At 50.2% G+C, this 60,948-nt stretch overlaps 5 protein-coding genes across 6 annotated transcripts in view; 3 read left to right on the forward strand and 2 right to left on the reverse strand.

Moving 5' to 3' along the window:
* Nucleotides 1-11,118, forward strand: part of TRIOBP (TRIO and F-actin binding protein) — a 24,281-nt gene extending 13,163 nt beyond the window's left edge. For both annotated transcript variants that reach the window (XM_073325826.1, XM_073325819.1), the window contains exons 7-14: nt 37-147; nt 4,872-5,019; nt 6,622-6,721; nt 7,300-7,459; nt 7,731-7,844; nt 8,270-8,356; nt 9,358-9,521; nt 10,370-11,118. In XM_073325826.1, the coding sequence (XP_073181927.1) occupies nt 37-147; nt 4,872-5,019; nt 6,622-6,721; nt 7,300-7,459; nt 7,731-7,844; nt 8,270-8,356; nt 9,358-9,519 (882 nt within the window). In that variant the 3' untranslated portion in view covers nt 9,520-9,521; nt 10,370-11,118. The remainder of the gene's footprint in view (nt 1-36; nt 148-4,871; nt 5,020-6,621; nt 6,722-7,299; nt 7,460-7,730; nt 7,845-8,269; nt 8,357-9,357; nt 9,522-10,369) is intronic.
* An 11,832-nt stretch (nt 11,119-22,950) lies between these two features.
* H1-0 (H1.0 linker histone) lies at nt 22,951-24,345 on the forward strand. The gene has a single exon (XM_073325837.1). The coding sequence runs from the start codon at nt 23,351-23,353 to the stop codon at nt 23,930-23,932; it is 582 nt and encodes a 193-aa protein (XP_073181938.1). The 5' UTR covers nt 22,951-23,350; the 3' UTR covers nt 23,933-24,345.
* Nucleotides 24,346-31,103: 6,758 nt separating this feature from the next.
* LOC140906435 (uncharacterized) lies at nt 31,104-32,824 on the reverse strand. The gene is made up of 2 exons (XM_073330378.1): nt 32,324-32,824; nt 31,104-31,736 (listed from the first exon to the last, which is right to left on the reverse strand). The coding sequence occupies exons 1-2, from the start codon at nt 32,790-32,792 to the stop codon at nt 31,195-31,197; spliced, it is 1,011 nt and encodes a 336-aa protein (XP_073186479.1). The 5' UTR covers nt 32,793-32,824; the 3' UTR covers nt 31,104-31,194.
* An 8,365-nt stretch (nt 32,825-41,189) lies between these two features.
* Nucleotides 41,190-54,903, forward strand: GCAT (glycine C-acetyltransferase). The gene is made up of 9 exons (XM_073325850.1): nt 41,190-41,441; nt 48,819-48,949; nt 50,127-50,228; nt 51,186-51,332; nt 51,699-51,853; nt 52,703-52,785; nt 53,185-53,356; nt 53,880-54,001; nt 54,472-54,903. The coding sequence occupies exons 1-9, from the start codon at nt 41,243-41,245 to the stop codon at nt 54,621-54,623; spliced, it is 1,263 nt and encodes a 420-aa protein (XP_073181951.1). The 5' UTR covers nt 41,190-41,242; the 3' UTR covers nt 54,624-54,903.
* A 4,589-nt stretch (nt 54,904-59,492) lies between these two features.
* LOC140906436 (noggin-like) lies at nt 59,493-60,302 on the reverse strand. Its single transcript, XM_073330393.1, has one exon. The coding sequence runs from the start codon at nt 60,300-60,302 to the stop codon at nt 59,493-59,495; it is 810 nt and encodes a 269-aa protein (XP_073186494.1).
* Between the last annotated feature and the right edge of the window lie 646 nt (nt 60,303-60,948).

The following is a 60,948-nucleotide window of genomic DNA, read 5'->3' on the forward strand; positions in this document are numbered from 1 at the left end:
CATGGCTGAGTCTGTCGTTCTGGTTTCCTGGTGCAGGTCCAGTCCCTGAGGGCACAGCTGGAGTCCTGGCGTGCCCGTGGTGAGAGCCTTCGTGACACAGGAAAATCCCATGGAGATCGCCACATGCCCCAGGGCTTCATCTCCCAGGTGAGGGTCAGTGGTGGCAGTGGGCCAGAAACCCCATTTTGCCTTTGAGTCCACTCCAGTCCTGACAAGGGTTGGGGGGAAGGTGGGAGATTCACCTACCCTGGCTGCATTGCCAGAGTGTGCATTGCATTGACTAGCATTGCCATGGCAATCCAAAGTGAGCCCAGCTGCAATCAGTGTTAACTATATAGTGGCTGATGGGCGCTGCCAGTCCTTAAAGGGGGTGCCCAAGTATGCATGCAAAGGATGGGTGGAATCTGATGGAGCTGTCCCTTCCCACTGAAGCAGGGTTATGTTGCTTGAAGGGTTCGGACTTGCCCACCAGAACTCCTGTTAATGCTGGGGAGATAGGCTTGGCTCAGTCATCCACCTGCCCCCTCGGGACTGAGCCCCTTCGCTGGAGAGAAGGGAAGTTAATGTGTATTAGGCTTTCCATAGGTGGAAACAAGCTGATGATGGGTCCCAGGCACATTACAGATAAGTTCATGGAGGATAGGGCCATCAATGGCCTTTAGCCAGGCTGGGCAGGGATGGTGTCCCTAGCCTCTGTTTGCCAGAACCTGGGAATGAGCGACAGGAGATAAATCACTTGATGTTTGCCTGTTCTGTTCACTCCCTCTGGGGCACCTGGCAATGGCCACTGTCGGAAGACAGGATACTGGGCAAGATGGACCTTTGGTCTGACCCAGTATGGCTGTTCTTATGTGTAGTTTGGGGCATGGTTACACCATGGAAGCCTTGGAGGACACAAGCTGAGGACTCTGCTCAAACCTAGGTTGTTCCCGTTTTAAGTTATGAGACTGTCCTGCATTTCACCTGGGACAGGAGGAACCATGTTGTAGCAGGCTCCTGCTTTCTGAGTGTAAACAGCTCTTCAGTCTCTTTAAATAGAGCGTGGTTTGGTTCAAACACACGAATTTCTCTCCATTCTGAGCGGTAACTGTCTTTGATTTTATTTGGGCATGAACCGATATGTCGGGCTATAGCCAAGACTAAAACCCGGTGTGCCGCTCATCAGCCATATGCCCCCAGGAGCCAATCAGCAGGCTCTTGTAATTGAGGTCAACCAGCTCAGGAACAGGGGTTGCTTATGTAAAGCAGTCAAGTCTTAACTCCAGTCGGGAAGCGTGTTGGATAACGGTCCTTGGGGATAATCCTGATGATGCAACCGATCGAGTTGCCTCAAATCACAAAAAAATAATGAGGCACTGCGTTGATTGCACTCCACTTTTTGATCTCTGTGGTTATGAGCAGAGCAGTGGAAGAAAAGGGTGTAAGGGCCTAATCCTGCAAGGCTCTGAACCTCTCATTGGTTTCAGTGGGTATTAAGGGGGATAGAATCCTAGGACTGCAAGGGACCTCAAGAGGTCTAGTCCAGTCCCCTGCACTCATGTCAGAACTAAGTATTATCTAGCCCATCCCTGACAGGTGTGTGTTTAACCTGCTCTTAAAAACCTCCAATGATGGAGATTCTCCAACCTCCCTAGGCTATTTATTCCAGTGCTTAACTACCCCGACAGTTAGGAAGTTTTTCCTAGTGTCCAACCTAAACTGCCCTTGCTGCAATTTAAGGATAGGACAAGCAGCAGTGGTCTTAGAGGTTAACGAGAACAATTTTTCTTCCTCTTCCTTGTAACAGCCCTTTATGTACTTGAAAACTGTTATCATGACCCCTCTCAGTCTTCTCTTTTCCAGACTAAACAAACCCATTTTTTTCAATCTTCCCTCATAAATCATGTTTTCTAGACCATTAATCCTTTTAGTTGCTCTTCTCTGGACTCTCTCCAATTTGTCCACATCTTTCCTGAAATGTGGTGCCCAGAACTGGACACAATACTCCAGCTGAGGCCTGATCAGCGCAGAGCAGAGCGGAAGGATTACGTCTCGTGTCTTGCTTACAACTCTCCTACTAATATTTCTGAGAATGATGTTTGCTTTTTTTGCAACAGCATTACACTCTTGACTCATATTTTCCTTGTGATCCACTATGACCTCCCAGATCCCTTTCCGCAGTACTCCTTCCCATTTTGTATGTGGGGAACTCACTGTTCCTTCATAAGTGGAGTACTTTGCATTTGTCCTTATTGAATTTCATCCTATTTACTTCAGACCATTTCTCCAGATCATTTTGAAATTTAATCCTGTCCTCCAAAACACTTGCAACCCCTCCCAGCTTGGAATCATCCATGAACTTTATAAGAACAGGAGTACTTGTGGCACCTTAGAGACTAACAAATTTATTTGAGCATAAGCTTTCGTGGGCTACAGCCCACTTCATCAGATGCATAGAATGGAACATATAGTAAGAAGATATATATACATATAGAGAACATGAAAAGATGGAAGTTGCCATACCAACTCTAAGGCTAATTAATTAAAATGAGCTATTATCAGTGGGAGAAAAAAAAACTTTTGTAGTGATAGTCAAGATGGCCCATTTCAAACAGTTGACAAGAAGGTGTGAGGATACTTAACATGGGGAAATAGATTCAATATGTGTAATGACCCAGCCACTCCCAGTCTCTATTCAAGCCCAAGTTAATAGTATCTAGTTTGCAAATTAATTCTAGTTCAGCAGTTTCTCGTTGGAGTCTGTTCTTGAAGCTTTTCTGTTGCAAAATTGCCACCTTTAAGTCTGTTACTGAGTGACTAGAGAGGTTGAAGTGTTCTACTGGTTTTCGAATGTTATGATTCCTGATGTCAGATTTGTGTCCATTTATTCTTTTGCGTAGAGACTGTCCGGTTTGGCCAATGTATATGGCAGAGGGGCATTGCTGGCACATGATGACATATCTCACATTGGTAGATGTGCAGATGAACGAGCCCCTGATTGCGTGGCTGATGTGCTTAGGTCCTATGATTGTGTCACTTGAATAAATATGTGGACAGAATTGGCATCAGGCTTTGTTGCAAGGATAGGTTCTTGGGTTAGTGTTTTTGTTGTGTGGTGTGGGGTTGCTGGAGAGTATTTGCTTCAGGTTTTGGTGCTGTCTGTAAGCGAGGACTAGTCTGTCTCCCAAGATCTGTGAGAGCGAGGGATTGTCTTTCAGGATAGGTTGTAGATCTTTGATGATGCGCTGGAGAGGTTTTAGTTGGGGGCTGAAGGCGACAGCTAGTGGCTTTCTGTTATTTTCTTTGTCTCTATGCCATTATCTAATTCATTAATGAAGATATTGAACAGAACCAGACCCAGAACTCATTGAGTGCTGCTCAGAATCTGGCCCTAATTTTACCATGCTAATGTAATGCCAGTTACTCATGTAAAGTAAAAGGGGAGATCCCATTGAAATGACCCAGTCACGTACCTTCTTGTCTTTTTGGCTGCTAATAAAGATCTCCATGTTGCTGGATTATTGCAAATGATCTGTTATACTTGCCACAGAAAAAGCCCACACTCTGTGTGGCAACTAATACAGCAGGTTAGAAGCAGCCCTGTGAGCCTGGTCAATATTGCAAGCCACAGTTCACGTGGTAAATATAGCAAGTAATCCACTTCCCTCATCAGCCCTTGATGAGATATTTTGTAACTTCCGAGTCCAAACTGCCCCTTCCCTACAGGATGGCTTTCTGTCTCCTTCCCGTTAACCTGTCAATGTTTGATAGCCAATTTCTGGGCAAATCACAGGGCACCCACATTTTGCCCCACTGAGGATTATGTTGATAATTTGCCTGGAGTCAATGGGTTGCATTAACTCAAAGTGGCTCAAAGAGCAACTGCCCTTGTTCTAGTACGAGCTGCAGACTACAGGTCCCAGGATGCAGCGCTCTATCTTGGTGTGAGGAGCGTTTCCCAAAGTGTGGTATGTGTGCTTCTTTGGGTTTAGGGAGTGGAGGAGGCAGCAGGCGAAGGACTATGGAGGAGAAGCAGGCTGGCCTCTTGACTGTCAGCTGAGTCTCTGAAGGACTCTTCTAAAAGAAATTCTCTAGTTATGGTTTAAAAGAAAACCTTAAAAAATGACTATTCTGCAGTGATGCAGCAACTCTGCTTGAATTTGCAGAGAGCCTGCAACAGTAGCTCAAAGGCGTGAACTTAATTTCAGTGAGTGCCAACTCCAGTGCCAGTGAGGATATTTTAAAGTCTGTGTTAAGTCCCCCCGCACATCAGACTTGTAAAAGACAGAAGATCATATTGTAAATGTCTGCTCATCTGCTTTGAGGATCCACTCTCTTTGGGGAGGGACTTTAACAGCACATGGCCGTGTTGAAGCGGGGGTGCGGTTGGTTTCATTTTCCTTAAGAGGCAGCTCAGCTTTCAATAGTTAGCTTTATCCCTGCCCTAAAGCCAGGCACTTTGCTGCATCAGGCAGTGTGGCCTACTGCATAGAGCACTGGACTGAGACTTGGGAGACCTAGGCTTTATTCCTTGCTCTGCCACTCATCTGCTGGGTGACTGTGGGCAAGTCACTTCCCCTGTCTGTGCCTCAGTTTCCCCATATGAGAAATGGAGGATGATGATACTTTAGTCAAGCACTTCGAGATCTAAGGATGAAAAGCTGTATTTAACATCTTTATCCTCTTAATAAGACACTTTCCTCCTTCTTGAGGGTATTTTATCCTGGCAGGTATTCACCTCCCCTCTCTGATTCAGTGTTGGTGGTAGGCCTGAGTGGAGTTCACACCTACAGTGCACAGCAAATGCCAGCCCAGTCGTACGGTATCTTACTGAATCTCTCCGTCCCACTCCCCTTCACCTGTTTTTCTTTCTCCCCTCTCCTGCGTGGCAGGAGGCATGTGAGCGCAGCTTGGCAGAGATGGAATCTCTTCACCAGCAGGTCATGACTGAGCTGCAGCGGCACCATCAGCGGGAGCTGGAGTGGCTGCGGCTGGAGAAGGAGCGGCTCCTGGCTGAGGAGGCTGCGGCCACAGCTGCAGGTAGCAGCGAGAATCCGAGTGCCTCTAGACGTTGGGTAGATGGCTACCTGCTGCCCCTTGTCCCCTTCTCCTCTTTCAAACTTTCCTTGGAGTCCGCTTGCCACCTTCCCTGGAATCCCTCATCGCTCCCTTCCCTGGAATGTCTCTTGGGTCTCTCTAAGCTAAGATGTGTCCCAGAAGGGTGAGCCTCCAAGGTGCTGAGCACCCTCTGCTCCTGCTGGCCTCAATAGGTGGCAGCCTGTCTGGGCCAGGCCATGTCTGTAAAGCACAAGGTCGGGCGGTGGTGCTGCAGGGAAGCAGTGTAGTCCAGGAGCTAAGACGTTGCTCTGAGAGTCAAGAGACTTTTGTTCTAATCGCAGCTCTGCCGGTGACCTTGGGCAAGTCACTTCCCCTCCCAGGTTTTGGTCCTCCCCTGACCTTTATAACCTCTTTGATGCAGGGGCTCTCTCTGTGTATGTACAGCACCTAGCACAATAGGGCCTGATCTTGGCTGGGGCCTCTGCGTTACTTTAGCAGTCGTTTCTGCTTCTTGATGCAGCCGTTCCCCTTTAGGCTGTGCAGTGGGATGATCGCTGGCTGAGATCCAAATCTGAGCTAACGAGATTTCTATGAAAAGACAGATGGGTCAAACACACTGGGACTAACTGCCCTCTCCTTGTCTGTCGTGTTCTCTGTGGCCTCCTTGGCCCTGAAACTCCAAGGAGCCTATGCTGTGTATGTAGCCCCATGCTGCTAACTATCTCTGTATGAACAGGATTATGAGTGGCTGCCCTCCCTTTAATGGGCTCAGAAGTAAGACTGGAAAACCCCCTCCCCATACCCTCCTCCTTGGATAAGGGAGGTGGCGAGTGAGCAGCTCCTCTAGCTGAGGCTGTCAAGACTGTGTCCATCTCCTTCTCTCCCCCCCCCCCCCCGTTGGCCAAATAGATGCCCATGTGGCTGAGTGCCCCATGCACACTGGATTTCTCTCCCTGTGCCCTTAACCCCTGTCCCCTGGGTATGAGATGGGATTCATAGAATCATAGAATATCAGGGTTGGAAGGGACCTCGGTCATCCAGTCCAACCCCCTGCTCAAAGCAGGACCAATCCCCAGTTTTTGCCCCAGATCCCTAACTGGCCCCCTCAAGGTTTGAACTCACAACCCTGGGTTTAGCAGGCCAATGCTCAAACCACTGAGCTATCCCTCCCCCACTGAGCGATTCCCTTTTTAACAAGCAAGACCTGACCTGGAAGCTCCTTTCTTCCCCACACCCTGTGTGTCCGTGTTGGGAATTGGCCTTACTACAGCTAAGAGAGGGGAGTCTCTGCACGGACCCTGCAGCAGGAAGCTTCAGACGGTCGCATCGCCCATGAGCAGTGCTTGGGGCTGCCTGCTGTGGCTTGGCATGGTAGGAGTTAGCCCTGGGGAAGATGCCCGGGACAGAGTGGAGGCAGAGGGAAATTCTGAGCCATTCCTGGAGCTGGGGTTTCTGGTGGTAGATGGGAGGGAGTCCTCAGGAACTCCCCTTGTTCAGTTCCCGCTGCCCCCCTCCGCCAAGCTGGCGAGCGGCCAAGTCTCCCGGGACACTTAACTCCCCATCTCCTTGTCTCCTCCTCCCAAGCAATTGAAGCGCTGAAGAAGGTGCACAAGGAGGAGCTGGGCAGGACACGCAGTTTCCAGCAGAGCGGGTCAGGCTCGGAGGCCCTCCGGAGACAGCACCAGTAAGGAGTCTCTGCACAGTCCCTTCCGCCCTGTCCCCTGCCCAGGCCAGGCTCCGGGCTTGCTAGGTCACTTTTCGGTAGCTCTCACCCAGTGGGGCGAGTTGGAGGGGTGCTGTTTCCTTCAAAATTGGGCTGAAGGGTGGAGTTTTATATTCCACCCCTCTTGGCCTTCCAGAGAGCCAGCATTAGCTTCCAGCCTGCCTCCTAGCACTGCTTCCAGGGAAGGGTAGTGGGGATGCGATGGCCTGAGATGCTAACCGTGTATGTGAGAGCAGGATATCCCATCTCCACTAGACCTGAAAAGGCTACCGTGCTCCCTGCTTTCTCCCATAAGATTCTTCGCTTCTTTCCTCTCCCAGCTTCAGTGGGTTCCCCTGCTCTGATGACCAGCTGCTCAGGGGAGGGGACCCTTCTGAGTAACGGTGGTGGCCGTGGGTGATGGCCATGGGAGTGTGGGCAGGGGCAGAGAGTGGTGTCCACAGCCGGGGTGGAGAGCAGTGTTTGTGCAAGAGTGGGCCCTGGGAGGGGGACAGGGGCACCCTGCTTCTCTGAAGTAATGTTCTGAGCGGCTGTGGCAGGTCGGATGTGGACTCTCTGAAGCGGGAGCTGCAGGTTCTCTCCGAGCAATACTCCCAGAAGTGCCTGGAAATCGGCAACCTCACAGAGAAAGCAGAAGAGCAGGAGCAGATGCTGCAGCGCTGCCAGCAGGAGGGGAAGGAGCTGCTCCGGCAGAACCAGGCAAGAAAGACGCTTGCCCAGAAGGCTGAGCCTTCTGCATGGCATGCTGGAAGGTCCCAGGGGCATGTTCCCTCCAGAGCCAGAAAACCCTTAACAAATGAGCTGTGCTGTCCAAAGCGAATCAGGAGATGAGGCCCTTTAAGCTGGGGTTGAGGGAGGGGGAGAGTATCTGAGGAGGGAGCAGTATGGGCCTGGCTGGCTCTCACCTGCCTGTGGACTCTGGTTTGTGGGTGCATGCGCACTCCCCTGATGAATCTGCTCTGATCTGCAGGAGCTGCAGACGTGCCTGTCGGAGGAGATCCAGAGGTTACGGACCTTCATCACCGCACAGGGCACAGGGGACGGGGCCTTGCACAACGGCGAGAGGAGCTCCTGTGAGCTCGAGGTAAAGAGGCCTGCTGGTGCTATGTGCTGCTGACCCACTTCTGCAGCAGGCGTGGCTGTCAATGGGGTGCACTGGACGCCTGACGTTCAACCCCGCCGCCTACCCTGCAGTGCTGGCTCTGTGGGACTATGAGAGAAGAGCAGCAAGGTGTGCAGTGGACTCATGCCAGTCTGACACCTTCAGGGGGCACAAACTCCCATGAAGCAGAGGAGCTGATGGCACAAGCCGCAGTGCAGGAAGTTGCTACACAAGCTTCCCCTGCACAGCTCTGCCACTGCATCTCGTTCTAGATCTGCAGCACTTCCTGGCCTTGTGCTCCTGGCTCTTCCTTCCCCACCCCCTCCAACACACCCTTCTGCCCTGCACTGATGCCATATCTCTCAGCTTGGTCCCTGGAGTCTCTCTTCTCCTTCTCCTCCTCACAGGTGCTGCTTCGAGTGAAGGAGAATGAACTCCGGTACCTGAAGAAAGAGGTTCAGTGTCTTAAGGATGAGCTCCAGATGATGCAAAAGGTACCATTTCCTGGGAGCTATTCTCTCCTTCCCGGGGGCTCGTTTATCAAGGGGTGGGATGTGAAGATCTCACTTAAGTTGGAGGCGGGAAAATGATGGAGGAAAGCAAGGACCTGGGAAATCATACAGAGGATGAATGCTGAGCAGGAGTGGTTTGGGTCTCCTATTTCTGTTGGATTCACTTTGGTTTCCTGCCGCTTTTGGTCATTAACCCTCAGAGCAGTGGGAGGGGCTGGGGGTGCACACACCCAGTGTTGGGAGCCCTTCTAGGTGGGGGAAAAAACAGTGAAATCTGGATAGAACTCCAATTTGTTTGCCTTCCTTCCGCCTCCTTGACTGTACGTCGGCCCACCCACGTCCAGGCCTCCTCACCAGTATTCTCCCCATCTCCCTCAACACAGTGTTCCCATTAGAGAAGGGCGACCTCTACTGAGGGTCCTACTGCTCCTTCCCCTGGCCAGGGTGGGCTTGCTACATGCAGTATATTCGCCATTGCTCTGTTGGCTTCTGTTCTAAATGGCCCAAACGAGGTGGCTTCCACCACTTCCTGCCTTAGGAGACTTTCACAACTGACTGGCTCTTGCCATTAGGGGAACCCTCCAGAGATCCAGCAAATTTCCCGTTGCTCTTAGTCACGCACCCCTGCAGAGGCTCCTCTTCCTGGTGGCCATAGACAGCTGTCTACTCCCCTAGCCCCCAACTCTTAATCCACCTGTCGCTGAATAGCTTCCAGAAACCAGCCCTACCAGTCCGCAATGACTTGTTGCTCTATAGCCACCCGGCCTCTTGTTCCCCTCCACCTGCCTTGGAACAGCCAGTCAGAATTGAACTCTGTGGATGTCCCCTCTTGTGCGAGTCTCTACTGGGCTCCCACTGCTTTCCTGGCTGAGGCTCAGATTGACACCTAGGTCTTGCTCTCCCTGGCTTTCCTCCTGGTGGGGGCTGCCCGCCCCAGAATGAATACCAGAAGCTGGGTGGTGACTCCTCGCATTCCACTGCAGGATAGGAGATTTGCTTCAGGGAAGTACCAGGACGTCTATGCAGAGCTGAACCACGTTAAGCTGCGCTCGGAACGGGAAATGGAGCAGCTGAAGGAACACCTGCGCCTGGCCATGGCAGCGCTGCAGGAGAAGGAGACGCTGCGCAATAGCATCAGCGAGTAGAGGTGAGCAGCCAAGGGCCGCGAGCTGCACTGTGGGGTTGGCACAAGCCTGCCCACAGCAGGGATGAGGGCAGCTTATGGGGCCAGAGCACAGAGGGAGTTGCAGTTCCTCCAGTACTCCAGGGCACTCTAGGGCGAGGAAGGACTGGCCTTGTAGTGGGACCCTAGGCATGGGCTCTGTTGTTGCTCGAGCCCTTTAAGTCTGGCCAGAGTTGTTCCCACTCAGCCAAATGCTCGCCCTGCACTGAGATGCTCTGGGCCTCTCCTGACAAGGGCACTGTAAAGAAGGGGGCGGGAGGCAGGTGAAGGCAGAGGAGAGGGAGTGGATGTGGGGGCCTGCTCCGCTTGCTGGGTCATGTCGGCTCGGCTGTGAGTCAGGATCGCCTGTTTGATGCTTGCTGGATCCAATCGAGTGGAAATTTTTCCCTCTTTGTGGTTTCTCTTCCTGCTCATGCCTCCCTTGTGGAGGCTGAGACCTCTCAGCACTGGGGAACCCTGCTGTCTAGGCCCTGCTCCCGCTTATTTATGGGTGATGTGGGGCGTGAGGAGAGGATACAGTAACCCCTGAGTGGTTGTCGCCCCTCCTGTGGTCGGGGGAGTGTTGCCTGCATGGCCGCTGCACAGAGAGAGGGACCAAATGCACATGTGGGAGGAGTCCCTGACCTATCCGTGCCCAACAGGGGATCTGAATTGATCTGGGCCCGCATAGCTGCAGTACAAGCAGTGTCACTAGCTGGCATCTCCGGGTACAAACGACCTTCTCCTGGATTTGGGGAAGCCCCAGAGTTCTGGGGCCCAGCAACTCTGAAGTCTTTTAAACCATTTGCCGTGACTCTTTATTTCCTCCTTAGGTTTGTTTTGCTCGATTCCTCACTTGTGGGGAGCGGGTGGCTGCATCCCATCCATTAACACCCCCTCAAGGAAACCAGCTCCCTTGTCTTTCACCAATCCCCATCCCATGCGCCTGCGTATCTGAGCACATCGTTTGGACTGGCTCCTACGTGCACCTTCTTCAGGATTTTATATGTGAAAAGATATATTTTATAGATACTTCACTTTTTTGTTTTGTGGGTGGGGAACATTTTAAATCTACAGTATCTTTTTAACCAGCAGCTGAAGACAGAAGAAATACAGCTGTTGCTCCTGCCTCAAGTGCTCCTTTTGGGGTGCATCTATGGGGTCGCGAGTGGCCTTCTCCCCTCTTATCTCCCTGCTCCTCCAGCCTGCTTGGATGTGCTGGAAGGACCATGCACCATGAGACAGACTGTGGCTAGCCATACAAGAGAACCAATGTCCTGCACACGTTCCCCTGGACGAGGAGATGTTGGACAGAGCGTGCTCAAGCTGTTGGGGACTGTGCTCTCACTCTGTGGACTGTATCGAAGGCAGGTTTCGGTACCCATGGGCCATGTGTCTGTCCCAGGGCAAGGCCAGTCCCCTGGAGGTTTTGGAAGAGCCTGCCTCCTGCTAACACATTCCTGAGGAGAAGCAGGGGGACTCCACACGCGCCACTGCTGCATTCGCCGGAGCCAAACAATGAAGGCGGCAACTGCCCTTCCACACCGTTAATAGTTTGACTTAATAAAATCTTCAGCTATCAGAGGGGAATCTATTATAATTATTGGATTGGAGGTGGTGTCTTCATGGAGCAGGACTATCCCTCTCCGCAGCACCCTTTAACCTTCGCGGGGGGTCTCCATCCTTACCAGGTGAAGTGGGAGGCTGGATTGCAGATCGTGCCTGACAAGTGGGGCTCTCTTCTAGCATACCTAGATCTGGCAGGTGGTGACTAGATTGTGAGCCAGCTGCTGGGGGTGGGGAGGGTGCGCGTGTGTGTGTTGGCTTGACTCCTTGCCCAACTCTGCTCCTCCGCTGCTGGCCCCTGCACCTACTTAATATCATCTAAAGCCTCTTCAAAGCTATAACGTGCTGTACACATGCCTACATGCGTCCCAAGTCTTAGCACAGCTACACAGGAACAGGCATCACCGTTGGCCCATGGGGCAGCCATGCCTCAATGGAGGAAGCCCTTTGTGAGTGAGAGTTATTGCTCTGCTTCTTGCTGTTTAACCCATTCAGCTCTACCTTCCTGCCTTGTTAAACGCTGCAGGCAGAAGGCGATGGAGGGCAGGGGGCCAGGTGGATTTGGACTCCCTAGGACCAGCTGGTGGAAGAACCAGTTTTCACTTTCCTGCAGACATTTCTCCTGAGTCCTGCTATGACAGCCCCTGTGCTGGTTGCAAGAACAAAACCAGGTAAGAATTGAACTTGGAGATCTGCTGTGGGGGCTCTGAATACAGAGAGGCGTGGAAATGGTCTAATGTTCCAGAATGTGCAGTTCTCCCTCCCTTTCCTGAGTTGTCTGAAATGCCGTTGTCCCATGCCCCATGAGACGCTCTGACAGGCATCTGTGTAGTAAAATCAGGGCTGTCAACTCTCCATCATTCAGTGGCGGTCACCTCCAACATGCCCTTACAGTTCTCGTTCAGTCAGATCTGCCTTTAAACCTACATTTGTCTCCAGGGGGAGGGGGGGATATTTTACAGCTGGCCTGGGAGTCTTGAGCCCTGCTGGTGTGAGCAGGAGGTTCTGCTTGCTTGGGGCTTTCCTACACTTGGCTGCAGAGTGGGAATGCTTAACAGCAGCTCTGCTCCACTAGCCTTGAGCTTGTGGATGGAGTGAAGGAGATCATTTCATATCCCTACCCCAGAAAAATCCCCAGTCTGGTTGTCCAAGGAGGTGAGGATCCCCTTCTGTCCAGCCTGAGAAGACGATAGATATCTTTCCCCACACAAGTGTGGCAAGGGGAAGATCTACCCCACTGATTCCTTAAAAACAGAAAACCCCATGCCCACTTTCTCCCTCCCCCCCCATACAGGTAAGAGTATTTTGGCTAGATTAAGTGTCTCCAAACTTTGCCTGTTTAGTTAAACTGATGCTGGATTTATTTTTTTTATTTTTGGTCACAATCAATTGGCACAATAACAAAAAGCGGGGAATGGGCAGTTCAAAGGACTGGTGATGGGGAAGGGGTAGAGGAGTGAAGGATGCAAATGAGAAATATGTAATTCCTCTCTCTTCTCCCCATCCCATACCACTTTGGATGCTACAGATCACTTATTGGTGTGGAAGAACTGATGGGTAGATCTGATAAGGAGATGGATGAAACCTACCGGTAACTGCTCCTCACACTTTCGCCCACCCCCCTGTTGACTAGCAGGTGACCACTTGAGCTTTTGTTCAGAAAACAGTCTCTGGAGCTGTGGAAAAGCAGCACCTCAGTGTCCAGGCCTGCCCTGGCACTTGGACCCAGTAATGAGCTGCCAAATCTTAACAACCAGTTCACTCCTCACCCCACGAGGGGGTCGTGGCCCACCCCCACCCCCGGGACTCTTGCCCCATCCAACCCGCCGCGTTCCTTGACTCTCCCTTCCTCCCTGGGACCCCTGCCCCATCCATCCCCTCCCCGTCCCCTGACTGCCCCCAGCACTGAGCAGGAGGGTCTCGTGGGCCACTGTAGTGGGTGCCTACCCCACCCCTAAGAGCCAGAGGGACCTGCCGGGGGGGCGAGGTGTGGTGTCCTGATGGTGCTTACCTGGGGCAGCTCCCAGGAAGCATCTGGCAGGTCCCTCTGGCTCCTAGGGGCGGGGTAGAGTAGCTAGGAGGGAAGCAGGGGGAGTGGCCACTCCCCCCACTGATCACATCAAAAGTGGCACCTTAGGCACCGACTCCGTGAGTGCTCCGGAGCTGGAGCACCCACAGGGAAAATTTGGTGGGTGCAAAGCACCCAAGGAGTCAGCACCTCAGGTGCCAGTTGTTAAATTTAGAAGGCCTTTTTGAACCGGTTGTCCTGTGAGGGAGAACCGGTTCTAAAAGGGCTTCTAAATTTAACAACCAATTCCAGCAAACTGGTGCAAACCGGCTCCAGCTCACCACTGCTTGGACCCCATGTAAGACTCCATATATCAATTGCAGGGGAGGGGTGTCACATGCTGGAACTGTGCTTCGGAATGGAACATAAGGCATTAACAATTGGAGGTAGAGGGGACATCAGTCCATGCTGAAAGAGTTGAGGCACTAGCCAGCTAAATAGGTATCCAGGCCCAGATATCTCTGTTCCTGACATCCATTGAAATCAGTGGGGCTCAAATTTCATGGTGGAGCAGGACACAAACCTGATGCCACAATTCCTTTTAGCCAACTCTAGTGCTCGGCTTGCTAAAAGGGTAGGGTGGAGTAGCATGGACTGGATGAGATGAAAATCTAGTGCTCTCACTCGGTGGATGTATTGATTTGTTATAGAATGAGTAGGGGTGTATCTGTGCGAGGCTTCCTCCCCCCGCTGGGTGCAGGGCTGCCCTAATCCAGATACCTTTTGCAGCTTGGTTGTCTGTGTGTTTATCCCACTAATGTTAGTGTCATCTGCTAATTTAATTATAGGTGAATTCACCCTAAGGGTGTCAGGTAGGTGTGCAGGGAGCAGCAAGGGAAAGTTATGCACATGTTTACTTGAATTGGTCAAAGTCTGTGGCACCTTAATTGATTCTTGGACTATGGAAACTGACCGGTGTCTAAAGATTGTGATAAGCTTTTTGTGGGCCCCAGCTCAAATACAACAGGGTTAGCTAAAGACTTCCTTTTTTGCCTGTAAAGACATCCATGCAATAGAAGCCAGTGATGCAAGAGGAAGGCTGCTGAGCTGCATCCTCTTCCTCATTTGAGAGGCTTAAAGGTAGGTCCGGATTCTGCCTGTTCTCACACCTTTGCATACGGGACTAGAACTTGTTGATATATTAGCCCTGCACTGATCTCATAAACCAGCCTCTGGTCTTCGGAGCAGCCATCTGAAGTTCCTCTCCTGTTGTAGCTTGGCCTCCTGTGGCTGACTCCTTCTTCTCTAACAGCAGCAGCCCTCTGTTTTTGGCCAGCGCTCGCTGCAGGCTCCTCGAGAAGAATGAAAGCTCTTTAGTCACAGAAGCAGTGTCCAAAATCACCCTTGGCTCATCTCGCTCCAGCTGCAGCCAACCCTCCAGCTCCTTCCACTGCCCCCACCCAGCTCTCTTTTCCTGCCACTAGGTTTTATATAGCAGGAGTGGGACAGAGCAGGGGAGATCTGTTTCAGACAGAGCTAGGTCTAGCGGATGCCAGGGAACTTTTGTACCTTGAGCTTGTGCCTTATCTTCCTGGCTGGAGGGGGCTGGCCCTATTAAGTGCAGTAAAAACAAACAGCTGGCTGATCCAAGGTCCATCCTATTGGGACTCTCAACTCCTCTTCCCCCCTCTTAGAGCTCCCACAGCAAAGTCAACAAACAAAACACCATATCGGCCCAAGGCCATGCACTGACATCCTAAGCGGGACTGTGGTCATTCCTGAAGAATGTTGGCATGTTAAATAAGGAGATCCTAAGTGGGTTTTTAATGTAACTGATGATGTTCTCTGCTGCTATCTGCTGTGTTCAGAGAAACTCTGGGAGGCCTGGAGTGGTTGGGATAGTAGAGAATTTTCTCAAAGTCCGATAGATTCAGCCTTGAGGAGACCATTCTGATCATCTAGTCTGACACAGGCCTTAGAACTACCCAGTTCCTGCTGTGAGCCCGATAACTTGTGATGGAACTCCATGATATCTTCTAGAAACGCATCACCTCTGGGAACCAAGCTGAGGAAGAATCCACCAGATCTCTTAGTAAGGTGTTCTTGTAAAAGTTAAAATTCAGTCTGATTTAAGGAATCATGCACCTCTTCCCAAAAAAGGGGAAAAAAAAAAAAAGTCCTAAAAATGATGTGTCCTAATTGCTCTATCCCACCACTACCCACTATTAAAGGTGCAGCTCTTGTTCCCTATTTAGGAGCAGGTTTGTGGGGTTTTTGTTTTTTTGTTTTTTTATATTAAGGGACAAGTGTGGGTGGCATGGGCCTAAACAACCTGAGCTCTCTGTACTCAAAACCCTGAACCACATTGAACTGTTTAGGGTGGGACATTGACAGATCATGTTAACGTAATTGATTCTCTAGGCCACCAGCTCTCAGCCTTTCCAGATGACTGTGTGCCTTTCAGGAGTCTGATTTGTCTTGCGTACCCACAGGTTTCACCTCACTTAAAAACTACTTGCTTGCAAAATCAGACATAAAAATACAAAAGCGTCACAACCACTTTTACAGACAAATTGCTTATGTTCTCATTTTTACCATATAATTATAAAATCAATTGGAATATGAATATTGTACTTATATTTCAGTATATAGTAGATAGAGCAGTATAAACAAGTCATTGTCCGTATGAAATTTTAGTTCATACTCATGGCGCTAGTGCTTGTTATGTAGCCTGTTGTAAAGCTAGGCACCTATCTAGATGAGTTGATGTACCCCCTGGAAGACCTCTGTGCATCCCCAGAGGTAAACAGACCCCTGGTTGAAAACCACTGCTCTAGGTCCACTTATTCCATCAAAATTAACACAGCACTAACCAACTATACAGTTATGCCAAATTGGCTGCATGATCCCAAATGTCATTGGCCAGTTGCATTCTTCCATTGAAAAGGCCTGGTTGGCATTGTCCAAACTCAATTTTTAAGTAAAACAATGTAGAAAAAAGCACTTAGGCGCGCCCCCCCACACACACACACGTAAGTAAGAGGGAGATGCGTACTCGCTACTTCTGGGGAAATAATTCCTTCAATGAGTTAGAATCCTAGCAAAAGAAAAAAGCCCATCCCTCAAAGAAATGGACGTTAATAATGAGCCTGCCCTTTCCTCCCCTTAATCCACTCACAGACACTAACAAGTGACCTTTTGAATTTCTTTATCTCAAAAGGCATCAGCTACTAGCTGCTGCATCTTCTGCAGCCTTCTTGTAGCACGATTAGTATGCAGTTATTTAAGAATGCAAAGTCCCTTACCTGAAGTACTTAATCTGAGGCAGTATAGTCAAAATGGGTGTGGGGAAGGAGAGGAATGTAACTCATGTCACTTGGATTAATTAGAGAGCTGTCTACCAGAGGGTTTTGGATGAAGAATGTCTGACTTCTCAACCACTGCTGATTAGCACCAGCAACACTTGAAATCCTCACATGTGGGGACGCACATTTAAATCACATAATTCTTCCTCATCTCTGAGATGATGCCATTGCACACTTAGGTCCTGTGCTACTATGATCTGACAGTTCACTGACACCAAGAGACCAAAGTCCAATGCAGCCCACACAGAAACAGTAGATGCAAATTTCCTTGATGCTAAAACACCTGATATGACCAGGCTCTTGCCATCAAGGAAGTTTCAGGTATTGAATTACTGAAGCACCAGATCCATCAGTGTTGAGTGGTGGCATGAGACACATACCTCCCTCTCTTCCTCCTTGTGCTCCAAGTAATGAGCACAATCCCACCAACTGAGCTGATCCCTGTAATTACATACTGCTGCATGGTAGAAATTGCAGCTGAGAAGTCAAAGAGTTCCTTTGGGCTGGCTGAGTTTGACCCTGCATCTAAGCCTACCGTATGGGATGATGAGATAAAGTTCCCAAGCATGGGCCTTCTGCTGGACATGCAGCCCATCTGGCTGCTGATGCCTGACTTGTTAGACTGGAAGGCTGCTTCCTCTGGATGGTCAGTACTGGGGGCAGTACCCTCACGATATCTCCAATAAGGGGCAATAGAACTGCCTTTATGTAGGCAATTGATGAAAGGCTAGTTGGGAATGTGCCCCTAATGAACATGCTCATCTATTACAGACCTAGGGTGACCAGATAGCAAGTGTGAAAAATCGGGACCGGGGTGGGGGGTAATAGGAGCCTATCTAAGAAAAAGACACAAAAATCAGGACTGTCCCTATAAAATAGGGACATCTGGTCACCTTGCTTCTCTTCTGATGCCACTGTTGGGAGCTAGTAGATCTGGTCTTCGTCATGGGTCAAAAGACACACCATGATGCAGAAGATGCTCAACACAGTAAGAGGGGTTGAGAGGGAGGGCAGAAGTACTCCATGGGGCCAAATCTCCATGGCAGATTCCTAATGCTGATTATCCTAAAACTTTAGTATCTGCATTTTTTCTTATTTATGTTGAATATCCCTGAAAGGGGCTGAGGAGGGAGCACCTGATGCCTTTCAGCTGCTGCTTGCTCCTTCCTGCTGGCTTTATACAGCCTGGTGTTGAGCGCATGAAGATTCAGGGCCTGAGTGCTTGCTAGCCCTGATGGATGCTGCTCTCCGCAAGCCACAGCTAGATGCACTTGACCTGCAGTAAGGTTCTGCCAAGCCCCATGGTCTCAACTCATTCAGTGGAGATGGCAAAGTTCCATTGTTAACTATGGTCTGGGGTCTGAATTTCAGACTGCACACTGTTCACCAGCTGTACCACAACTCCCCCTGCTGGCAATGGGAGGTTTACACAAAGACCAAAGGTTAGATATGGCTGTTAGCTAGTATCTAAACTTTATTTATTTGATGCCTTCTTGTCATTCAGCATCACTCAGTGGGAAAGTAGTGGCATTTTGAAGAGCACTGCTGTTTTAAGCCCTTTTGTCTTTGTGGCTCTCCCTGACTGTTTGTGCAGCTCCCAGGTGCTTCCCTGTACCAACCCCGCCAACGTTCCATCCATTATACTGATCAATATTGGCATAGGTAATGTCAACATTAAGTGTTTTCATTAGCCTTTGGCATTGACTGTCCATGGAGATTAGTAAGGGGCTGCTGGGCTGTTATTTCAGGCTGCCTGCAGACTGAAGAAAGCAAGTGTGTAAGTTACACTCGGCTCCCATTTTTAAATGTTTTCTTTGCAACCCTGAGAGCTAGAAACGTAGAAAAACTCAGATTGTACATCATCTGAATATGCCACGTGGACTGTTAATACATGAAGCAGGCTCTGCATTTAGCCAAGGCTTGAAAATAAGCATTCCTCCAAGATCAAAAGACTATGCATTCAAACAGAAAATAGAAATCTGTAAGAGCACCAACTACTACTGTCCCTTCCAGTAGGGTAGAGAACTCCCTGCTATTGTTAATTTTGTCTTGAATGAAATATTCATGATTCTAAGGCAAAGAAAATTTGAACAGAGAGTTCAGTACAACGGAGGGTGCAATGGTAGGAAGGGAGAAGTAGTATTATTAGATTTATTTAAAAAGAAGGGGGGGGGGGATCCTATTCAAGATGCTAGGTGTTGTCCCTGCCATGAACTACATAAACAAAATTAGATTGTGTATAAAATACCCAACTCTTCTCTCTCCCACCCATCTGATGAATCTCAAAGGCCCACCTCCATGGCAGCTCACACAAATAGTCGTGTCTTGCAGTATATTCAGAAGTTCAATAAGTCTGGGCTATTTTAGATGGGAGAGGAAGCCTGTGTCAGCACAGAGGCTGCTCACAGAAACCACCACCACCAGCCACTGCTCTTTTAGATCAAGGAGGATCCCACACAAATGCCTTCACTGATTGCAATTGTGGCAGTGTGGCAGAGTCTCTCTAGCAGCAATATCCCAGCCCATTTAGGGCTTTATAGATCAAAACCTGCAGTTTAAATTCAGTCTAAAAAACAACAGCTAGCAATGCTGATCATAAATCACCAGTGACACATGCTGCCAACAGGAAGCCCCGCTTTTATAGATGGCTGCTGCTTAATTTCTGTACCATCTTAAATTTCCAGCTAGATCTACTGCTATGTGATCATCCAACAAGACAACAGCTTGGGATCCAATACAACCCCCGCTTTGTGAACACAGGTAACGTGATGGGGGCATAGTCTCAGTCAAAGGGAGGTAGGATTACTTATTGCATTCTTGCATTTTTCATAAATAATGGGCATGCCAGCTTTGCATCACAGGTGCTTTATGTACTATAACTCTGTTCTATAAGCTACAACAAATGGCCATGCATTTGATCACAAAAGTATTGCCTGAAACCACACAAGGACAGTAGGTACTGTGTGTGTATATACAAAAAGAAAAGGAGGACTTGTGGCACCTTAGAGACTAACAAATTTATTTGAGCATAAGCTTTCGTGAGCTACAGCTCACTTCATCGGATGCATTCAGTGGAAAATACAGTGGGGAGATTTATATACATAGAGAACATGAAACAATGGGTGTTACCATATATACTGTAAGGAGAGTGATCAGGTAAGGTGAGCTATTACCAGCAGGAGAGCCGGGGCGGGGGGGGACGACCTTTTGCAGTGATAATCAAGGTGGGCCATTTCCAGCAGTTGACAAGAACATCTGAGAAACAGTGGGGGGTGGGAATAAACCAGGGGAAATAGTTTTACTTTGTGTAATGACCCATCCACTCCCAGTCTCTATTCAAGCCTAAATTAATTGTATCCAGTTTGCAAATTAATTGCAATTCAGCCGTCTCTCCCTGGAGTCTGGTTTTGAAGTCTTTTTGTGGAAGAATTGCCACTTTTAGGTCTGTAATCGAGTGACCAGAGAGATTGAAGTGTTCTCCGACTGGTTTATACAGATATATATTTCTGTATCCTAAACATGATACTATGGCGTGGTATTAATCAGAAATAACGCTTAGCTTCTATTTTTCATACAGTAGCCTTCAACAGCCTTGCAAGGTCACCCTAAGCAGCAGCGTAGCCACAGGATTGGTTGCTTAGCAAGAGAACGCGTTGAGGAGGATACTACATTTCCCATAGTGCATTGCTGGGGCATCCTACGGTGGCCTGTAGTTAAACTCAGGGATCCTTTATCTATCCGCCTCTTTAAATGTTAATCAGCTGACTGAAATACTTCAAAGCAGCTATGGCTACCTTCCACCAGGATTGTTAATGGGTTAGCGTCGGTGATTTAAAATTTAAAAGATTAGAGAGAGCAATGTATTGTTCCCCGAGTGCATAACACAGAACGATATCAAAGTATATTTAAGTTTAGTTTTTTATTTAAGCCTTGAAAATCTATTTAAAATCCCCCCCCACTGAAATCATTCCTGTTGTATCTACAGCCAACACGACTAAATACATAAATATATATGGGGACAATACTGTATAAATTGATCTCCCCTCCCAGAAGTTTGCCCACCTCAATGTTTAGCAAATGCCCCTTTTCTGTTGTTGTTGTTGTTGTTTTGCAATGCACTCGATATATCTTTTTGCATGGCTCTTGCATAAAAATGGGATTTTTCCATCCCTCTCCACCGTTTATTTCCCTGTTGCGCTTCAGGACTTTGCAAATAATTTAATGCATTACTTTTTCACCCCGTTCTACTTTGCTGTTTGCTGCTGCGGTTCTATCTAAATTTTCGTTCTAGCAAAGCATGTTAATAGACTCATTTGCATGAGCCACTCCAAGATGAATGCTGGGGTTTTTTGTTGTTTGTATTAATTTTTTTTTAAACCTGCTGGTTTCGTTATGCATCCACGTCTTTAAAAAAAATCCCCTCGTGTTTAATAAGCTGTCACATACACGTTAAACTGCTACTAAAGTACACGAGGCACTCGATGCAAATGTAGCTGTTGAATGAAGCAACAGCGTGCTGCGTCTAATCCCTGCGTGCCTATTGTAAAGGAATTGATCCACAATTTGGATCAAAATATGTTAGGAGGTCAGATCCTACCCCCTCCTCACCTAATAATCTCACTTTTGCCCAGAGCTCACTGAATAACTCCCCCCCAAAAAACTATCGAGCTGCACCTCTTAGATTGTCTCTTTCTCTGCTTCGTGTATTTATTTATTTTTAAATCGTGTGTTCACTTCTCCCCTTTCCCCGCAGTTAAAATAAACACCCATCTGAATCAAAAAGGAGAAAGCTATTAGACGGGGTGGACAAGCACACAGAGAGAGGGCTGGAGAGAAACAGATATGGAAATTTCAAGGACAAACGGTTGATTATTTAAATCCTGTATTTAAATAAAATAATTCTGCCCGTGCATGGTTTATAAACTGACAAACTATTTGTATGCTTGTTCCCTATGTCATACCCTGCAATTGAGCTGGGAAGAGGGGGTGGGTACCGATCTGTGGGTCCATGTATGTAGATATATTTGTTTGGTGGTGGTTTTCGTGTTGTTAGGATTCCAGGTTATTTTATGGCTATTAAAAAGTGTTTCAGAGGCATTTTAACTTTCTCCACCTGAAGTGACTCGGTACCATAAGATCTCAGATTTCAGCTCCGCACCTCAATGTTTGCATCCCCGATGTTGTTATATTCATATTTGTTATAAAAAATAAATGGAAAAGGGGGAAGAAAAACAACCTATCCTTCCAGCAAAATGGCGATGGCACGTACATTTAATCTCCTGATAGCAATTAAACACTTTCCCGGGATATGTATGTAAATTACGGTTACACTAGTGATAATCTGCCCCTCTCCCAGTCCCAGGCTCCCCCTCCCCTGGTCCCCTCAAAGAGGGTAGAAATCCGTTTTGAAACGCTAAAATCGATTCCTCACTAAAAAATGCAGGAGGAAATAAAACAGCTCAGGATTGCCCCTGTGCAAGCCCCCAAACCAGTTTGTGGGGGGCAAACGGGATGGGGAGGGGGCAGGTGCAGCCCCGGGGGTACCTGGCTGGGTGTGTGCGGAGGGCTGGAGTAAGGTATGAGGCGGGTGGGGTGTCTGTGTCCCCCAATTTCTTCTCCATGGCAGTTGAGCTTGTTATTGTTTAGGAATCTCTCAGCCCAGTGCGGTAGTTTTTTGGGAAGAGGGGTAATGGAGGGAACCCCCCTCCCTGCCCCCGGTGCCCCGCCTACAGCTCAGGCAGGGCTGGGCCGTGCCCCCTGCCCGTGTGCCCCCAGCCCCGGGCAGGGGGCAGCCAGGGGGACTCTGGGGGAGGGGGATGGCTGCAAACTTCCCATCTAATACCAAAGAAAGTTTTGCAGAGCAGGAGTTTGGGGAGGGGGCAGGAGTGGGGGTCCCGGGGCTGGGGGCGGGAGGTTCCCCCCTGGGGACCCTCCCCAGGCTTGGGGGAGCCACCCCTCCCCCCCTCCTCAGCCAGGTCGGGCTGCGCCTCGCCCGGCTCGGGGCTCCCTGTGTTAGTTGGGGTCTGTTCCCGGGGCCCCCGAGGGGGTCCCGGGGCCCGCAGCGGGCCGGGATCGGGGTCCCCCGGCGGCCCAGACCTGGCCCTTGCCCCCGGTCGCTCGGCCCGGGCCGGGGCCCCCCCGGCCGCCCGGCTAGGGGGGCGCAAAGGGGAAATGTGGCGGGGCCCCGGCGGCACCCGGCGCCGTTTGGGGCGGCCTGAGCGGGCGGGGGGCGGCGGCGGCGAGAGCGGGGCCCGGCGGCGGGGAGTCCAGGGACCCGGGCAGCCGGGGGCGGCGGCGGGGGGGCGCGGGGCCGCCCGGGGAGGGGGAAAAGGGCCGCTTGGGGCGGCGGAAGAAACACAGATGTCGGCGGCGCGGCGCCATTCGGGGCCCTGAGCAGGCAGCCAGCAGCCCTGTCCTCACCGCGGTCCGCGCCGCGGCGCTAAATACCCGGATGCGCCGGCTGCTGCCTGGAGAGCCAGACAAGGCGCGGGAAGCGGAGAGGGAGGCAGAGCCGAGCCTGCCGGGGGGGACCGAGACCCGCGGACGGGGGGGAGGGGCGGCCACTCACAGCCTGACAGGGGGACCCCAGGCCCTGACTGACAGACACCGAAACGCAGACCAGGCCCACAAGGGACCGAGCCACAGAGAAGCACCTGCCACCGCCAGGAGGGGACGCCGGTCGTGAGGGGGCCAGCTCGTCTGCCCGTTGCCAGGAGAAGCCCGGCGCCCGTCTCGCAGGCCGGCCTTCCGCGTGGCCACTGGGACGAAGCATCGCACGTGGCGAGAGTGCGTGGGAGCCAGCGGGCAGCGAGGCGGCTTGAGGACCCCGTGCACAGGGCTCTTCCAATTCCCTTGGCCCGAAGGGAAAGCAAAAGATGACGGAGAATTCTGCCTCGGCTCCTGCGGCCAAGCCCAAACGGGCCAAGGCGGCCAAGAAGTCAACAGACCACCCCAAGTACTCTGACATGATAGTGGCCGCCATCCAGGCTGAAAAGAGCCGGGCCGGCTCCTCTCGCCAGTCCATCCAGAAATACATTAAGAGCCACTACAAAGTGGGGGAGAACGCTGACTTCCAAATCAAGTTGGCCATCAGGAGGCTGGTCACCACTGGTGTCCTAAAGCAGACCAAAGGGGTCGGCGCGTCTGGTTCTTTCCGCCTGGCCAAGGCCGATGAACCCAAGAAGCCACCTCCAGCCAAGAAAGCCAAGAAGGAAGTCAAGAAGGCCACGACGCCCAGGAAAACAGCTAAACCCAAGAAAGCTGCCACCAAGTCCCCAGCCAAGAAGCCAAAAGCTGCCACCAAGAAAGCCAAAAAGAAGCCAGCGGCTGCTCCAAAGAAAGCCAAGAAGCCAAAGACTGTCAAGGCCAAGCCAGTGAAGGCACTGAAGCCCAAAAAGGCAAAGCCATCGAAACCCAAAGCAAAGTCCAGTGCGAAGAAATCAGCCAAGAAGAAGTGAAGTGCAAGTCTGGGATCTTTCTTGGACATTTTTCTTCACTTCTACTTCTGTAAATAGTTTTCTTCTTTATTCTCTTCTCTCTTTCTATTGCAACTTTATAAAAGACTGGACTGTTATTTCCCTGAAATAGTTAAAATAATTCAATTACTAAAAAAAACAACAACGCAGTGCTGAGACTTGTCTTACAAGTGTTATTGGTTTGTTTTTTCTTCTGTTGTAATCTTAGAGCTCTCTATTTTTTTTAATGTATGAAATACTTATTTGTGTGTTGGGAGCAGGGGGGAATCCATGTTGGATAAAAGGGAATTGAGTTCCCCAGTCTCCTACCAGCTCCAGGGTATCATACAGGTAAATTGGCTATGCATGGAACTTGCCCATGCCAGAGTGTGGGGACAAAGACCTCTAAATGAAGGGGGTCTGAGAAAAATAATTGTGCTGGAAGATCTTGATTACATGGGATTAATTGCTGTAGCATAAATTACATTTTCTTTAACCTCAGTCTGATGGTTCAGCATTTCCCATATATATATATATATATACACACACACACACACACTAATGACAGGGAGACCAGCTCATGATGCATGTGATGTGTCTTCCCCACCCCAGTGAGAGGAATGGGCTGGAGTTGGTAATCTGTCCACCTACTTTGCTCTTGTGGGAGGAGGTTGCCTTTTAACTGAGAGGCTTTAAAACGGGGATCAGTGGAAATTTCCTGGTGGGATTTGCAAAGTGGATTTTTCCTAAAAAGGCTGGATTTGCAGAAAATCATGGTTGATGGAATTGAAGTGGAAATGGGGGTGAGGTCTAATTCCCCCACCCCCTCAAAAGAAATGAGAGAAAAAAGAGGTTCTGCTTCCAACTGCATGAGAAGCATCATCCTAATCCCTCCAGAGTCTGTAATATCTTGTGGGTTAAGAGAAGGGGTTAAGAAAACCATCTCTTCACCACTGACTGTTATGCTGGGTTCTCTGAGTGCTTTCCAACTCTGCAGCGCCCACTTCCTGATCCATAGCTTTGGTATGTAGCCATACATCTACAATAGAAAGGGCACAAGACCAACAGTTTCTTTAGGCGTGGATTTTTTTGATGGGGGGGGGAATGGGGAAAAAAGAAATGTAACCGATACTGAATCTGTCAAAAGTTGCTTTATGGAACTGGAGCTGTGTACTGTTATTGCTTAAGGTTTGGGGGGTGGGGATGGGGGTGGGGGGAGGGGTGGTTGGGAGGGCAGTGTGGAGGGGATATTTCCAATATTCCAGTAAAAACAAAAAAGTATATTTGGTGGGTTTGCTGTTTAAAACCAAGTGAAAATCTCATAGGATTGACGCTTGTTCATTTTATTTTGTAAATGTAATTTGTGTAGGAAATAATTTGCTGTCTTTGTAATTTTAGAGTTTAAAACAACAACAGCAAATAAACAAATAGAGGAAGGTTGAAATTTCCCTCATTCACTGTCTTTTGTATTCTTTAGTATTTAAAAATACACAAGATGGGGAGGGGTACATGGGAAGAAAGGGAACACGGGGAGAAGGGGTTATGCATGTGTGCACACACGGTTGGGTGGTAAGGTGTTATTCCTCTTCCAACTTGAAAAGACACTGATAGCTCTCTGGTTTGTAAGAAGGTGCTGAAGGGATAAGGAAAGTTTGCTGGTTCCTGAACTATGGAAAAACTCTAGACCTAGAGCATGGGGTATTGCACAGCGTGGAACAATTGAAAGAGATTGGGAGATTATCCAAAGAGATTATCCTCCAAGAAAAGGCAGTGGTGACAAGGGGAATTTCACCAGCATAATGCCACTTGGCTTCTAGGTTGACAGACTGGGGTATCCAAGCCAGAATACCCTGAGCACAGAAAGTGCCCAAATCACCTTCCATCTTTTCTGATTTGTCAATTGCACTCTGCCACTGAAATATTGTCAGTGTACTGAAAGAATCTTTTACTGCATCCCAGCTGGCTGTGGAAAAGCAGACTCTGAGGCCACTGCTCAGGCATTCTGTTTCTGGGGACCATTTGTACAATTTTGCCAATGCTTTTCTGTCCTGACCTGTGCTAGCCTTTGCTATGCCATATCCTGGCTAGAGTGGCAGATTTAACAGTAAGAAGGGTCAGCAAATGCTGACTGCCTCCCCACTCCTCCGAATCTGGGTCCCCCATCTCCCTCTCCCATCTGCCAGTGGCAGAGGAACAAAAAGATGGCCCGCGGTCCAGGTTTAGATTGTGGTACCCCACATGCCATCACATATCCCACATTCATTAAAATAAACTCCCTTCCCCCACCCCTGCAGTCATCTCTGCCTCTGCTCCCCTGTTCCCCTCCTCCCCAGCTCCAGGCTCTGCCATCTGCTCCCTCTGGCCCGGGCTGTGTACCAGTGCTGCTGCTGCCTCCTAGGGCGAGGACCACTGCTCCCACCAAAGACAGAACTGCTTTCGTAGGAGCCGGAGCCAGAGCCTTGAATCGCTGCTGCTGCTGCTGCTACCAGAGTTGCAGTCAGAGCCACAAGAAAGAGCAGCCTTGCTGGTTGCTGCTGCCCACATTTGAATTTGCCTGGTCAGCTGGAGGGGAGGAGGGGCCTCTGATCATTGGTGGTACCCGCTAATCAGAATTCATGGCAGAGCCACCATTTTGGAGGCCTCCCTCCGCAGGCAAACTCAAAAGTGAGCAGTGGGGACCAGTGCATTGCTCCTCCTACAGGTTCCAGCAGGCTGCAAACAATGGCAGCAGCCTGGGCCAGGTGTATGTTGTGTGGCTGAGCAGCGCTGAGCCTGCAGGGGTCCTGCAAGTGCATATGTAACCCATACAGTACACCTTCTGGGTGTGGTGTTCTGTCCCATCTAGTGGCACCGAGACCACTTACAGAGTTAAAATGAGTCTGCTCTACAGTCTTAGCTAAGAGCCAGCTGGCTTTTAGCTCATGCAGTAGCGGCTCATGCACTAAGCTCCAGAGGCCCCAGGTTTGATCTCGCCCGCTGATGACCGGGGTCTGTCATCGTTACACATGGACCCCTGAGCAGCTGCACCACCTGTTCCTCTGCCATCTGCCCCCTCCCACTCGATTCTAGGGTCCCACTCTCACAAGTAACTGAGTCAGTCACCATGGCAAGGGGGCAGGGTTCATCTTGCTGCTTCAGGGCAACTGAATGGGTTGCATGTGTCTACACTCTAACATCTCACCTGGCCATCAGCCCCAGGGTTCCACCCACCGACCTGTCCTGCTCTGCTTTTGCAAACTTCCCACAGCATTTGAGCATGCCCAGCAGTGGCTGGGAGTCGAAGGAATTTCTTACCTATCCAGCAGGGGTTGCAGCCACTGGGCATGCTCCAGTAGTGGAGTATGCAGCAAGAGGAGGTTATGGAAACAAACCACATTTCTCAGCAGCAGCCTGGGAACTGTAGTTTGTTTCCATAACCTCCTCTTGCTGTGGGACACTGAGGGTATGTCTACACTACGGAATAAGGTCGAATTTATAGAAGTCGGTTTTTTAGAAATCGGTTTTATATATTCGAGTGTGTGTGTCCCCACAGAAAATGCTCTAAGTGCATTAAGTGCATTAACTCGGCGGAGCGCTTCCACAGTACCGAGGCTAGAGTCGACTTCCGGAGCGTTGCACCGTGGGTAGCTATCCCACAGTTCCCGCAGTCTCCGCTGCCCATTGGAATTCTGGGTTGAGATCCCAATGCCTGATGGGGCTAAAACATTGTCGCGGGTGGTTCTGGGTACATATCGTCATGCCCCCGTTCCCTCCCTCCCTCCGTGAAAGCAAGGGCAGACAATCGTTTCGCGCCTTTTTTCCTGAGTTACCTGTGCAGATGCCATACCACGGCAAGCATGGAGCCCGCTCAGGTAACCGTCACCCTATGTCTCCTGGGTGCTGGCAGACGCGGTACGGCATTGCTACACAGTAGCAGCAACCCCTTGCCTTGTGGCAGCAGACGGTATAGTACGACTGGTAGCCGTCATCGTCATGTCCGAGGTGCTCCTGGCCACGTCGGCTGGGAGCGCCTGGGCAGACATGGGCGCAGGGACTAAATTTGGAGTGACTTGACCAGGTCATTCTCTTTAGTCCTGCAGTCAGTCCTATTGAACCGTCTTATGGTGAGCGGGCAGGCGATACGGACTGCTAGCAGTCGTACTGTACCATCTTCTGCCAGGCAGGCAAGAGATGTGGATGGCATGCAGTCCTTCTGCACCGTCTGCTGCCAGCCAAAGATGTAAAAGATAGATGGAGTGGGTCAAAACAAGAAATAGACCAGATTTGTTTTGTACTCATTTGCTTCCCCCCATCCCCTGTCTAGGGGACTCATTCTTCTAGGTCACACTGCAGTCACTCACAGAGAAGGTGCAGCGAGGTAAATCTAGCCATGTATCAATCAGAGGCCAGGCTAACCTTCTTGTTCCAATAAGAACGATAACTTAGGTGCACCATTTCTTATTGGAACCCTCCATGAAGTCCTGCCTGAAATACTCCTAGATGTAAAGCCACCCCCTTTGTTGATTTTAGCTCCCTGAAGCCAACCCTGTAAGCCGTGTCCTCAGTCGCCCCTCCCGGCATCAGAGCAACGGCAAACAATCGGGCATCTGAGAGTGCTGTCCAGAGCAGTCACAATGGAGCACTCTGATGGGGCTAAAACATTGTCGCGGGTGGTTCTGGGTACGTATCGTCAGGCCCCCGTTCCCTCCCTCCCTCCCTCCGTGAAAGCAAGGGCAGACAATCATTTCGCGCCTTTTTTCCTGAGTTACCTGTGCAGACGCCATACCACGGCAAGCATGGAGCCCGCTCAGGTAACCGTCACCCTATGTCTCCTGGGTGCTGGCAGACGCGGTACGGCTTTGCTGCACTGTAGCAGCAACCCATTGCCTTCTGGCAGCAGACGGTGCAATACGATTGGTAGTCGTCCTCGTCGTGTCCGAGGTGCTCCTGGCCACGTCGGCTGGGAGCGCCTGGGCAGACATGGGTGCAGGGACTAAATTTGGAGTGACTTGACCAGGTCATTCTCTTTAGTCCTGCAGTCAGTCCTATTGAACCATCTTATGGTGAGCGGGCAGGCGATACGGACTGCTAGCAGTCGTACTGTACCATTTTCTGCCAGGCAGGCAAGAGATGAGGATTGCTAGTAGTCGTATTGTACCATGTTCTGCCAGGCAGGCAAGAGATGAGGATGGCTAGTAGTCGTATTGTACCATCTTCTGCCAGGCAGGCAAGAGATGAGGATGGCTAGCAGTCGTACTGTACCATCTTCTGCCGAGCAGCCATGAGATGTGGATGGCATGCAGTCCTTCTGCACCGTCTGCTGCCAGCCAAAGATGTAAAAGATAGATGGAGTGGGTCAAAACAAGAAATAGACCAGATTTGTTTTGTACTCATTTGCCTCCTCCCCTGTCTAGGGGACTCATTCCTCTAGGTCACACTGCAGTCACTCACAGAGAAGGTGCAGCGAGGTAAATCTAGCCATGTATCAATCAGAGGCCAGGCTAACCTCCTTGTTCCAATAAGAACGATAACTTAGGTGCACCATTTCTTATTGGAACCCTCCGTGAAGTCCTGCCTGAAATACTCCTTGATGTAAAGACACCCACTTTGTTGATTTTAGCTCCCTGAAGCCAACCCTGTAAGCCGTGTCGTCAGTCGCCCCTCCCTCTGTCAGAGCAACGGCAGACAATCGTTCCGCGCCTTTTTTCTGTGCGGACGCCATACCAAGGCAAGCATGGAGGCCGCTCAGCTCACTTTGGCAATTAGGAGCACATTAAACACTACACGCATTATCCAGCAGTATATGCAGCACCAGAACCTGGCAAAGTGATACCGGGCAAGGAGGCGACGTCAGCGCGGTCACGTGAGTGATCAGGACATGGACACAGATTTCTCTGAAAGCATGGGCCCTGCCAATGCATGCATCATGGTGCTAATGGGGCAGGTTCATGCTGTGGAACGCCGATTCTGGGCTCGGGAAACAAGCACAGACTGGTGGGCCCGCATAGTGTTGCAGGTCTGGGACGATTCCCAGTGGTTGCGAAACTTTCGCATGCGTAAGGACACTTTCATGGAATTTTGTGACTTGCTTTCCCCTGCCCTGAGGCGCATGAATACCAAGATGAGAGCAGCCCTCACAGTTGAGAAGCGAGTGGCAATAGCCCTGTGGAAGCTTGCAACGCCAGACAGCTACCGGTCAGTTGGGAATCAATTTGGAGTCGGCAAATCTACTGTGGGGGCTGCTGTGATGCAAGTAGCCCACGCAATCAAAGATCTGCTGATATCAAGGGTAGTGACCCTGGGAAATGTGCAGGTCATAGTGGATGGCTTTGCTGCAATGGGATTCCCTAACTGTGGTGGGGCTATAGACGGAACCCATATCCCTATCTTGGCACCGGAGCACCAAGCCGCCAAGTACATAAACTGCAAGGGGTACTTTTCGATAGTGCTGCAAGCTCTGGTGGATCACAAGGGACGTTTCACCAACATCAACGTGGGATGGCCGGGAAAGGTGCATGATGCTCGCATCTTCAGGAACTCTGGTCTGTTTCAAAAGCTGCAGGAAGGGACTTTATTCCCAGACCAGAAAATAACTGTTGGGGATGTTGAAATGCCTATATGTATCCTTGGGGACCCAGCCTACCCCTTAATGCCATGGCTCATGAAGCCGTACACAGGCAGCCTGGACAGTAGTCAGGAGCTGTTCAGCTACAGGCTGAGCAAGTGCAGAATGGTGGTAGAATGTGCATTTGGACGTTTAAAGGCGCGCTGGCGCAGTTTACTGACTCGCTGAGACCTCAGCGAAACCAATATTCCCACTGTTATTACTGCTTGCTGTGTGCTCCACAATATCTGTGAGAGTAAGGGGGAGACGTTTATGGTGGGGAGGGAGGTTGAGGCAAATCGCCTGGCTGCTGGTTACGCGCAGCCAGACACCAGGGCGGTTAGAAGAGCACAGGAGGGCGCAGTACGCATCAGAGAAGCTTTGAAAACCAGTTTCATGACTGGCCAGGCTACGGTGTGAAAGTTCTGTTTGTTTCTCCTTGATGAAACCCCCCGCCCCTTGGTTCACTCTACTTCCCTGTAAGCTAACCACCCGCCCCTCCTCCCTTCAATCACCGCTTGCAGAGGCAATAAAGTCATTGTTGCTTCACATTCATGCATTCGTTATTCATTCATCACACAAATAGGGGGATGACTACCAAGGTAGCCCAGGAGGGGTGGTGGAGGAGGGAAGGAAAATGCCACACAGCACTTTAAGCACAGCACTTTAAAAGTTTACAACTTTAAAATTTATTGAATGACAGCCTTCTTTTTTTTGGGCAATCCTCTGTGGTGGAGTGGCTGGTTGGCCGGAGGCCCCCCCACCGAATTCTTGGGCGTCTGGGTGTGGAGGCTATGGAACTTGGGGAGGAGGGCGGTTGGTTACAGAGGGGCAGCAGTGGCAGTCTGTGCTCCAGCTGCCTTTGCTGCAGCTCAACCATACACTGGAGCATACTGGTTTGGTCCTGCAGCAGCCTCAGCATTGAATCCTGCCTCCTCTCATCACGCTGCTGCCACATTTGAGCTTCAGCCCTGTCTTCAGCCCGCCACTTACTCTCTTCAGCCCGCCACTTACTCTCTTCAGCCCGCCACCTCTCCTCCCGGTCATTTTGTGCTTTTCTGCACTCTGACATTATTTGCCTCCACGCATTCGTCTGTGCTCTGTCAGTGTGGGAGGACAGCATGAGCTCGGAGAACATTTCATCGCGAGTGCGTTTTTTTTTCTTTCTAAGCTTCACTAGCCTCTGGGAAGGAGAAGATCCTGTGATCATTGAAACACATGCAGCTGGTGGAGAAAAAAAAAGGGACAGCGGTATTTAAAAAGACACATTTTATAAAACAGTGCTACACTCTTTCAGGGTAAACCTTGCTGTTAACATTACATACATAGCACATGTGCTTTCGTTACAAGGTCGCATTTTGCCTCTTCCCACCGCGTGACTACCCCCTCAACCTTCCCCCCTCCCTGTGGCTAACAGCGGGGAACATTTCTGTTTAGCCACAGGCAAACAGCCCAGCAGGAATGGGCTCCTCTGAGTGTCCCCTGAAGAAAAGCACTCTATTTCAACCAGGTAACCATGAATTATATCTCACTCTCCTGAGGATAACACAGAGAGATAAAGAACGGCTGTTGTTTGAATGCCAGCAAACATACACTGCAATGCTTTGTTCTACAATGATTCCCGAGTATGTGTTACTGGCCTGGAGTGGTAAAGTGTCCTACCATGAAGGACGCAATAAGGCTGCCCTCCCCAGAAACCTTTTGCAAAGGCTTTAGGACTACATCTAGGAGAACCGCAAATGCCAGGGCAAAGTAATCCTTTCACATGCTTGCTTTTAAACCATGTATAGTATTTTAAAAGGTACACTCACCAGAGGTCCCTTCTCCGCCTGCTGGGTCCAGGAGGCAGCCTTGGGTGGGTTCGGGGGGTACTGGCTCCAGGTCTAGGGTGAGAAACAGTTCCTGGCTGTCGGGAAAACCGGTTTCTCCGCTTGCTTGCTGTGAGCTATCTACAACCTCATCATCATCATCATCTTCTTCGTCCCCAAAACCTGCTTCCGTATTGCCTCCATCTCCATTGAAGGAGTCAAACAACACGGCTGGGGTAGTGGTGGCTGAACCCCCTAAAATGGCATGCAGCTCATCATAGAAGCGGCATGTTTGGGGCTCTGACCCAGAGCGGCTGTTCGCCTCTCTGGTTTTCTGGTAGGCTTGCCTCAGCTCCTTCAGTTTCACGCGGCACTGCTTCGGGTCCCTGTTATGGCCTCTGTCCTTCATGCCCTGGGAGATTTTGACAAAGGTTTTGGCATTTCGAAAACTGGAACGGAGTTCTGATAGCATGGATTCCTCTCCCCAAACAGCGATCAGATCCCGTACCTCCCGTTCGATCCATGCTGGAGCTCTTTTGCGATTCTGGGACTCCATCATGGTCACCTGTGCTGAAGAGCTCTGCATGGTCACCTGCAGCTTGCCATGCTGGCCAAACAGGAAATGAGATTCAAAAGTTCGCGGTTCTTTTCCTGTCTACCTGGCCAGTGTATTTGAGTTGAGAGTGCTGTCCAGAGCGGTCATAATGGAGCACTCTGGGATAGCTCCCGGAGGCCAATACCATCGAATTGTGTCCACAGTACCCCAAGTTCGAGCCAGCAATGTCGATTTAAGCGCTAATCCACTTGTCAGGGGTGGAGTAAGGAAATCGATTTTAAGAGCCCTTTAAGTCGAAATAAAGGGCTTCATTGTGTGGACGGGTGCAGGTTTAAATCGATTTAACGCTGCTAAATTCAACCTAAAGTCCTAGTGTAGACCAGGGCCCAGGGGCGTGTGCGGCACTGTTGCCCTGCAAGAGATCTGTTGCTCACAGAAATCTACTGAGCTTTGCTCATCCGCAAGCTGCCCTTCCAGCGCCTGGTGCATGAAATCACCCAGGACTTCCAAACTGACTTGTGCTTTCAGAGCTCGGCTGTTGTGGCCCTGCAGGAGGCGAGCAAAGCCTACTTGGTGGGGCTCTTTGAGGACACCAACCTTTGTGCTATTCACGGCAAGAGAGTCACCATTATGCTTAAGGACATCCAGTTAGCCCGGCATATCCAGGGTGAGCGGGCTTAAAGGCTGCACCCCTGCATTCTGACTACTTGAATACGCCATACGTTCCAGCCGCTCCCACAGCACTCTCTGCACCCATTCCCCACTCTGGTTCTGCCTGTCACTGCTAAATTCTGCAGAGACAATCAACATTTTTTTAGGACTACCCTCACAACTGAAGGATAAATTAAGAAGCACAAAAATACATTCTATTTAGACCTAGACTTCCAACTTAGTTATTTTCACACTGGAAGATGTCTGAAAATGAAAAACCATAAATACACATACAAGTCTGGTTTTAGAAAGCAAAACGACATTTATTACAAACTGCCTCCAGAGATCCTAAGCAGCAGAAACTATCATTCTTCTTCAAGTACTTGCTCATGTCGATTCCATGTTAGCTGTGTGTGTGCCGCGTGCCCTCCTGCCAAAGATTTCCCTGCTAGTTGTATCCATAGGGCTGACTCTAGTATCCCCTGGTGGCCTGCACTCATGCACCAGCATAAGGGGTGCTGCCAGCCCCGCACTCCTCCGGTTCCTTCTTACTGCCCATGACGGCTGCTGGAACAGTCCTCTTCTCTTGCTTCGGCAAGCCTCCCCTAGTGGTTTACAGATCTCTTCTTGTAAATAGTTAGTAGTTGTCAGTTCTAGTTCTTGTTAGTTAGCTAGTCCCCTTAAGGGACGTTGCTCCAGGGACGGGGCATGCTCTGATCCTTGGGCTTCAAACCATGTGCACCCTATACTAAACTCATGCCAGTGCCGGTGAGCAACCCCCATTCCAGCTGCCAAAAATGCTTGGGGGAGGCTCAAGTCCAAGATAAGTGCAGGATCTGCAGGGGCTTAGAATCATAGACTATCAGGGTTGGAAGGGACCTCAGGAGGTCATCTAGTCCAACCCCCTGCTCAAAGCAGGACCGATCCCCGACTAAATTGTCAAGCCTGACCTTAAAAACTTCTAGGGAAGGAGATTCCACCACCTCCCTAGGTAACGCATTCCAGTGTTTCACCACCCTCCTAGTGAAAAAGTTTTTCCTAATATCCAACCTACTCTCCCCCACTGCAACTTGAGACCATTACTCCTCGTTCTGTCATCTGCTACCACTGAGAACAGTCTAGAGCCATCCTCTTTGGAACCCCCTTTCAGGTAGTTGAAAGCAGCTATCAAATCCCCCCTCATTCTTCTCTTCTGAAGACTAAACATCCCCAGTTCCCTCAGCCTCTCCTCATAAGTCATGTGTTCCAGTCCCCTAATCATTTTTGTTGCCCTCCGCTGGTCTCTTTCCAATTTTTCCACATCCTTCTTGTAGTGTGGGGCCCAAAACTGGAGACAGTACTCCAAATGAGGCCTCACCAATGTAGAATAGAGGGGAACAATCATGTCCCTTGATCTGCTGGCAATGCCCCTACTTATACATCCCAAAATGCCATTGGCCTTCTTGGCAACAAGGGCACACTGTTGACTCATATCCAGCTTCTCGTCCACTGTAACCCCTAGGTCCTTTTCTGCAGAACTGCTGCCGAGCCATTCGGTCCCTAGTCTGTAGCGGTGCATTGGATTCTTCCGTCCTAAGTGCAGGACTCTGCACTTGTCCTTGTTGAACCTCATCAGATTTCTTTTGGCCCAATCCTCCAATTTGTCTAGGTCCCTCTGTATCCTATCCCTACCCTCCAGGGTATCTACCTCTCCTTCCAGTTGAGTGTCATCTGCAAACTTGCTGAGGGTGCAATCCATACCATCCTCCAGATCATTTATGAAGATATTGAACAAAACCGGCCCCAGGACCAACCCCTGGGGCACTCCAATTGATACCGGCTGCCAACTAGACGTGGAGCCATTGATCACTACCTGTTGAGCCCGACAATCTAGCCAGCTTTCTATCCACCTTATAGTCCATTCATCCAGCCCATACTTCTTTAACTTGCTGGCAAGAATACTGTGGGAGACCATGTCAAAAGCTTTGCTAAAGTCAAGGAACAACACGTCCACTGCTTTCCCTTCATCCACAGAGCCAGTTATCTCGTCATAGAAGGCAATTAGATTAGTCAGGCATGACTTACCCTTGGCAAATCCATGCTGACTGTTCCTGATCACTTTCCTCTCCTCTAAGTGCTTCAGAATTGATTCCTTGAGGACCTGCTCCATGATTTTTCCAGGGACTGAGGAGAGGCTGACTGGCCTGTAGTTCCCAGGATCCTCCTTCTTCCCTTTTTTAAAGATGGGCACTACATTAGCCTTTTTTCAGTCATCCGGGACCTCCCCCAATCACCATGAGTTTTCAAAGATAATGGCCAATGGCTCTGCAATCACATCCGCCAACTCCTTTAGCACTCTCGGATGCAACGCATCCGGCCCCATGGACTTGTGCTCGTCCAGCTTTTCTAAATAGTCCCAAATAGTCACTTCTTTCTCCACAGAGGGCTGGTCACCTTCTCCCCATGCTGTGCTGCCCAATGCAGTAGTCTGGGAGCTGACCTTGTTCGTGAAGACAGAGGCAAAAAAAGCATTGAGTACATTAGCTTTTTCCACATCCTCTGTCACTAGGTTGCCTCCCTCATTCAGTAAGGGGCCCAAACTTTCCTTGACTTTCTTCTTGTTGCTAACATACCTGAAGAAACCCTTCTTGTTACTCTTAACATCTCTTGCTAGCTGCAACTCCAGGTGTGATTTGGCCTTCCTGATTTCACTCCTGCAAGCCCGAGCAATATTTTTATACTCATCACTGGTCATTTGTCCAATCTTCCACTTCTTGTAAGCTTCTTTTTTGTATTTAAGAGCAGCAAGGATTTCACTGTTAAGCCAAGCTGGTCGCCTGCCATATTTACTATTCTTTCTACACATCGGGATGGTTTGTCCCTGTAACCTCAATAAGGATTCTTTAAAATACAGCCAGCTCTCCTGGACTCCTTTCCCCCTCATGTTATTCTCCCAGGGGATCTTGCCCATCAGTTCCCTGAGGGAGTCAAAGTCTGCTTTTCTGAAGTCCAGGGTCTGTATTCTGCTGCTCTCCTTTCTTCCCTGTGTCAGGATCCTGAACTCGACCATTTCATGGTCACTGCCTCCCAGGTTCCCATCCACTTTTGCTTCCCGTTTTTGCTTCTGGCCACATACCCAAAAATATGGTTTTCTTCAAAGATAAGGACTGGCTGCTTCCCCACCCAGCCTTTCTATCCAACATAGTGTTGCAATTTCACATCAGTCAAGACATCTTTCTGCTGGTCTTCTTCCCCAAACCTCACAAGACAGAAGAAGAACAGCATCTGCATTCTCTGGACATTAGAAGGGCCATAGCCTTTTATATTGATAGGACAAGACCCTTGTGCAAATCGATGCAGCTTTTTGTTGCGGTAGCAGACAGAATGAAAGGGCTCCAGGTGTCAGCCCAGAGGAACTTGTCCTGGATCACGGCCTGTACCTGGGTCTGCTGTGAGCAAGTGGGGACCCCGCCTCCGGCCATCATAAGGGCCCACTCAACAAGGGCACAAGCATCTTCAGCGGCTTTCCTACCACAAATACCAATACAGGACATTATCAGGGCCGTGACATGGTCATCCGTGCACATATTTGCGTCTCACTACGCCACTACCCAAGAGGCCAGAGACAATGCAAGTTTCAGAAGAGCTGTGTCCCTGGACTCCTAGCCCACCTCCAGAGATGCTGCTGGTGAGTCACCTAACAGGGAATTGACATGAGCAAGCACTTGAAGAAGAAAAAATGGCTACCTATCTTTCGTAACTGTTCTTCGAGATGTGTTGCTCATGTCAATTCCATGACCCACTCTCCTTCCCCACTGTCTGAGTGGACAGCGAGAAGAAACTGGAGGGGTGTGGGGCATAGGCGCTGACTTCTACTGGCGCCGGTGGGTGCTCAACTCCCTTCTGCCTGGCCCCGCCCCGCCCCAACTCCACCCTGCCCCGCCCCCTCCCGCCCCCATTCCAGCCCCTTCCCCAAAGTCCCCGCCCCAACTCCGCCCCCTCCTTGCCCCTATTCCGACTCCTTTCCCAAATTCCCTCCCTGGCCCCACCTCTTCCCCGCCTCCTCCCTTGAGCGGGCCACATTCCTGCTCCTCCCCCCTCCCTCCCGGAGCTTGCTACAGCTGTTTGGTGGTGGCAAGCGCGGGGAGGTAGGTGGAGGAGCAGGGACACGGCGCGCTCAGAGGAGGAGGCGGAGGAGGAGGTGAGGTGGGGCGGGGAGGGGAACTTGGCTGCTGGTGGGTGCAGAGCACCCAGCCCTGGAGCACCCACGGAGTCGGCGCCTATGGTGCGGGGCCAGCGGCGCCCCTTATGCAGGCGCATGAGTGCAGGGCTTTAGGGAAGACTAGCGCCAGCCCTACGAATACCACTAGGGGCAAAATCTCCGGCAGCAGGGTGCATGCGGCACACGCACACCTAACATGGAATGGACGTGAGCAGCACATCTAGAAGAACAACGGATATGAAAGGCAGGTAACCGCGTTTTTATACGCTTCCTGATCAACCCCCGCAGTCTGAAGTAGAAAGTCAGGACCTGCATATCAATTCAGCAAGTATGAACCTGTCATTGTGGCAAGGTTTAAGTCAGGAAAACGAGTAGTGCGGTACCACGGAAGTTGCACCTCTAGTGGTAAGGAGCTGATGATATTTCCAGAGACACTCTGCTTGGAACCAGCGCAACTGAAGATCCTGTACGATGAGCTACAAACCAATAAAGCCAAAGATACCACAGATTATCTTAAAACAAAAAAACCAAACCAAAGATCATGCAGATGAGCATGTCAGCAATGAAGCAGGTCAAAGCTGTCTTCCTGCTGAAATAGGTTTGAAGTTCCCATCTGATAAAAGTCACTTTCCAGATTCAGTATTATCACCTGCCCTATTGCGTATGCTTCATGTATTGATTCTTGCCAGTCCACTGGAAGTGATATACCAACTGGACAGTTTCCATTTTTCCCGACGAACTACCATTTTTCCTTTTCATTTTACAGAATGAAAAATGCACTGCATGTAGATTTGCATGCCAACTGCCTAACATACCCATATCTTTCCGATTATGCATACTGTCACATTTGTTGGTTGTCCAGGAATACAGACACTCACAAATCAATGTGGGTAATAGATTTTCAAATGACGGGAAGAATATGTTAACATCAACGTCTCTTAATGGGAGGAGCAAACAACATAAGCAGTCATATAGCAGCTCTACAGTTCACAAAGGGTCATAGTATCAATGCTTGTTTTCATAAACAAGCAGCTGAAAATATTAGGAAATGGCAAGAAATACTAAAAATATTGCTTGACACGGTCAAAATTTTAGCTAGTTTACATCTCTCCTTCCATAGCCACTGTGAAGTGTTGGACAGCAACAGTTGTGATATGTACTTGAGCATAATTAAGCTACTTGCCAGACATAATACAGCTTTTGCCCAACATATCAGTGACACCAAGAGAACCAAATACAGTACTTGAGCAAGACAATTACTGATGAACTTATGAGTCTTTTGGCATCAGAAACCAGGAGGTGCATGTTTAATAGCTACAAATAAGCTAAGTTTTTGTTACTGTCACTGCAGATGCAACCACGGATATTAGCCATGTTGATCAAATAGCCATTTTGCTTCGTTGTGTTGGTATTGAGCATACCAAAGGAAAAGTAGCTATAAAATATCACTTTGTTAGTTTTGTGGCAATGAGACAGATGCTGCATCCTTGTATGACCAGTTAACTAATGTTTTATTCTGCAGTTATGGATTACAACCCAAATATATGTCTGGACAGTGATATGATGGGACCAATGTTATGGCTGGGGATCATGGAAGTTTGCAAGCAAAAATGAGAGAATAGCTTTCAGGAAAGGGAGACAACGTGTATGCACCATACATCCATTGTCCAGCACATCAGATTAACCTAGTTTTGGTGCATGCTGCTGAAGTTAAGGCCAGTCTGGCCCTGAAGGTTTTCACAACTTTGCAGGAAATATATAAATGTTTTGCGAACTCTAATCATTGATTGGAAAAACTAAAGATTAAGTCTAAAAATAATCTGTATCTTCAAACTCTTACTTGAGAGAGTACAGTTTTGCAAAGAGAAGAGGAACTTGATGGTGCACTGAAGAAGTTGGAAGGATTGATGCAACAGATGAAATTGGACAGGCTTCTGAAGAACAAAGGAGTCCTTTAAATTTAAAGGTACTCTGCAAGACTAGATGGGCAGTGTGAATGAAAGCCACTGAGGCAATGATAGTAAATTTTCAGAGTATAATTGAATGCCTAGAAGATGGAATTGTTATTGAATGCAAGAGTTGTGAGACATATGTTGAGCAAAAAGCAACCTGTCTTTGATGGGTTGGATGTTCTACCTCAACCTGTTATAGTGGCCTAGGATCTTAGTCACGGTGGCTGCAGTCTCTGGAGTCCTTTGGTCAAAGAAAATTGATCTGTTTCAAGTGCTCTGGATATTTGAGAGCACAGTGAATGAGCTATGCAAATTCAGATCTGAAGAAAAGTGTGAGGAAATTATAAAAGAATCTCACAACAGGTAAGAAGCAATAGGTTTTGAAAGTGCAAACTATTCAAGTCACAGGAAGAGACATGTACACCGCCGGGATGATGAATTTGCACATGATTCTGTGTTAGAAGCAAAAGATAACTATCAAAGGAAATATTTGACGTCTTAGACAATATGATTGGGGAACTAAAATCTCAGTGTGAGAGATATGAAGAGGTCGTTATTCTATCTGGTTTCCTCCATCCCAGACAACTTCAGAATAACTTTAGAAAAGTCAAAGGAGGAAGTTCTTAAACTCAGAGGAATTCACAAGATTATGTCTTTCAAGAGGTATTATTTTACAAAAGACATAGAGGTGTTCAATTTGTCAGTTGGAGTCCAGAGCTACTTGAATTTCATAGTGTCAAGTTCTCTTGATGATGTTTTACCTTACCAGAAATGGAAATGTGTTGAATCTGTCTCACCCTACAATGTGGCTGGTGATGAATGTGCGAAAAGCACATTAGGATGTGTCAAAAACTATATGTGTTCAACACTATTACAGACACGGCGGCGTGACCTTGCTCTCCTTAAAACAGAGAAAGATGAGATCGCAAGGTTGGAGCTGGACAGAATCATAGAACACTTTGCCAAGGAAACATGTTGCTGTGGTGGGAGGTTCCAATACATGGAAATGCAAGCCAGCACAGTTAGAGTCCACTTTTGTTTAGGCCTGTGATTTTTGATTGGGGTGTTTGTGTGTGTTTTGTTTTTTTCCTCTTCATGTTTAAATAAGCCTAAGGCGACGTGACCATTGAACCCCAGGCAGCGGATTTGCTGACCAAACTCTGACCCTTAAACCTGCCCCTGCCTGGATTCAGTCATGACCTGCAGCAGCTCCGGCTTTCCCATTCCCCTTGGACAACCCCATCCCTCTGTCCCTAGTTCTGCTCTTGGCCTGGGGTCCCCCATGTACCTCAGTCCTCCCCTGTAGGACCCACTTGTTCTTACAGTTACGAGACCCAGGCAGGGCTGGGTCAGGGCCCCTCAACCCTAGGGCCGGGGTCGCTGGCTCGGGCTCCAGCTTCCCCCACACCCCTAGTCCAGGCTGTGGGCCCTGGCCCCTTAAATAAACGCCGTCGCTGGCTGGTGCGCCTTCTGATTGGCTGGTTCGGGTTCCGCCTCCGCCGTATGTTTCCTTCCCAGGCTCTTTGCCGCTTGCCTTGCCTCGGTGTCGCGCAGCTGGGGGAATGTGGGGCCGCCGTCTCCTGAGCTCCCCCCTCTCCCCGGGGCGGTGCAGGGCCTACAGGGCGAGGGCTGCCCTGGCCCAACTCAGCCACGTCCTGGAGGCTGAGCTGGAGAGCATCCGAGGCGCTGGTACCTGGAAGAGTGAGAGGGTTATAACATCAAAACAAGGGCCACATATCCACGTAGAAGGCAGCAGAGGAGGTGGGTATTGCATCAACGAAATGTAACGCGTCTCCGGTGCTGGCTAGGCAGTGGGAGAGGAGAGACCCACGGGGCAGAGGATTATAAGAAACTCCAGACGAATTTAAGACTATATAGGGGAGAGTGCAGCCCTGTGGCCCACGAAATTCAGCTTTGATATTCATCAGATAATGAATATAAACCAAAACAGCCTGACTCACCCATGTGCTAATGGTCGGGAAGGGGAGAGAGAACTGGAGAGAGAACCGTGGAGGCACATGCAGTAAAAACATGAACATGATTATTGTGTTTTATAAAAGACATGGAAAATACAGTATTATTTCAGGAAACCCCCGCTTTAGAGCAGTGTGTTTTCAGATTACAAAAGGGGTAGCTGAGATTATTGAATCAAGGGCAATGAAGATTGATAGGTCCTGGGTAGAAATTACATACACCAAAAGATTACAGAACGAAGGATTGTTTAATTTAGGTGGGAGAAGTGTTCGAGAAGATTTAAGCATTGTCAGGCTAAAATAATATTTTTTTAAAATGTAAAACAAAGACTATTGAACATCCAGTTTAATGGACATTGTTTATACACTGTTTATTTTTTGTATTTCTCTCACCTTGGACAATGATGTTATATTAGCCATTTTCAGTTTTGTTTCTAGTCAATATATCTTTTGGGTTCTGCACAAGCACAATGTGGCAAGGCAGTTTGTGAAGATAGTATGGGGCTTTTCGTTTGTTTTTGTGTTTTATTTGAAAACTTTCTCTTTTAATTAAAAAACAAAACCCAATTCCGTGGGTGTCCATTTTTCTAAAACATAATTTTATTTTTGTTTGTTCGTAAAAAATACATTTTGGGCCTAATTTGACCTGCCTCGATGCCTAAAAGGGACAGATTTATTATTATGAGGACTATAGTGAAAGATGGTCAGATCCTTCCCTCTTATGCAGTCCCATAATATGAGAACAAGGGATCACTTGGTTAAGTTAATGGCAAGTAAATTTAAAGCCAGTCAAAGGAAATACTGCTTCTTGCTGTGTGTAATCCAGCCTGTAGAATCCTTGCTACAGGAAGTCACGGAGTCAAATACTGCATCTGGAGTATTTAAAAAAGAGCTGGATGATTTTATGACCAATAATAATGTTTGTGTTTATGCCAGCTAAAATAAGGCAATCAAAACTCTCACTTCAAGAAGCAGAGTGATCACTGCAGCGCTTAGGAATGAATTTGTTCCTTCTTTTTAAGGTTTTTTGGGTGATAAATGCAAGGCAGTAGTATTTATGAGCACTGGACTGGGACTTGGAAGATGAGTTCTTCACTCTTCAGCAGATTTCTTGCATGACCTCAGGCAAGTCACTTGTGCTATGTCTACACTGGCAATTGAACGACAAAACTTTTGTCTTTCAGAGGTGTTACCACACCCCCTCAATCCCCCCAAAAGACAAAAGTTTTGCCAACGACAAGCGCCAGTGTGAACAGTGCGCTCCTGCCAACAACGCAAATGCCGCTCATTGGGGGTGGAAGTTTTTTGTTGGCAGGAGAGACAACAAACAGTGGCTATGCTGTGCGACTTTTAGTGGCACGGCTGTAGCGACACAGCCATGTTGTTAAAAGCCATGTCGTTAAAAGCCTAAGGCTATGTCTACGCTAGAGACTTTACAGTGGCACAGCTCTCCTGTCGGCATAATTAAACCACCCCCCCACGAGCGGCAGTAGCTGTGTCTTCTGCTGACGTAGTACACTCGCGCTTCTGTCAGTGTAACTTATCTCACTCAAAGATGTTGGGGTTTTTTTTTCACACCCCTGACAGACCAAAGTTTTTCCAACAAAAGTACTAGTGTAGACATAGCCTGACTCTCTGTCTCTTCAGACTTGAAATAAGGTGGAGACCAGGTGGGTGAGGTCATAGCTTTTATTGGACCAACTTCTGTTGGGGAGAGACAAGCTTTCAAGTCCCACAGAGCTCTTCAGGGCTGGGAAAGGTACTCTGAGCGTCACAGCTAAGGGCAGGCCTAAACCTGCAGAGAAGCAGCTGCCCTGCTGTAGGGTGAAGACGCTCTAAGGGCTAGTCTACACTGGCAACGCAGCGCTTGTGTGGTCGTGGTGTGGCACTGGGAGAGAGTGAAAAGTGTTCACCCACAGGCGATAGGCTATTTTTGTCTTTTATCATTTTCCTGTGTGAGTTCATTTGAAACCGTAATGGTTGTCTGGTTTCACACACATCGTTGTTACTGGGGAATTTAGTGCACTGATTGCGGTACGCCACATGTGATAGGCATGTGTAGGATGTATGGTTTTCGAAAGGTGTGTTGTAGGGGATGTTGATCATTATAGTAGTGGAGATATGTCTGCAGGTTTGCATTTGTTGTTCTGGCACGGTCCAGTGCTGCTTTGAGTTGGTGTGTTTTGATTTGTGGGAAGCTTGCTTCTGATGATGAGCTTGGGGAGGCTGTTTGAAGGCCAGAAGTGAAGCATCAGGAAAGATATTTTTTTTTTTTTTTTTTCAGGATGAGGTCTCCACTCCGTATGGATTGTAGTTGTTTGATGAAACCCCATATGGGTTCCAGCGTGGGGTGAAGGGGATTTATTTCTGTATCAAAGCAGGTTCTCTTGGGGTATTTTGGTGGCCTGTTCCATGAAGCGATCTACTTCTCTGGAGTGTCCTTGTTTGGTGAAGTTGGTTTTGAGTGTGTTAATGTGTATATTTCAGATTTTCTCCTCTGACCATATTCTGTGGTACCTGAGTGCCTGCCTATAGATAACAGATTTCTTGGTGTGTTAGGGGTGGTTATTGGATTTGTGAAGGTAGGTGTGGCGATCCGTCGGTTTCTTGTATATAGTTGTCTGTAGGGTTCCATTGCTGAAGCTGATTGGGTGTCCAGGAAGTTGATGCTACTGTGGGAGTGTTCCAGAGAGAGTTTAATGGACAGATAGTGGTTTTTGAAGTTGTGGTGGAAATCTGTGAGGGAGTTTAAGCCTTCTGTCCAGAGGATGAAAATATCAATGTATCTCAGATATATAATTGGTTTTGTGGTGCACTTGTCCAGAAATTCTTCAAGGTAGCCAACAAAGCTATTGGCATATTGGGGAGCCATCCTAGTAACCAGGGCTGTTCCCATGGTTTAGACAAGGTTTTTGTTGAATGTAAAATTGTTTTGGGTGAGGATGTAATGGATGAGTTGGGAGAGCGTTTGGGGAGGATATCTGAGGTTTGTCCGTTGTCTTGTAAATATTTGAGGCAGGCAGCCATGTCGTCATTGTTAGGGTTGTTGTTGTATGGGGAAGTGACATGCATGGTGGTGAGGATGGTGTTCCAAGGGAGGTTGTTAATGTTACAGAGCTTGTGGAGGAAATCGGTTGTGTCCTGGAGGAAATTGGGCCTTTGTGCGGTGAGTGGTTTGACGATGGTTTCTATGAGTCCCAATATTCCTTCAGTAAGAGTGCTGTGGTCAGATATGATGGGTTGACCTGGGTTCCTTTGTTTGTGTAGCTTGGGAAGCATGTAGAAGGTGCCTGGCATGGGTTCATGGGGGATGAGTTTATAGAGTTTCTCTTGGAGTTGTTTGGAGAAGGATTTGATGATATTCCTAAATTCCTGGGTAAATTGTGGTGTGGGGTCTTTTTTGAGTTCTTTATAGTAGGTGGTGTCAGAGAGTTGTCAGTTGGCCTCATTAACATAGTCATCATAGTTGAGGACTACAGTGGCACTCCCTTTGACTTTGGTTTGATAACTATCTGGTGGTTAGATTTCAGGACTGTATGGCTGTCCTCTCAGTGGTGGATAGATTATGGTGGATGTGATGTTTGTTAAGGATTTCTCAGTCAATATTTTCCCCTGAAGCAATCAATGTAATCATGGGTGTGGTTTCATCCACTCTGTGGTATCCAATCTGAGGATTCTTTTTTCTTATGATTGCTGGTGGGGACGTGGTAATTGTGAGTGGTGTCATTGTGAAATAATTCTTTGGGGCGGAGGCAGTGGAAGAATTGTTCTAGTTTTCCACATGTTAGTACGGCATCAGGTTCTGTGGTGGGACAGAAGCTTAGCTCCTTGGAGCGTACAGATAATTCATCTCCAGTGAGGAGTAGTCTTGATAAATTGATGACATTTGGGTGTCGTGTAATGTCCATGTGGTAGGTACTGGTGCCATGGTTTCTCCCGGAGGTGTTCTGGGTCACTGTTGTTCTGTGGGTTGTGGGGTAGTTGTAGTTGGTTCCACTTTTTGTTTTTGTGTTGGGTGGCTGTCCTCAGGTTGTTTTTTTTTTTTGATAGTTGTTTTGGATTTCTTGCATCATTTCCAAGTAACTTTCTGTTTGTTTGTTTTTTCCTTCCAGTGTGTGGTGCACCTTTTTAACAGTGGGGGTAATTAATAATGGGAACAAATTACCAAAGGTAATGGTGGATTCTTCATCACAGGAAATTTTAAAATCAAGATTGGATTTTTTTTTCTATAAGACATGCTCTAATCTAAATAGGAATTAATTTAGGGAAGTCCTGTGTTATGCAGGAGGTCAGATAGACGATCACAGTGGTCCCTTCTGGCCTCAGCATTGTGAATCTCTACCTCAGTTTCCCCATCTGTCAAATGGGAATAATGTTGCCTTTCTCCCATGCTTTCTCTGTCTCTTGCTATGTTTTGTTATGATGCCCAGCCCAATGGAGCCCCAGTCACAGTTGGATCACTATTGTAATACTCTCAATGTACAGGGCCAATTTTTATTATTTGTAAGAGCTTTAGTTTTTTGACTAAACCCATGGAGAAAACACAGAATTTCTACCCCACCATATATAAATTTCAAAACCCACTTAAAAAACCTAAGCCACTCACATGGCCAACCACCACCTTCCATGAGCTGTTTGGTTGTATCACTCTGAGATATATTCTAGAAACGTAATATTCCTGTTCTATAAAAAGCTTAACCCACACCTGGCTGTTGATGATTTGTGTCTGTGACTGCATATCACTGTCTAGACAAGTACCGATCTCTGGCAATATTTCAGCCCATTTATACTAAATCACAACAGAAAAACCAAACAAACAGAACTGGGGAAGCTGACTTCCTGATGCCCCCGATATGGTTAATGCATAGGTAAGGACCTGCCTACAAGAGAGAACCAACTTTTTACTGTGTCTTGAGATAGCGTATTGCAGCTCAGTCCTCTGACACTGAGGCGCTTGTAGTGTATTTTAGGCCCTTAGGCTGTGACTCTGTTCTTCAAACAGAATTAAGAAACTGTGTTTAAACATGCTTGTTGCTAATCTGTTTTTTAAGGGCCTAGGATGACCCTGATCCTGCAAACATATGCAGATGCTTTAATTTAAGCATGCGAGTGATCTCATTGGGTTCAATGGGATTACTCATGTGAGTAAGGATAAGCATGTGCATAAGTATTTGCAGGATATGGGGTCATGGTTTGGCAAGCCAGTGTGGTCAGGGCCTAATTTTGCTAGATTTCTACAGATTTCAAACAAACAAACACCCTTTTTTGTAATTTAATGAACATGAAAGGTGTTTTTTGTTTTTGTTTTTTAAAGATGGTTTGATCCCGTCTGCATTGACTGGCCATAATTATGGTTTATTTGGATGGAAAGCTCTTTGGGCCAGGACTGTTTCTGTGTGTGTGTGTGTGTACACAGCACCTACCCAGCACGATAGGATTCTGATACTGACTGAGGCCCTTGGCTTCTACCATGGTATAAATGTTAAACGGAAATAATAAGCATTGGTCCTTATCAGTTCCCAGTCCTTTGTGGCTGGGAGCTCCCTGATGGTGACGGTTGAAGGGGAGTTGTCAGTGTCGGTTTCAGAATCCCATTTTGGTTTTGTGAACACCTGTTGTATTTCAACCTTCATTTCAAATGTAATCTTCAGTATGGCTTGGAGCAGTCAGCCTCTAGCAGGACTTTGACCCCATGTCCGTCCAGAAACTGTCTGAAAAGCTGGGACAGAGCACAGCAATGCACTCCTGGAGCAACAGGGGTTCTACTGGCAGGTCCAATACTGTTGACTGACTCCCTGCCTGAAAGCTGGTGGTGGGTGTTGGACAAGTCTCCAGAGGAAGAGCAGGCACAGAAAAGGTGTCAGAGGCTGTCTTAAGACATGCCGTCTGAGTCATTGCCAGGAACAGCGGGAAGGAGTGGAGACAGGAGGAGCTTGGCTTCCCCTAAAGGACTTGAACCAAACCCAGGACTCACCAGGGGGAGAGGACACTGAGGAGGCTGTGTCCGAAGTTTGTTGTTTTCCATAGATCTGTAACGCTCTTGAGCTTTTTAAGAATAAAGTGTGTGTGAGAAATTCCTTTGCTAAGCCTGTGTGTCCTTGCTTTGCTGCCCTGTTGTCCCGGGAGGGGTTAACTAGAAAAAACCAGCGATCCCACACCCAGACGGGCTCTGGGGACTGTGTCTAAGCTACTGGGGGCTCTGGGGCTGGGGCACTAGTTCCCGGCTCTGAGGCGGCTGGACTGTGGAATCTCAGTGCCCACGAAGGGTGTCAGATGTAGGGCCTGCACCCGGGAGTATGTCTTAAAGACCTAGTGGTAGGACTATTGAGTGACCGGTCACTCCCCAGGGCCAGGGAGCTTAGCAGCACATGGGATTTGTGGTTGGGAGCCAGTCACAACTGACTGGAGTCTGTTCAGAGAGCAGGACTCAGTTGTGACATTGGTTTTCTATTTAGGGCCTGGAAGAGGTGATACTTGCTCACGTTGTCATCTGAGAATTGGTTTGCCTATTTTTATCTGCATTTTCAGATTTTCATCCTATATTCAAAAAACAAAGTGACCAGAAAAAGCCAGGGTTTTAGCACTGTCCTTGAATCACCCTTTTTGGGAACCTGAATTTAACAACCGGAAACTTGGCCTGCCTATTTACCTGAACATCTTCTGAAGCAACAGGCAGCCTGTTTCCCACTGGATGGAGATCCCAGATAGAAGGATCCTCCTTGCCATGCCTGTGCTTATGTGAGGAGAGAGAGAGGGGAAACCGACTAAGCTGTCTTAGTGATGGGTCATTGTGAAGCAATTGGACTTATCTACTTTTGCCCAGTAATCGGCCTAGGGGGGCAGGCTGGGAATGTGTGACACAGGAATGTTTCCATGGTTCCGGGCACATACCTGGCTGCTTTTGGTGTGTTCGCTTCACTCCTGCTATTGGCTGAGGTTTTCTCTATTGTCTATTCAGTCCACTGCATGCATCCAATGAAGTGAGCTGTAGCTCATGAAAGCTTATGCTCAAATAAATTGTGTAGTCTCTCTAAGGTGCCACAAGTCCTCCTGTTCTTTTTGCGGATACAGACTAACACGGCTGCTACTCTGAAACCTATTGTCTTGCTGCATCAGGGGGTGGGTAGGAATTGCTCACTCCTTCCTGCCCTCCTCCTCTTTGCAGGGATCCTGAATTTCTGTGCCAATAACTACCTAGGGCTCTCCAGCCACCCTGAGGTGATCCGCTCTGGACTAGAGGCCCTGGAGAAGTTTGGAGCTGGCCTCAGCTCTGTCCGTTTCATCTGTGGGACGCAGGTATGGGTGGGGCCGTGATCCGGAGTGGAGTACTCACCTTTTCCTTGGGCTAAAACCCAAACATCTGTTGTGCTGCCTGCCACCAAGCTGCTCTGCTCCGAGGTGGAACCAAGTAGGGTGCTTTAGGTCTGTCGTGTGGGCTGGCCTCTCCTGGCTGGCTGGGTGGCTGGCTTCTCTGTTCTAGCCCCTCTTTTTCTCTCCTCTTCCTTCCCTTCTCCCCTACTTGTTTCTCCTTTCCTCCTCCATCTGATCTCTCTCTCCTCCTGTCCTGCTCCCCATGAATGTACTGTCCCCCCTCCCTTCCCTTTATTCCTCACTCTGCCCCTCCCACCCCGCCTCTGTCTGTGTGAGCCTGACCCTTCCACAAATAACCAGGTCTCCACATGAGCTCCTGGGAGAAGGCAAAGCCCTCACTCCCACTCTCTCTTGCATATTAGTTAGCTACCATTCTCCACGATCTCTTCCCAGGATCTTGATTTTCCCCCAAACCAATCCTATATCCACCACTGAGGAAAGAAACCTTTAGCTTTGCCTCCATAGTTACCTATAACAACAGTGCAGGCAGGTGCTCATGTGCTTCCCTTTCTCTAAACACTTATCGGCACGTGCATGTCCACACAGACACAGCTCTGCATGCTTATCCATACACATGGTCACACAGACACGCCCCTACATGCACTCAGTGTAAGGGTATAGAGTAGGCTTTTGCGTTAAACCAATAAAAACCCCCAAGGTTGTGTATAAAAAAACAAACAAACAAAAAAAACCAAAAAACAAACCCTGAGGATCTCTAGTGTTAAAATAAACACCCCAAATTTCCCAGGGCCAGACCTGCAGCTACAATAACTTGAGGTAGCTTCCATGGCATCAGTGAAGCGACCCCAGTTTACATCCGCTGAGGATCTGGGCCCTTTGTGTGGAACTTAAATATCTTGGGGCAACGCCCCAGATAAAAATGGGGAAGTGCCTCAGCGCACGTCACCTGTCCATGTTGGTTTGGAGTCTTGTGGTTGCAGTGATTGGTTTGGGGGACCCACAATGTAGGTCCCTTGGTGAGAAAACTCATCTGGGGAAAAATAGGCACCCCAGACAGAAAACCATGGCAAGCAGGGAACTCTAGCTGGAGCAATGGTCATGTTAATTGAAACCCCTCACTCTCTGTCTTGGCTCTCTCTAGAATATACACAAGAACCTGGAGGAGAAGATCTCTCGTTTCCACCAGAGAGAAGACGCCATCCTGTATGCCAGCTGCTTTGATGCCAATGCTGGTATCTTTGAGGTTCATAGCGCATGTGTTGTGCTTTGTTTAGGGGGCAGCAAGGGCAAGGACCACATAGGCAACAAGTCAAGCTCCCAAAGCGGTTGCTTCTGCTGATGATCTAATTTCCCTCAGCGGGTTGCAGGCTGAAGTTAAGGGAGATGAGACAGGGACAGAGAGGAGGCCTAATGGCTCTGTGTGCTGCTGGGGCGGGGGGCTGAGTGCATCATGGAGGTAGTGCTCTCAGACAGGGAAGGGGTGGCATGGAGGTGCCATGGAGCTTTCTAGTCAGTCTTCATCTCCTCCTTCCTAGTAGGGGTGACCATCACAACGAATCCTAGGTTTTGGGTAGGCCTCTGCAGTGGAACCCATCCAGCTGTCTCCTCAGAGGGACCCATCACTGTTGGTCACCTTCTGCAAGACCCCAACATCCCCAACCTGAGCTCTCTGCACCCGCTCATATGAGAATTCAAAATGGATGCAGCCACTCCACCTAAAAAGTAGGGGAAGCGGTTCATGCATACTGGCAAGGGTGGGTGAGGCCTGCAGGGGAGGATGGGTAGCCCCTTGTGGACGTATGGTGATGGCGAGGATCCCAAAAGTGTGGGGCAAGGGACAACTGTCCCTAGCTTAGGCCCAGCCCTGGAAGAGGAAGTCAGCACATCCTGCAGGGTTGGTGGAGATGTGGCTTATGGAACAAACCACACAAAGAATGCAAAGGGAGAGGAACCCCATGGCAGGGAAAAGGAGCTGAGAGATAGAAGTCTTAGTGGTGTATCACATGACATGAGGAGGGACATGGTGCCCTGGCACTACTCCATGAGTGGCCTGACCACCAATAGGGTGCAGAGGATTCTGGTGGTCGGCTAGTGATGCTGCCAAGCCAGGAGTTCTGTGATGACACAGAATTTTGCCCATGTATCCAGCAAGGACGCTCCCCCTGTAACCCACCGCAGCCCATTGTTTTGCTGTCCGCAGGCACTGCTGACCCCAGAAGACGCGGTGCTGTCGGATGAGCTGAATCACGCCTCCATAATTGACGGGATCCGCCTGTGCAAGGCCAATAAATACCGCTACAAGCACATGGACATGCAGGACCTAGAGGCCAAGCTGCAGGCCGCACAGGTACAAAGACGTGCTCTGCCCTGGGAGTACACTCAGTCTGTGACCCACTTCCAGTCTAGGAGCAAGGTGTCCATCCCCCAGAGAATAACCTTGCATCTTCTAGAGAAGTAACCCCCTTTGGCCAGCACTCGAAGCAGCCTTGCTAGACTCTAGCAAGAATCCAATCCTTTGCTCATTGGCGGGAGGAAGCCTGCCACAATGTGAGCTCAAGAATGGATGGAGGGGAGATGGTGGATGGGGGCCATATATTCATGTATCAGGAGTACTAGACCCCAGTCTCCATTTCCTTCCACTTCCCAAAGAGATTTGCTCAAGCAGTTGTCTTTACCCACGATCCCTTGCAACCTGCCACACACTCTTCCACAGAAACACCGCCTGAGGCTGGTGGCTACCGATGGCGCCTTTTCCATGGATGGTGACATCGCTCCATTGAAGGAGATCTGCAGCCTGGCCCAGAAATACCAGGCCCTCGTCTTCATCGATGAATGCCATGCCACTGGCTTCCTTGGGCCCAATGGGCGGTACGAGACCAGGCCTTCCTGCTAGTCCCATGTCTTACTCTCAGGGGCTAGACCAGCCACTGGTGTGAATATGGGGTTTCTTCCTTGTGGGGCTGTGGATTCTTAGAGACACTAGTCCTTGAAGGGATCCCCACCTGGCCACTGACCCTCCCCAGCCTTACGAGATGGTAGCACCTTCCTTTCTCCACCTGTCTTTGTGTCAGGGAGTGGCATAACCAGGGTGGGCTCAGATTCTGGGGGTAGCGTTCTCAGTCTTGGGGTGTAGGTGGGCGGGGGATTTGTTTGGAGCATACTCAGGGGCCACGTCTCTGCTCTGACTTATGAAACCCCTGGTTTGCTGGGTGCAGGAAGTAAGAGCAGCCTGCCCTGGGGAGAGATGAGGATCCTACGCTCCAAGCCCCCAGTGCTGCCTTTGCTAACAGGGCTGGCTCCCTCCTGCAGGAGGCGACCTCACCCCATCTGGAGAGAGAACTCCCCTGAGGAGGCCAGCCAGGCTGGCTCAGCATGCTTCCCTGGCCTGCACCATGCTGCTTTATGCTACTGCTGGATGGACAAGGCCTCCCACAGCACAGCACATTGGGATTTCACAGCCTGCACCCATAGCTACCGTCCTGGTTCTGCGTATCCTTCGTTTTAGCACTGGATACAGAAGCTGGCAGTGGGGATCCAAATAGGTAGTGATGCCCATTGGGTTAACCTGCCACTGGTGGCGTGGCTACTCCATCAGGACTAGGAAACACCAGAGCCACGCTGGAGAGAAAATGGCAGTGAACTGGTGCCAGGCCACAGCCGCCACGGCCCAGTCCCCCGGGTCGGAGCAGCCAGGGCTGATGGGGTCTCTCCTTGCAGGGGTACTGATGAACTGTTGGGAGTAATGGACCAAGTGGACATCGTCAACTCAACGCTGGGGAAGGCACTTGGAGGAGCAGCAGGTTCAGATATTCCCCTTTCTGGGGCCTTGGCTTTTCTATGTGGCCCTGTACCCGGGAGCTCCCGGAAACCCTTCTGCCCCCCTCCCTTTAACAGTACAAAACTGATGGAAAGCACCAAGATGTGGACAGGAGCCGAAGGACCTGGACCCAACGAGGGTCACTGCAGCAAGGGTGAAGGGGGCCTAGCAAGCCCTGCCATGTGCACCCTCTTCTGACCTTCCTTTGGAGACGTCACACCTGGGCACCCAAGAGGGAACCCATTAGTGAAACTAACCAGCTGGGATCCCAGGCTCTGCTGCCTGTGTTACTGGGAGGGGCGGGAATTTCCCAGGGTCCTGTTGTTGGCTCTTCCTCCCCCTGTCCCTAATGACGCTCTGTTTCTGTCTCCTCCCCCTGCAGGTGGCTACACGACTGGTCCCAAGGCCCTTATCGACCTGCTGCGCCAGCGCTCCCGCCCATACCTCTTCTCCAACAGCCTGCCTCCCGCCGTCGTGGGCTGCGCCTCCAAGGCCCTGGACCTGCTCATGGAGAGCAATGCTATTGCGCAGTCCATGGTGGCCAAGACCAGGCGGTGAGGGCTGAGGACCTGGGATCCTGTCTCAGGGGGAGAGCCCCAACAAGCCCCTTCTCCATGCAGTCACTTCCCTGCCCATCTCACCCCCTTGGCCAGTAGACTCCTTTCTGCTCAGGAGTGAGTTGTTTCTGGTTCTTTATCCGTCCTCTGCTGATAGCACCACCTGTGGTTTCCATGGAGATGGCTGTGATATCACAGCCGTGGGATTACCTAGTGCGAGCTCCAGCATGACCCCACATGCCAGGCGCCTGTCTGGATGCAGAAGGCGCCATGATAGCCAGAGTGGCACAGCGGAGCCTGCCACGGGGCCCTTTGAGGTGGGCAGAAAATAGGAGGGGATCTCAGAGGAACGGCCCCTTCCTCACGCAGGTTGGGTGGTGCGGCGTTTGATCCTGGCCATGGAGGAGCCAGGACGGTGCAGAGCCACACAGCTGCCAGAGCAGTGGGCTGATGGCTGAGGGGAAGGGCTTCCCCGAGCAGGGATGATGTGCTCCTCTTCCCTCCCCTGCCCCCCCTGCAGGTTCCGAAGCAAGATGGCTGCAGCTGGATTTAGCATCTCAGGGAATGATCACCCCATCTGCCCTGTGATGCTGGGCGAGGCCCGGCTAGCATCGGTGATGGCTGATGACATGCTGGAGAGAGGTAAACCTGGAGGGGGCTGTGGCTGTCAGGTGGTGGCGTCATGTGCAGATGAAGGGATGGCCTCTGATCCTCTTTCCCTGTAGCTATCTTACTCCATGTCTGGTAGCCGTATGGGATTTTCTGTACCTCCTCAGCCCCTCCAGCAATGGGGAAGTGCCCCGCTCTAGTTATTCCCTGCTACATTGCCTCTGCTTTGCTAAGGGGCTTTGGAGAAGAAATTTTCCCCACCCTGCCACTCTGCTGGGCAGCACATACACCATTGGCCCTTCCCATTGCTTCCCTTGCAACTCTGTAGGGGGTGCCTCTCCAGTACCAGCATGGAGTTGTGTGCTGCAGTATCTGATCCCTGCTTACGGGGGGACGGGGGGGAGTGAGAAAAGGAGCTAAAACCCCTGAAGACCCCCTCCCACCAGTAAAGGAGCCCCAGTATTAATGTTTGCCTCCCCCTTGCACATGACTCTCATCACCAGGCATTTATGTCATCGGCTTCAGCTACCCTGTGGTCCCCAAGGGGAAGGCACGGATCCGGGTGCAGATCTCAGCCGTCCACAGCGAGGACGACATCGACCGCTGCGTGGAGGCTTTCACAGAGGTGGGGCGTAAACATGGAGCATTGCCCTGAATAGCCAGCAGGCACAGGGGATGTGATGGGGCCTTTTCCAGCCTTTCCACAAGCAAGACTATGCCTAACCTGGGGAAGAACTATAACCAGAGTGATGCCCAGAAGATAGTAGAATGTTGAAGATAAATGGATCCTGGTCTCTAGGAGGCATTCGCTACCATAGCGTTTACAGTGGTGGGGGGCGATGGTTTGGGGGTGGCTCTTCATGTTACAACACACATTAAAGATTCCACCAAGACATAAAATCCGCACAATCAAGCATCTTGGTGTGATTCTCCCATCCCAGGCCTGCAGTCTGTTCTTCCCCTCCTTCCGGCTGCTGCGGGCCATGGTGGGGAGCTTGGAGGGGGGGAAATGGTGTTGTCCCCTGAGGACAGTTGTGGGGGGTTAGAGCCTGCTGTTAGTAATCATTGTACACTTAAAGGGCATGGTTCATCTTAGCCCCTCTAAACAGCTCCAGTGGCATAAAGGGGCTGGAAAGCCGGCAGATCTGGCCCCCAGGGAATTCCCCCAGTGCAGAGGGGAGCTGGCATAACAGCTCTATGCCATGCCCGTTGGCACATCACCTCACTAACTGCTGTAAAGGGCCCATTAGCCCTGCCTGGGATGTTGGTGCCACTGTAGCTAGGGGCTTGGGGCCACTCTCCCCTCTCTGGTAATAGTTTCCATGCCGCATTGGCCATTTCAAGCCCTTATGCTTAAGTTGCTGTCCTGGTCTCCGAACACTTCACCTCCCGTGTCTGTCTCGCCTACTCCGTCTGTAGGAGGCAGAGGAAATGCAGCTCAGTAGGTAGACCAGCAGCATTGTACCCCGTGGCCTTCTGGGGTCTCGTCAGGACTAGGCCACCGGTAAAATGGGCTGGGTTGGTTCTCGGTACCGTTCTTACGCAGTCTACAAACAACAATCACCATCCAGTAGAGGGCGCTGCTGCCCAACGTCTCTTCATAGAAGAAGGCTGGGGAGGGAGGGAGGGGAGTTCACAGAGGCTGTGTTGTCTCCAGGGGTTGAGGAGATGATCGCATTTGATGACAGTAACCTATAATTTGGATCCATTTGTTGCAATTATAACATGCCAGAAAACATGGAGCGAGGTCGGGCACTGGGACTTGTTCGTTCAAGCTCTTTGTGAGCAATTCATTTTGCAGGAGCCAGAAGTGAACCCAAGACACCATGCAGGAGAATTTTTGGCATCGTCTTTGCTCTAAATCAGAAACCTCCCGCGTGTGTGCATGCATGCGGGCGCCCTGTGTTGGCACCGCTCTGCAGGGCAAGGCAGCACTAACGTTAGCTGGTAGCTAATCCTCCCTGCGTCCCTGGGAGCAGTGGTGGGAAGTGTTACTGCCCCTCTAGAGAGCAAGAGGTAGCCCCCAAGTTAAGGAGGTGCTGGCCTACACAAGGCCTGTAAGATTTGCCCCAGCCCCTTGAACTGTATCCAGTAGCAAACAGGGAGATATCTGAGGCCAGATGGTGCACGCTCAAGGCAGCCCACCTCGCTTAGGAGATGAGCAGCTGTATTTTGTCCCCTCTGAAGCTTCTAGATGGTCTTTTTTTACAAGTGAGAGCTCGGGCATCTCTTGGTAGTTCTTTATCCAGTGATGCGGCTTGAAAATGAGTTGGCTCTGCTTGTCGAACTGCCACCAAGACACCTGTAAAAAGCGGCTGGAACAGGGAGGCAGAACTAGCCTGGTTGGTCTCCCCTGGTAGCTGCTGGCCCACAAGAGGCACCAGGAGAAAGCACCTGGGCAGCAGAGCCACCGCAGGGCCAGGTAGTCATTTCTTTCCTGTTACTTTTCCACATAAGCAATCACCGCAGTTGCCACATGGCCACTGGGCACTCGCGGGGGTGGGATGAGAGGTGATTGGGAGCCTGGGAAGGGCTACCAGGAGGCAATCTCTGTTCAGACTTGGTCTCCACCACGAAAACAAATGGGAATTGCCCTGTTTTAAAATGACAGGGGGCTAAAGGATCAGGAGAACGTTTGCTCCGGTTCCCAAAGGGCTCCTGTGTGCGTGCTTCCCATCTGGTAAGCTCCAGCCTTGTGAAAACTCTCCAGTCATCGGAGCCTGCTGGCACCAGTGCTAACCAACTCAGAGCAAAACCCCTGCCCAGGGGCACCCCTAGCTGAGAGGGGGATAGCCGTGTCAGGGCCAGCATATGCAGAACAAGTCAGCTCTGTCTCATGGCCACAGAAAATTATGGGAAGCTGCCTGCCACTCAGGGGCCCCATTGTACCATAAAACCAGCAGGGAGGGGCTAAGCCTCAGGGTGGGGGAGGTGCTTTGAGCCCCCCAGCAAAGCTTCCACCGTTTTAGTTATCTAAGCCACTTTTATCTTCTCACAGCCTGTATTTACTTGTGCCCTTTTCTCCGCAGTAGGGGTAGTACACCTAGCCCTGGCCTTGCCCCTGCATCTGGCGCACTGTAGCGAACCTGCAGCAACTCTTCTGTTCCAGTCCTGGGTTCCCACACAGCTCTACCAAATGCTAATGTGCCCCATTCTTGGTTTGCAGCTCCCTGCTGCTCCAGACCTGCTCTCCTAGTGCCCCTCAGTCCTGGTCTGCAGCTGTCCCTGCTATCCTAATCCAGCACCCATGTCAGCCAGGAGTATTGCTGAGCCAGCGCACACAGGTTGATGGTAGAAAGAGGAAGCAGATGGGAGAGGAGAAAGGCCCCTTTTGCTGCTGCCAAACTCTCCCCTAGTAACAAGATCCCTGTGCCTCCTTCCTCAAGTGGCCCAGTTTAGCCTCTTCCCCCTCAACTGCCAAATCCCTCCCCAAGGGGCCAGCTCCCCCAGCCCCACACCACCCAGCTGCCAGACCTGCCCAAACCTCCCCACTCCCTCTGCCACAGCTGCCTCCTCTGTCCCCTCCATCCTCCCGCTCCCCTTTAGCTGCCAAACACTTTGTCTTCATCCAGGTCTTCCCCCAACAGCAGCTGTGGTTCAAGACCCAGCTGTGCAGTTTCTGCAACAGCGTGAGCAAAATGGGGAGATCTTGAGCAAGCAAGGGTTTGGAGAAATGAAATATTGCAAACAAATAATGCCCCGTCGATTGTGGGATTTGTGTTAACATTTAATTCACTCGAAAGCTCTCTGGTTCTCACCATTTCCTGGTGTATGTCACAGTGCTGTAGATGACGCAGCTTCTCACAGTGTGCCCCACGGAAATCAGAGGGTGCTTGCTGCTCGGCAGACTACACAAGGCCAAGGCCATGCATCCCCTGCTATTCTAGTCTAGGGCTCTCCCCAGCTCTGCTGATGCACCTCAGTCCTGATCTGCCGCTCTCTGCCTCCTATGCAGTCCAGCCCCTCGCAACCCACACAGCGACACCAGTACATCTTGAGCCTGACCTGCAGCGACTGTATGCCTGACCTGCCACTGGTTGCAATGCGCACAGCCCTATCTCAAGCCGAATCTGCAGCTCCCCCTCATCCAATTCTGCGCAGAGGAAAAGACGTCTGTTAGTAGTGCGTTGGTGCTCTGCACTGGGCTGAGATCCACCGAGCTCATTTCATTACTGATGCCAAGGCAGCAGTTGAACCCAGTCCTCCAGAGCCCCATTAACTCTGCTCTACGCAGAGAAGACCTCAGCTGCGGGCAAGTATTTCACTGTAATTGGTATAGGTCAGGACGGAGACACAGACCAAGCCCATGGGGAGAGCAGGGCTTGAATCAAGGTAGCCACAGAGGCTGCTGCAGGCCCAGAGATGAGAGGCACAGGGCTGCTTTGGGTTCATTTGTTTGGGCTGTGGCGGGAAACGGAGCCGACCCTGTCCCAAGTCCTTCACAGCAGATAAATCGCTCAAACAACAGGCAAGCACAAGGACTCCCTGTGTAAACAGCTAACCACTGCCCTTCTTGCTTCTGGCTGTCTCTCTTCTTGCTCCCAGGTAAGGAATAGGGGACAGAGGGAGCAGAAGTGACCCCACTTCCGAGAGTCCATGCCAGTGCCCGGTAACCTTCATGGGAAGGCTCCCATGATTGGTTCCCATGAGTGCAGTGGGCTCTGGTTCAGGCCCATAGTACAGAACCCACCTCCTCCCAATGCAGCCCTGCCCTGCTCTGCCACCACAGGGAACCCTCCAGTTTAACCGAGCAGCACAGCACCCACTTCCCTTTGGGATTAGCCTTGCTGTGGTAGCACTGGGGACAAGCTGACGTCCTGAAGTGGGGATTTGAACCTATGACCCATAAGCAAAGGCTTAGCAGGCTGTGCCACTTAGCCAAGCAGCTGTGGATAGCAAAGGGATCAGTTTGGCTCCAGTTATGTATTAAATGCCACAGACTCCTACAAGTTCTTATTCTGTATCTTTATTGCTCCACACACACAGCAGGACTTCCGTTTGGTAGTAATCGTAGCCAGCATTTCTGTAGCACCTTACCCCCATGGATCCCAAAGCCTTAGTATTATGAATCTAAACCTGAGATGACTATTGATGCCTCCAGTTCCCATAGCACTCTGTTCCTGGCTTCATTCCCTTGGATATGGGTGGGGAGCCCAAGTTCTGGCTTCCCCCTCTTCTGTAAATTTCTAGGGATCCCCAGCTTTCCACAGCCTCAGAATTTCCTCCAGGAGGATGCTGGATCCCGGCTGTAGGGGATGGAGAGATTAGAGGAGTATCTCTCCGTGATTTCTTGCTGGTCCAGGTGGAGATGAGAACATCTGGAGAGGACTCCCAGCTCTATCTGCAGTAAGGAACGTGGGTGGGGTCATGCCATCCTTCGCTCAGCCTCTCACGCCCTGGCTGCGCAGGCGATTTCAAACTGCTGCAACATGATAGCAAACCCCTGAAGGAGCACCAAGGTGGCAATGCACCCATGACCTCACCCCTCCAGTGGGGGAAGAGCCCCCTGCCCCTCACTGTCCTATTACCGACAGGAGCACTTGCAAGCAGACACTACTGGGTAGGGAATCTGCCTCCAGGTGCATTGCTGGAGAGTCCTGCCCGTGTCTATGGCTGGGTCCTTGCTCATCCAGCAGTGCCAGACCAGGAGCTTGATGTGGGTGAACTGGGCAGGACGGCAGGTCATGCCAGGAGGCCAGGAGCAGCCAGTGTGGGAGGTGTCACACTCTGTGTGGCGGACCCAACGTGGCCAGAAGACAGGCCCCAGATCCACCCAGGATGAGGTCAGGTGGCAGGTGGCGCTGTCCACCAGCCACCGACGGAGGCGGTGGGCAACAGCTTGGCTTAGGTTGCTGGCTGTCCTCTCCTCCGGGGGCAGCAGGATAGGAAGCTCCACGTTTTCAGCCTCTTGCAGCAGCTTCTTCCGGTAACGGCTGGTGCCATCGGCCAGGTCCTGGCTCAGGGTGCCCAGCTGCTCCAGGCTGGTGTTGCGGCTTCGTGGATCCTGCGAGGACATCCAGAAGGGGTCGTATGAGGGGCCCAGCAGCTTCAACAACCGAGGGGCCCTGAGATGCTTGGGCTTGGGGGCATAGTGGTAGTCATTGGGAGAGCGGGACAGGCTATATGGCCTCACGTGGGCAGATGGCTTGCTCCGGATGAGGTGGACATCAGGATTGGGTGGGGTGGTCTCACTGATCTTCTCAGGCTGCAGAAGGTCCTCACTTAGGGGAAGGTCTCCCTCCTGGGAGAGGAGAGAGGCTCCAGAGGGAAGAGGCCCGTGGCCCCAGCTCCCCAGCAGCAGCAGGCAAATGAGACCTGCTCTGGCCACCTCCATGATGGGTGCAGCTCGTTCGGGGCTCCCCTTGTGTGTGTCTTGCTGCAGGCTGGCACTCCGAGTTCCCTCCCGCTACCTCTCTGGTTATCAGTGGATCCCTTTGGCTGAGAGAAATCCGTCCCCTTTCCCCTCATTACAGAGTCTGATACCAGACACTGCTGCAGCTCACAGAGACACAACCAGCGAATCACAGGGACACTTCCCCCCACCCCCCGGCTGGCTGGGTGCAGAGGCAGTGGGTGATGCCAAGTGCAGCAGGTGCAGCTACAGGAGTATGGGTGGTGCTGAGTGGTAGGATTACAGTGAGTTTTGCTGACTGTAGAGCTACAGTAAGTGCTGCTGGGTCCCACAGGTGCTGCTGGCGGTGTAGGGAAGCTGCTTGGTGGAGGGGGGGTAAGTGGGGATGTAAAGATGTTCCTGCGTGTTGGGGTGCAACAGGTCCTGCTTGGCAAGGAGGGACGGTGGGTGTTGCTGGGGAAGTGGGGCTATGGCAGGGTATGGCTGAGGTTGAAGATGTGCCGCTGGTTGTCGAGGTGCGATGGGTGCTGCTGAGGCTGTAGGTCCAGCAGTTGATGCTGGAGGTGCTGCTGGAAGCACCATCCGTTGCTGGGTGTAGGGGGAAATCTCACGGCTAAGCCCTGTTGAG

Source organism: Lepidochelys kempii, chromosome 1 (genome assembly GCF_965140265.1).
Source record: "Lepidochelys kempii isolate rLepKem1 chromosome 1, rLepKem1.hap2, whole genome shotgun sequence".
Classification (NCBI taxonomy): domain Eukaryota; kingdom Metazoa; phylum Chordata; order Testudines; family Cheloniidae; genus Lepidochelys; species Lepidochelys kempii.

What these genes read in the sequence shown, in the direction of transcription:
- H1-0 (XM_073325837.1), top strand. Translation starts at nt 23,351, where the DNA reads ATGACGGAGAATTCTGCCTCGGCTCCTGCGGCCAAGCCCAAACGGGCC.
- LOC140906435 (XM_073330378.1), bottom strand. Translation starts at nt 32,792, where the DNA reads ATGCTATCAGAACTCCGTTCCAGTTTTCGAAATGCCAAAACCTTTGTC. An exon ending in AGGCGGAGAAGGGACCTCTG is followed by an intron (nt 31,737 to 32,323) that starts GTGAGTGTACCT and finishes TTTCTCCACCAG; the next exon opens with CTGCATGTGTTTCAATGATC.
- GCAT (XM_073325850.1), top strand. Translation starts at nt 41,243, where the DNA reads ATGTGGGGCCGCCGTCTCCTGAGCTCCCCCCTCTCCCCGGGGCGGTGC. An exon ending in CCAATGCTGGTATCTTTGAG is followed by an intron (nt 50,229 to 51,185) that starts GTTCATAGCGCA and finishes TGCTGTCCGCAG; the next exon opens with GCACTGCTGACCCCAGAAGA. An exon ending in ATGGTGGCCAAGACCAGGCG is followed by an intron (nt 53,357 to 53,879) that starts GTGAGGGCTGAG and finishes CCCCCCCTGCAG; the next exon opens with GTTCCGAAGCAAGATGGCTG.
- LOC140906436 (XM_073330393.1), bottom strand. Translation starts at nt 60,302, where the DNA reads ATGGAGGTGGCCAGAGCAGGTCTCATTTGCCTGCTGCTGCTGGGGAGC.